Source organism: Athene cunicularia (assembly GCF_003259725.1).
Source record: "Athene cunicularia isolate RWA chromosome 1 unlocalized genomic scaffold, athCun1 chr1_part1, whole genome shotgun sequence".
NCBI classification, from domain to species: domain Eukaryota; kingdom Metazoa; phylum Chordata; class Aves; order Strigiformes; family Strigidae; genus Athene; species Athene cunicularia.
The window spans coordinates 112,163,456-112,230,066 of record NW_020799091.1 but is presented as its reverse complement, the minus strand read 5'-3'; the positions used below and the strand labels follow the sequence as shown (position 1 = coordinate 112,230,066).

The window sequence follows — 66,611 nt, the reverse complement described above, 5'->3', positions numbered from 1 at the left end:
GGGGGGGGGGGGGGGGGGGGGGGGGGGGGGGGGGGGGGGGAGCAGGGGCACAAAGAAGGGAACTTGTACCTATGCTACGTGTGACCACCACAAAGCAGTCCTTTCACCACAAGATACACAGGGAATGCTCCATAATGACTTCATGGGAGTCCACAGTGCTTCAGACAGCGCAAGGAGGAGTAAGGACAGGGCAGAAATTGGTGGATTCATGGGTCTGTCTTTTCCTCATGCAGGTCTGCACAGCTAGCTAGTTGCATGCAGGACTATAGCATGCTCTTTAATCCTCTCAGTGAGCATTTCCGTTTGTCACACTGAAAATATATAGAAAAGTCGTATTTTTTTTTTAGCCACAGATATGCTTCCTGAATCCTACTCCGCAGTATCAGACTGCAGCTCTGACAGTGAGATAGCATTCACAGTTGCGGACTGTGAAGAAATTAGAAATGTATAAAGTGCATACATAATGACTTTTAAAAATGTGTTTACTTTAATATTCTTGAAGTTCTATTTCAGATATATAAGTGTTAGATTTTTGTTAATCAGAAAATGAATGTCTAAAACCACTAGAAGAAAAAGACAGAATTGCAGCTGAATGTCATGAATGAAGAAACATTCACCGCTGTGAATAGGACCATCATATTTCCCAATGGCAGCTCCCTGTCTTCCCCTAATTCCCCCCTCCCTTTTCCCTCCCTCCTCAAACACATACGCATACACTATGGGAGGAATGACAGCTGTTCTTCATGGAATGACAGCCCAGGGATATTGCATCCTCCCTTAAAAAAAACCAGGCAAGGTACAGAATAAGGTCAGTGAAGGGAGACAAAGGGGTCTCCCAGAGATGGCAAAGGGTAATTTATTGACAGATGAGATAGACGTTACTACAGAAAAATATTAAATGGATTCTTTTCCCCTGTCTTTGGAAGGGAAAAAAAAGTAGGAAGGGTTAGGAAGGACAGATGCCAGAAATAGAGACAAATTTCCCAGGAGAGGAAGAAGAAATCCTGAAGGAAATTAGGATCAACACAGGAAAAAAAAAATAATCAGAGCATCTGAAAAGCTACAAAATTCTGTCCTAAAATCCTGTATGGAAACAACAGAAAAAGGGCAGCGGAGAAGGAACCCCACCACTATCAGCGGCCTCACTTCAAAGACACTCTGTGCAAGAAGGAAGTGCTGGTAAAACAGAGTGCCTGATTAAAAGCCACTGTTTGAAAAAGGGCTGCCGGGAAATTACAGATCTGTGCATGCACTCGACGTCAGCAGCGAGGAAGACTCTGGGAGTGCTAATCAAATGGAGGCTGAGGGAACATATGGAGCATGGAGACTTTATTAAGGACAGGAGTGAGCCAGGGTTCATATAATGGGAGCAGCCGAGTTCAGGAGATGTGAGGAAAGAAAAGGCCAGGTCTTCTGGTGCAATAACTGGCATAGTGCTGCCAACTTTGACAGTATGTCAGTTCCTGTGGCAAGGAAGGAACCTGAGAGGCTTAAATAGTGGATGTTATGAATATAGATTCTCTGGCCTAGATTCATAACTTTCCCCAAAATAACTGCGCAGAAGAGGGCAGGAAAAGCCGATGTACCAGTGTGCTCTGATTGGCGTTCTGTAACTCCACATTGCCCCCAGCAAGGGGCACTCAAGGATGTGTTCCTAGAGCTTGTGATGTTAGAAGGTTTAGGATTTTCACCTGTCCCGGCCAGAGTGACAACAGAGGTGTCACCAAGGAAAATTTCCACAAAGAGAAAAGCAGTAGAACAAAAGAAATTTGAACGGGAACAGATTTAATTTACATTCACAAGCAGGAATAGATTTAAGCCAAACAATATTTTATTCTGCTCTTTCATGCAAGGAACATGGTTTTTACAATGTGTAACTCAGTCCATGCGATAGAATAAGGGAACAGGAAGACTCTTCGTATGTCGGCTGTAATGTACCACATGTAATATCTTTCTAATCCTATCACTACCTGCATAAATCTTGGCAAGACATTTCCCTCAGAGCAGGTTCTTCTGCCAGTTGACTAATCTCTCCTAAAATCATGATGGCACTCCCATTCCAGCAAGCACCCTGATCTTACAAGATGATCTCTTATCTTGTGCAAGTCCAGCAGAAGCATAGGGCATTGCAATGCCTTGTGTTGTTAGCCAACTACTTCCCAAACTAAAAGTCAGGTTAAAAAGTGACAGAATTAATACTAAACGCAGGTTTTAAATTATCTAGGTGGGGAGCATTCATCCCATCTCCGTGACTGCCATGCTCACACCTGAAGGGAATAATACCCAGTCTACATTCGATGTGAAGCTTTGATACTGCAGAGGCGTTTGCAATCTTTTGAGCCCTGGGAGAGCAAGTATAGGACAAAGCAAAAATAAAAGCTGGTGCTTTGCTGAGTTTTGCTGTTAAATGCTAAGGAAGTGTTAAATGCTAAAGAAGGCTTGTACTTTCAGTGGGTGATTTAGCCTAGCTTTCAGCTAGAAGGCTGCCGCATGCTCGAGTGCAATCTGCCACAGAGAGCCAGAACCAATCTGATTGTTTATGAATCATTTTTCAAACAGAAAAACATAGGTAAAGCTGCCAGTTCTGCCATAAATGTGTGCTGCATCCATGTGATGGCCTGCATTTATATTTGAAACCACCTGCACAATTACAGTGTGACCCAGATCCAAAAAATTATCTAGGCACCGTAGAATTCAGTGCACCATATCTAGCATTTAGGGACTCGCCTGCCTACCGATCCTGCAGTCATCTTAGGTATCTGGCTTCTATATACAGTCAGTGCCGTAACACCACCACAATGAATGGGAAACATCTTCAGAAAGTAAGAAATGCCAGAGACTGGGTCTGCTCCAGTCTTAAGGTAGCATTTTACCGTGGTATATTTGAGGATTCCCACAGAGGTAGAGCCTTACTGACTCTCATCTTAGAGACAGTGATTTGAGTGGGAACGGAACACCATGCCCTCACCTCTAAAAAAAGATACATTTTCTGTCAAATCAATCAGTTGATCTGAGAAGCCCCATGCCCACATCATTGCTAGATCTGACGTAAGAAATGTGATGTCAGTGTGCTTCCTGGAGGCTGGGGAAGACAAACTAAGGGAGATGGGACCCGCCACTTCTGGCAGCAGTCTGCAATTATACTGAATTATAATGAATAAACATGAAACTGCAACAAAACTCTTCTTTCCAGCCTGTGCTCACAGCCCTGAAGTTACTTTCAGTTCTTACACCAGCCTTATCCACAGATGTTTCACTGATTAAGGATACCAATTAAACCCAGACACCAGAGTGAAAAGAGTAGGTGTATTTTACTGGTGATAACCAAATAATCTAACAGTGTAATACAGGAGACATGCAGTAAGGCAGAATAGTGCACCTAAAGCAACAAACAGGAAAATACAGGCTAACGCATCATATATTACTACATGAGAGAGAGAATAGTAATTAAGAAAGATCCATCCCCACTTGCATACGTTACCATCATCCAGCTCCGCAGTTGCTGGGGAGCCCCAGTTACAGCGAGGATGGGAGAGCCTGTCCCGGCAAATGGGAAATCCTACGCGGTGCATCCACCCATAGGTGAGACTTCCAAAGTCACTGCAAGTGGGTCCAGCCTTATATGCTAGAGATTGGCAAGCCAGAATAGCTGGCACCTTTGTTTTGAGCAGAAAATGTCTCGTATCATTCTCCTGTTGGATTCTACCCAAAGCCTGGCTAGGGCTTGGGGGAGGAGACCAAGGGAGTTTACAACAAGGCCAAATGCTTAGGTTCTCAGCCTTGAAGAAGGCTAAACAAGGGAAGTTAGATAGGTTCTCTCAGCATTTCATCCTCACTACTGATTACATTCTGTCTAAACTGCATCTTTCACTAGTGAGCTTACATATTTTGCTGATGACTACATGCTAAGTAGGCAGCTTCGGCTCAGGGCCTGTTCTTCAGGCTTCAGTATTTCAATGCTTTAGCACTTTTTACAGCAGCATAAGTGGGTTGTTATAACTTGGTACAATACTTGCTAGCACAATGGTTATCAGTTATAAAATATATGGGATTCATCTATAGGTCAATTCTGGCTTGGGCTGGTTGTCCAAGCCTTAGCACTTCAACAGACAACACATAGTCCATAAGCAGCAGGTGACAAAAAGCAGAGTGGCTTTTTTCAACTCAGTAGCTCAGTGTTCAGGCCATCTCAGAAGACAGTATTTTAATTCACTGAGAGAACCTGAATCCATGTCCGAGGAAGCGTCAGCCTCTTTCCTTGTGCTGTTGATTATTCTGGAGTGAAAGAGTCCCACATCAACTATTTCCCTTTGAATTGATTTTTTAAGTATTCTTTGTGCCAGAAAGACAGGGCACAACTTATCAGGTTAGCAGTCAGGAGCCATGACTTGGGAGGGGAAGAGCCTGCACTGATGAATGCTTAACTCTTTCACATCACACATTCTCTGGAAAAAGGCCTGAAACATATGTCTGCCCTTCTCAGGCAAATGCCTTAATCACCAGTTTAGAGAGTCATGCTTGTGCTCTCTGGAGGCCAGTGAGTATTTAATTGTGCCACACAGAGCTGAGTGATTGCTCAGGGAGAATGACTTCGTTAGAAAGATGAATTTAGCCTGATCTTTTGAAAAATTTTCCACAGACTTCTTCTCCTGCAGTATTCCTGTACAACACAGGGCTCAGTTTCTGGGTCTCAAATACACTGGCAGATGCAATCTCTTTCTCCCAGCCAGGGTCTGTTTTGTTCACTTCATTTGTAAGTCTTTTAGGGTGAGAACATCTTGAATTGTGCTGCATGCAGTACATATTGCAAGGGGCCCTGGTGCTAGTTAAGACCTCAGGATACTAATGGAATAACAGTAAATAACTGTATCATTAGCTATCACTAAGCCCAAAAGGATGCTGAGAAATAAAAGGTCATAAAGGGAAAATATTTGGAAGTGTTCAGCATGGATATCAGATGAAAAAGACTCTCTCCGCAAATGGCAAGAAAAGCACAGCATCTCCCTGCATCAAGGTTGGAAACAGTCCTCCGGCAGAGCTCTTCATAACATTACAACAGGCAGAGGTGGCCATGCTGTTTGTGAAGGTTTGTGGTCTTAAAGGTAAGCTAAACAGCTGGTTTAAAATGCTGGTTCTCTGCGTGGCACGGAAAGTGTAACAATTCTTGGGGAAAAGGGAAAACATGAACTGAAGGCAGACCGGTTTTTCTGTTCCTATTTCCCCATGTATAAAGCGGAGGTTATGTGTCCTATTAACTTCAGCAACCAACACTGAAAAAATTCTTTGGTGTCTTCAGATAGAAAATGCCTGGTTTTGAAATTCAACATTTGTACTTTTTCCTTAACTGGACTAAATTTTTTAAAAGATGGGATTGACTTGTCAGAAATATTTTTAATGGCCTCTGCCTTTTTCTAGTGCTTTTGCAGTGAATAGCTATGATTTTTTTTCAAAATAGAGACCATTTCACTGAAAATTTCTAGGAGAAAAATAATTTCTACTTAACAGTAGCTTTAAAGCCCTTGAATTCAGCCACATTCTGCTGCCAATGCAGTTTCGGGGACACTTGGAAAATATTTTGAACAGCAGGGAAGAACAGTGATTACCACTGTACAGTCTCTCAATGATGTGAATATTGTGGGTTATTTTCCCTTTGACTGTTTATGGCCTATTTACAGTATAATCACACCAAATCAGGTTATGACAAGGCTCTTTTTTTTTTTTTTTTTCTGTATTGAAAACAGAATCTAACATCATTTTTTAATTTACTGTAGCTCCCCCTAAGAGCTAAGGAGTTTTCAGGCACTGAGCAAGGATCATCTCCTCTCCAAGGCATTCATAACTGAAGGAAAGACAGGGAGAAAGGTGACTAGGAAAAATAATAGGCAAATTATTTACAATCGCTATACAGTTGCAATAGCTATGTTGTTGTAGACATGGCAAAAAATGGAATTGCAAAGGGGACTTCATTGCGGACAGAAGAGAGATTTGCCAGTGAGGTGAGGGATTATTTTACAGTGTGTAACTGTCATCAGACCAAGCTGTGGACACATGTATGAGGTCACTTTAGTGAAATAGTATTCTTATCACCCCATCCATACCAGGCAGTGGCACTGTGTTACGGGATTAGAAGAAAACACTTAGTTGTCTGAATTTGTAAATGGCAGCTTAAAAGGGTAACTGCTCTGCCATGTTACAGATCCCCTGTTAGACTGTTGGAGCAAAAATCTCACCCAAGTATCTGCTCACCAAAGAAAAGCTGGCATTGGAACGAGCCAGAACTAAACCCCTGGCTTTCTAGCATCTCTTGTAGCCAGTGGGGGGCAAATCTGCTAGCCAGCACTGAGAAGGCCCAGGCATCAGTCACCTGAGATAGCAGAAGACATAAAGTTCTGCCAGAGAAGCAATGTCCCAGCTGCCTCTCCAGTGAGCCTGTGGAAAACCAGTATTGTACTGAAACAAAGAGCTTCACTCAACAGTCAGAACTGAGTATAACTGTTAAGCAGGTATTCTTTATTGGCAGCACTAGAGATCGATCCACTGCAAGTGCCACACTTACTAGCAAAACACTCTAATACACGCAAAAACCATACATATGCATTAGATTTCTTAGAAAAGGCAGTCTTATGCTAAAGCGTTCTTAGAATTCATTTACATAGTCTGAGCATGCGTAGTAAAAACAGTGAGGGTCTTCTCACTTCCTTAGGGGTCCACACAGCCTTTCTCACACTGTCTGTTAGCGAACTTTAGGTTTCTATTGTCCATACATGGTCACAGAGTTACTTTATCCATCCTTCAGCTCCTGTTTGTTACAGCTTTCAGTCACTTATCTTGACACTGGCATCTTCTTAGGCACTTGTTTTCTTTAGGTTCCTGCTATTAGGGATGCACTCAGGGAGGTTTTTAGACTGTCCAAGGTCTGTCTTATCTTTACTTGGCAAGGAGTTAAAGGTTTCAAAATACCTTATAAGTGGGCAATAACTACAGAGGGTAGTTAGGAAAAAGTGTAAGTGAAATTATATATATTACATCAAAATACAGGAAAAAATAAAAGCTAGTAAAACATAAGTGATGTCTAACATTAAAACTAAATGTCTTATTTTACAGATCCCTGTACATTAGCAATTTCAAGTATACTTGTAGCAGCTTCCCTTCAGTTCCTCAGCGTAAAGAAGGATGCAGACAGATCAAAAGGACAGTTTACTAAGCCGATCCACAGGAGTTAGTAAAGGAGATGCTTTCAAAGAGACAGGTGTGGTTTCCATTCTTTACAGTATGATAATATCTCACAACTGTGATTCCTTTTTGCTATGAATGAGAAATGAGCTTAAATGCGAAGTTATGTATTGGTTTCCTTTATCTTCATAGAATCACAGAATGGTTTGGGTTGGAAGGGACCTTAAAGACCACCTAGTTCCACCCCCCTGCCAAGGGCAGGGACACCTTCCACTAGCCCAGGTTGCTCAAAGCCCCGTCCAGCCTGGCCTGGAACACTGCCAGGGAGGGGGCAGCCACAGCTGCTCTGGGAAACCTCTGCCACTGTCTCACCACCCTCACAGGAAAGAATTTCTTCCTTACATCTAACCTAAATCTAATCTCTTTCTGTTTAAAACTAAATAATAGTAACTCCTTGATTTCTTCCTTTTTTTTTTTTTTTTTTTTTTTTTTTTTTTCTGTGACTGTTCACTCAACTCCTATGTAGATTTTGGCTAACCCAGCTCATGCTAAGGCCTGATGTAGGCTGGGAGCAGCACCATTAGGTCAAAGCCAGAGCACCAGGTCATCAGGACAGGTGGCCAGAAAGACCTAAAGGATCATTATGCAGCTATGCTCACCTGCAAAGTGCTATCTCCAGCAGCCATCTTCTTTTGTCTGTCACCTTCCTCTAAACTTGAGAGATCCAAGCAGACCATGACATTTAATTGGTGTCAGAATTGGGATGTCTCTTGAACATGCTCTGTTGGCAAGCACAAGGTGCCTTGTCATGCCTGTTGAGGCAATCGTTTTGGTGTGAGTGTAAAGATATTGGCTGTGTCACTGTGTTTCTGTGACATGAAAAACTAGACACTGAGTGGCAACAACTGGGAGAAAAATTCGAGAAGGAGGGATGGTGAAATCCCAAGTAGGATTTGTCCTGGGTCAAGAGCCACTGCACAGATGCTGATAATATTTGGCAGGAGTTTGACGGATGGAGGGCTTCTTCTAAGTTTAAAAAGGGAAAAGGGAAAGATGCCCTGTGCTGACTACTAGGCAGTTGTAGGGCAGCAATGGATATAATTGATGAGTTAAAATGGGAAAATGTACGGTTGAAAAAGGAAAACTAGAAAATTGAAAGAATAATTGGGAAGTGTAAGCAATTAAGAAATGCAGAATAGACTGCTTGTGTCAAAACTTCAGCCCCAGATAACTGCAGAAGCTGAAGAGTGCAGGAGGAGATTGTTGGAAGCTACTATGGTAGACCAGTTAAAGTCTATTCTGCCATGTATGATACTGATCTGGATGGAGATACCTAGAAACAAGCAGACCCACATCCCCTCCCTTCAGGGCCAGGTGATAATGATTCCCTGCCCACTGCTCTCTTGGCACCAGTAATCAAGACTGAACAACAGAGCACAGCATGTCTGCAGTGGCACAAAACCTGCCTCCCTCCACAACAGCCACTTGAGGGTTTACTGCCTTAAAGTTAAGAGGCCTAGGGGAGAGATACCGACCTAACCCAAGAGAAACATCCATGGATCAGCTAGCATGGATCTGCATAGCTGGAGCCAACCAGCTCCACCTTGCCCCAGCAGAAGCTCGATTGCTGGCCTTAGGAATATTGTTGGATACCATGGGGACAAACATTACTGGTCCCTTATGGACTTGCACTTTGTGCTGGGGAGGCACGATGCATCCCGCTGAGCATGGGGAGAAAAGCGCATGGCCCTGGGCCTCGGCAGCCAGCCTGCAGACTGCCTTGCTGAAACCTGTGATTTTAGCTGAATTAGAAGGACCAGTACCCGTTGACCCAGGGGCTGAACAACCCCTTCCCACAGAGCCACATCCCTGGGAGATGATTTGGGACTCTGCATGCTTCTGACCTGTAATAAAGGGAGCTGAGGGGGTGTGGAAATCTTTAGCTTTTAGCCATTAAAACAGGCTTAAAGGGTATTCCTTTCCAAGATATCCTTCAACGTATGCTAGCATATTAACCACTATATGCCCCACAGGATAAAAACCAGGGGAGAACCTCAGCTAAATGTAAATGTAAAAGAGCCAGCCTGTCTCCATGCAAAAGATAAAATCAAAAATGGGAAACAGGGAAAAACCCTCAGTTACTACTGTGTGTAAGTGATGATGGAAAATGTGTTTAGAGAAGGGGCTCTCTGAGCCAGTTCAATGGGTTGCCAACTCCACTTGTGTGGCAGCTGGACAGGCTTCCCTCATTCACTTCTCCTGATAGCCCTCTGGGACCTGTGTCAGGAGATGGAGCGACATTACGATTTAAAAGGGTAATGACTAGTGGGCCTAGTGACTAGAGAACTCAAGGGATATGAACTCAGGGATATACTCAAACCTATCAGCACTAAACCTACATTGTGAATATGCAGGAAACAAGGGTGGGGGCTTGGTTCAGTGGCAGCACGGGCAGCTGCTACTCTCACTGCTGAGGATCCCAGTCCAGAAGCGATGGTCATGGTTAATGATTGCTACTTTACAACATTCCTCATTGACACAGAAGCCTAAATATGGTGGGTAAGGACACTCACAAAGGACAGCCTCTGCTTAGCAAGCAGTTAGTTTCTATTGTAGTCATTAATAGGAAAATCACTAACCACTCATTGGTCAGGACTAAATTAATTCTGTCGAATGGACAGACCTTACTTTTAGGTTTCCGTAATATATTAGGTGTGGACATATTGAAGAGTCAGTCATGGGTGGACATGGGAAAAATGGGAAATAGGGACACCACCCTCTTTGCCCCATAGTTTACCTCATACAAATGTATCCCTGACTGTTAATCTGCTGCAAACAGCTGCTCATTTACCCCACAGCAAGCTAGTTAATATTCCACAATACAAAATACATTTTGATGCTGTTCATCCTGTTACTGAATTGATAAAGGAGCTTGAAGAACAGGGAATCATTGTCATGTTGCATTTCCCCTACAATTCTCCTCTAACAGCCAGTAAGGAAACATAATGGCAAGTGGTGACTAACAAGACATTACAGAGCCTTAAACACTGCCACTGAACTGCTCACTGCAGCTGTTCCCAGTAGAAATGATATACCCAATTTTCTTAATGAACAACCCTCCTGTGCTGAACTAACACCAGCAGGATGCTTTGAACACCCCATTGTGGCATCCAGATCGGGTGAGATTTCAACACACATCACTTGGAAAATGCTGGATCGCTTTGCAGCACTTCTGAGGGAAAGGAATATGGGAAACTGTGGATACTGTGGGAGTGAAATTAATCATTACTGAGGCTTGGCTACGATCCGAGACCTAGGTCTTCTTTCCATCTCCGTAGGAACTGTTGAACTCCTGGACAAGTAAGTGAAAGCTGTCATTCAATCCACATACTACAGAAAGTATCCATCTAGAAAGTACACTATGTGTTCCCTGTAACTTTGTTAATGCTTTCTGTGGTAAAGTACTATCACTGGAGACAATGTTGACAACATCTAAAAAGTCAAGAGCTTTCATGTGTTGGACAATTCTAACTGTCACATTGGGGCATCTGGCATTGTGTCACATAAATGTTGATGCACTATGCAATGATCAAACAAGCCCACAGAAGCTGGTAACCTCTACAACACTTTCAGATACACTCTTTGCTTGACTTAGGAGTATGAGCAGCCATCTCTGTTTATAAGATAGAGACAAGGACCTAGACAGGAATATCTGACTTGGGGTCACTAAATCCTTTTCAGCCAGTAGAAAAATAGCCTGATTTTCATTGATGTTCAGTGTCTAGTAGCCCCAGATTACTGTAATACCTTTTCAGAAACAAGTAGAGAACTTCAGTGGAAGAAAAAGCTCCCTCAGAATATAATAGAATAGTTTTCTCAGGACTACTCTCATACTTCTACAGCTTTAAAAAAAAAGTGTGTATATCTATCTATCTATCTATCTATCTATCTATCTATCTATCTATCTATCTATCTATCTATCTCTCTATATATAAAAGGGGAAGTATTGATGAACAGTAGTTCCAACCAAAGCTGACTTTCCTAGCATGCTCCAGGCTGAAATCTCTGAAAGCAAAAATGCTCACTTGCAAGCTATCTCCACAGCCCAGATCAGCAGGCAGCAATTAGTTTCTCAGGCACTCACTCTTCTTTCCATCTTCCTGATGGATATTTCATCTGAGTTTATGCTCTCCTCCCTTGCCTTCTCTTCACCTCTCTGCCTCTCTTTCCAATAAGGCTATGATCTGTCACAGACTCTCAATGGACAAGACCTCTACATCCCATCACAACACTGTCATAGGCAGTTACATTAGACAGGCCAGGATGAAAAGCAGTTTGGAAGGGAGAGAAGCCGTCATGCTTCAGGGCATAGACTTGAACTCTAACCAAGGAAGAGAGATGAAGGAGGGCTTTGGGCCAGGTGGGAGAAAATTTTACTCAGGGCAGGTTATTCCATAATTACTCACTTAAACTTTCTTTATACCTTCTGAGATGCATCTGGTTCTGGACAACATCAGAGGCGGAAGGGGTGGATCACTGGTCTGATCCAGAGGGGAATGAGTTTCTTCATTCTTTTTGCCAGTGCACTGAGTTTATAACATTTTGTGAAACCACAATGGAATCCCTTTCCAAGCATGACCCTTGCTCTGCCAGTGATAGCCAAAACTCCTTCCCCTAGCCCCGTCCTTCAAACTTCCACAAGCAATACAGAGAGAAGCCGGTACAAAGCCAGGTCAAGATGATAAGAACAAAGCCTTGAAGACTGCTCTTAGATACCCGCTTTACTTCAACAGAGGAGGAAATTTTCAAAGAGGTGAACTCTTTCTGTCTCTCTCTCAGGCAGGAGTCTCCTGGGAGGAGAAGAAAACAGCTTTCATTTTAGCGAGTCATGATATTTATGGCCCTTTTATGGGTTTTGTTTGAAAATACAAAAGTAGGTGGACTTAAATCTGTTTCAAAAGAGAGGAGATGGGAAGGGGAGAGACAGAGCATATGAAGGGCATGTGGGTCTGAATCATCTGCCTATGTTCAAAAGAAAATCAAACACCTTCCTTGTTTTAATATGGACCCCTTCTGCCAGCCATGAGGATAATATCTGACCTTTTCTTGCATAGACCCTTTTATCCCTAATGACTTACAAATTTTATATGTACACTACCACTAAGAACATTCACCTTGGGATGAAACATGACAACTATTAAATTATGCAACTGCAGCACCATGCAACAGTTCAGGTGTGATTGCTCCCAGGAAGCAGACTTTCAGATCACGTCTCCTGCAGAACTGAAAGCTTTATACTGTATTCCTGAGGGGCAACTGTCAGCTTCTGCTTGCTCACATACCAGAGTCTCATGTGGGCTTTTATCCATCCTATTTGTGGTGTCTGTTCAGCAACTGAGGTTGCACCCTTTTGAGTGCCTCCTGCTTTTCATATGTGGAATATCCTCTGACCCTTTGCCTCTAGGCAATACTTTTGATCCAATTCACAGACTAAGGAGCACATTCCTTGCAAAATTATTGAGGGAAGGAAGTTTAAGTTGAAGAACTGGGGTTTGCATTTAGTTTTGAATGTAGTTAGGCCTGTGGTCATTTTATCTGCTCTGGGAATGAACCTTCATCGGTTATGGCAGCTACTGGGAGATTTCTATGAGCAAAATGTACAAAGCTACCCATTAATTGGTAGTTTCATACAGGTTGTTGTGTTTTCATGCTGCTCTCCTCTCAAGCAAGGAGGGAGAGGTGTTCTGCCAAACTAATGGATGGATTTCATCTGGATCCGAGTTCAGTATGGAGTCACTGCAAAGATCAAATTGCTGGGATGGCCCATGAAAATAGACCAGTCACACAATGTTTAATACCAGCTGGTGTGTGCTGCATCATTCTTTGATATGGTGCCTTGCAATAATCAAATGGAGAGATCACAAATAGGTAAATTTCTAAAATCAGACATGTTCCTGGTAGGACGTGACTTGAAGCGTATAGCTGCCTGGCCAGTTCTGAACAGTTCATGCCACTATGGTTATTTTCTAATATCACTCTGAAGTCTGAAAAGACTTTAAGACATTATGCTCCAGGTATATGCTGTTGGTAGTTGGGTGATGCTATAAAAATTATCAGTTCCTTTAAATGTTTCTGTTTCTAACTAGTATTACCTATGTCTTGGTTCAGTTTTATGCCCACACACATGCCCTTCTGACTGGAGTCATCCTTCCTTTCATGGTTACTTGTGCAGAGTCCTTGGTAAGTTTGAATCAGGTTTTAAGATTTATTGATCTGGCCTTGTCCATTCTGTTGTGTGTTCTTTGATTTAATTTAATGACCGTAAAGCATTCAGGCATGTTGGCATGAAGGGTGCACAGGAAAAAAAAAAAGTGATTGATTGATTGATTGATTGATTATGTAGAAACATTGTTCTCTCCATAGTTAACAATGATGCTAGTTTACCATTATACCCATTTGTGTCTTCCAGGGCATACATATCTTAAATGAAAGTAAACAAGTCTGCCTGCAGGTATGAATCAGATGTGGAAGCAGTTACACTCTTGTGTAAGGATTAAATTTGTCTATTTTAAAGATACATGCAAATAATCTTTGAAATGCAATTCAGAGGGGAAGGTTCGAAGCACAGACAGGATGTTCCTTCTCTAAGACAGTTTTCACATCACCACACCTGGATAGCTTGGCATAGACATCCCAACATTTACCTTGACCTACTGGCCCTGGGAAGAACTGAATTCATACTGTTGCCTGCCAGCTTTTATAAGTCACAAATAATGTGTGTGTGTGCATGTGCATGTGTGCATGTGTGTGCTTGTGTGTATGTGTCTGTGCACCCTATGGCAGGGGAACAGCAGTCACAGGAAAACACCAAGCTCAGAAGCTACTGAATGTTTGTAACAGGGGGATAGATGGAAGCAACATGAATTCAGCTCCTGAGTATGTTGAAATGTACCAAAGAACAAAAGGCAGTCTATGAAAAAAAAAAAAAAAAATGATAGGATTCTCCCATGCCCCAAAAATTTCTGTTTCTAGGGGTAGCCAGAATGACAGGGTGTTCATTCAAGTAGATTATGCTGGTACTGGCAATACACAACCTAAATACATGTACTTTGAACATCTCTCCATTTTTTACATGAAGAACAATGCAACAAATCTTATTGGCATTTAAATAATTACTCCCCGCAAATAAGTTAGCACCTTGCTGAGATGACAGAGGCAATTCGCACACCATTTAGAGCTATGCTCCCACTTCTCTAGAGAACTGTTTATTTGTTACACACAGTTTCAATTTTGGAAGTTTTCTTCACAATTAGAACAGCCAGAGATGTAGCCCACTTTCATTTTTCTAAATGACAAGTGAAATTCCAGAGAATAGGTAGGTATCTCTCAAAGAGATTTTGCTGGAGTACATGAGCATGCAGTGTCTGTTTCCAAGCCCTAGACTATATTAATCACATGCTTTCTGCATCTCTGTTGGATTGTCTATAAATTTAGGAAGGTCATGGCTACTGTGTTTTCATGTTATAATATCTATATTGAATGTATTCCAGCTAAACCCTTTAAGGAAAGGCAGGTAATGCAATATAACCATCCCCAAGTAAAAGATTTTGTCTCATAATTCACCTAGCTCTCCGCTACAGCTAATGCGTAAGCATTTCTCAAGGAGCTGTAAAAGAAGGAAATGGTGCTAAACTCCTTTTAAAATTATCCAGTCTAAACTAGTGCCGCGTGCAATAAATCAAATTGCTCTGAAAATCCTAGATGGGGGGAAATGGGCCATGGCCCCACACCTATCAGTATTATGACACAGAATGCAGCTGTTACACTAGGTCTAACTTATTTCTGGTACATTTCCGCTTCCTTCCAAACTTGCTTCTGCCACATTGAATTCCCAGTTTAGCACAGATGTCATTTTATCATCTATGTCCCACTAATATCTCTCACCCTTTCAATTTATCACAGTCCCCTTCACATTTCTCACAAACCTGTAATTTCTGTAAATCATACCACCTCCTTCCTTCCCACAGAGATTGCCCCATAACCTTCCCCAGATTTTTCTACATCTAACAAATTAATATTTTGCATTAGCCTCTTCAGCTTACATACATATCTCACTGTCTCTGTCCAGTGTAGGACCTCTTCTTCATTTGCCTATTGTCTTCAGATCTCTTTTTGAACGCTTCTTATCTCCTAGTTCTCCAGCTTTCACCACTTTCTTATTTCACTCAGACCAACATCAAATGAGTTTCTCTCTCATATATCCCTTAACTTCTTTGCTTCCCACATATTCGTGAGTTTTGACCTTGTTCAAAGGACATTAAGGAAACAGAGTAGTAGAAATGAGAGGCCAGCTGTGAAAAAACACAGAAGGACTTAATGAGACTGAGACTGAGCACTAAGATGGTAGATGAAATTCAAGGCTAATAAATGTAAAGCGTTACACATAAGAAAACATAAAATTATGATGTTTGAGCTGACCATTGGCATCCAGCAACAAGATTTTGTGGATATAATAAATAGTTCCATGAAAATATCACCTTGGTGCTCAGCAACGGCCAGAAAAGCAAGCAAACTGTTAGGAGTTAATGTGGAAGGAACAGAGAGCAGGAAAAAGGTCATTATGCCACAGGATAAATCACTGCCACACCTGAACCATGAATACTGCCTGAGGATCTGGTCCCTCATCTCAAATGTGACAAAGTAGAACTGGAAAGGGTTCAGAGAACAGCCAGGATAATCAGAAACATGGAACAGCTCTCATATGAGGAATGAGCAAGTCAGGCTGAAAAACAGAGCGCTAAGGATGGGGCATAAGGACAGAGGGTGGCAAGATCTTATGGGGCATGTAGATACACTACCTTGGCGTTAAAGGTGGCTTCAGAACAGACAAAAAGGAGATGGCTTAACATTCAGTGTAGAGTAAGTTGTGGGACTTCTTACCACAAGAGATCACAGAGGCTGGCGGGTACAAGGCTATAATGGCTATAATTCAAAAATGACTAGGCACCTCCATAAAAGGAAAATCTATCAAGGGCTATTAAATACAAAAATATCACATCTGGCTCAGGAAGTCCTTGAGTTGCAAATGATTAGAAGCTGTAAGATCATGCTGGGGAAATATCACTTATATCACTGTTCTTATATTCTTCCCTAGGTATTCACTGTTGTTCTCTGTCAGAGACAGGATATTGAGCCAGATGGACCTTTGGTCTGACCCCATACAGCCTTTCTGATGTTCCAGTGTTTATATTTTTAACTGACTGTATGGATGCTCCTTGCACTTTCACCTGCCACTATACAATGCCAAAAAACCCCCTCCTGTCTATAGCAACAAACTGAGACTGAGCAAAAATATCAATTCCAGTGCATCTTTGCTGAAAAATCCTTCCTAGATAAATTTGGGTACTTACCTACTCTTTTAATCTAGTGTCAGAACAGTGTCATTGCTGAAAAACCATTCACTCTGCAGCTCTGGTCACCTGAAATAATCTGTGCAGACCTCTCCCCTTTCACCGATTCCCTATCTCCTTCTAAATTCTCATCTTAAAACCTGACTTTCTAGCCTGCCTTCAACCTCTCCATTTCTGTCTCTCCTGGTTATTGGTCTTATGACTGAATGCTTTAATATTTTCACCATGCAAGGTCTTTATGTCACTGTTTCATGTAATTTATACCTGTGAGCTGGAGCCTTTCCCATCTCGCTTTCAAGCACAGGCTGTACACGGAATGGAGTCCAAAATGATCCCCACCCCCTTATTGCTTTGGGGGTTTGGCTTTATTAACAAGGATATAAGCAATAAGAAAATAAAGTTCAGCTATTTCTAAGGCTTCTCCCTCATGACTGCTCAGCCAGCATCTTAGATGGCCTCTCCCCAGCAAACCATTTTTATCTCCCTTTTACACAAGTGAACTAATAAGCCACCTACCTCAGTGAGTCAGCAGAACCCACTTAACCCTTTCCCAGAAGGGTCAAAACTTGCTATCAGGATGGTTTGGCTCAGGCTTGTTACTGAACCATATTCTGCCCCTCGGTCTTGAATAATTTATTTGTGCGGCAGACCTAGATTACTGTTTAAATCAAAATGCTACCCAAACAAAGGCTGTGCTGTAGAGTGCAAAATGAAACCAATTACTACATCACATAATGCTCATCTTTTACAGTGTAAGATGCCCCCTACAGTACTGCAGAGGACAGACATTTCTGTTGAAAGCAGCAGCCAGCCGTAGGAAACGGGAGAGATTTTTCTGAGGGAAACAGCCTTTGATAAAAAAGTAAATTCAGTGCAAGAAGATATAGCACACTCCCACTTTCATCCATCAAAACTTAAGACCTTTTCTAGACTGAAATTAAAGCAAGGTCCAAATATGCATATGCAGATTTGTTTTCCACAGAGCAACTTTACCAGGGACGAAGAGGAAAATGCCTATCCTAACACACATTGCAGAAATTCAGTATAAAATCTGGGAATGTGGATCAAAGCCTGGAATTCCACTACTTTTAAAACGTACAATTCACAGAAGTATGCAGAAACAGGGGATGCATTGTATTATATATCATATTGTAGCAGAAGCCTTATAGCACCTCTCGATGCCTGAAACATTAACAAGACCATGCTCTTTATGTACTTCAAAAATGTAATCTGAGTTTACTCAAAAAAACCCAACAACCCACAGAAGTAAAATATGTTCTTTCTCTTATTTTTCTACCCTTGTTATTGTTCAATCACCTGATTTTGAGACTCCATTCACCTGACAATAAGTAGCTATCATTTGCCCTAGTCCTGGCTGTCAGAAAGAGTCATCTTTATCTTCAGAGAAGTAGGGATAATGTCTAATCAGTGAGTTATAGTTGAGAAAAATGATTCTAAGTTTAGGAAAATTGGCAGCTGCATTTTCTTATCAGTAACCATTATTTAGATAGCACTGCTGATGTGCATGGCGTCATACAGACAAGGACAAAGACCAGGCCCTTGCTCCATAGAGCCTATATTACACAATTAAAATAGGGAGAGGTACTAGCATAATAATAATAGTGAGCTCTAAGCCTCACAGTGGGAGGGAGAAGAGATGACAAGAAAAAGAAAGACAAAACTCCCATGAGAGAGCAATACTGCATCATCTCTCCATTGTTGTTTTATACTAAGGTCTGCCAGAGGGTTTTGTTGTTTCAAAATACAGTCTGTACAGAAGAGGGAACAGATAATTCCAGAGTAGAAATCGGGAGAAACTGGCTTAGGTATTTATAAGAGAGAGGTGGAGAATGTTGACTGGTGACAAAGAGTTGGGTGCTTTGATGAGTCAAAGACACCGTCTCATACAAGTCACAGAAGTGATGCTGTGGCAGGACTGGCAGGTCACATCACACAAGCTCACGAGGCTCTGCAGGGCATGGAAAAACTGAAGGATCTTAACTTGCTGTACTCAGTTACCATGAAGACTGCTCTTCCACTCACTCTGAAAAGTGGTCTCTGTAGCTCACGATACAAACAACACGTTAACTGTAACACGCCAACTAAACCTACCATCTCCTAAAAATGAGCTCCCAAGTTCAACAGACATATAATTTGTTCTTAGGTGCATGGTGCCTTACACCAACACTTTAGTTATACATCATTTTATTACGAGGTCACTCTGTGTATCACTCTTCTTTCAAGGCAATCACGTTGAAAATTAATAGATACATGACAGTGTGACTACAGACATAAAAGCACAGACTTAACTGAGCTGCATACATAAAACAAACGTTAATCAGTACATCAGAAACCCAGCCTAATCTAACACTAATCCTAATCCTAACTCTCTCTTTAACTACATCAGAACATAATTTTTAGACGGCTGTTAACATCGCTACATTTTTCCTTTATTGACTCAAAGTTATTAGCAGGAACAAACCATACTGAAGCAGAGATGACTCTATCTAATAGATAACAATGGTACCACATGAATACATTCATTATTGCATTGAACTTCTAAAAAGAAGGAGGCATCTTCTTTTTTCTAGTATTTCACTTTGCTTCTGCTACTTAGTGAAATGAAAGAATACATGTATTCCCCTGAACTGTCTTCTTTCTGTAGACATTCATAAGACTGGTGCAGAAAATGGAGGCTACCTGTCAATATCTTCTCAGTGGTATAAAGTTAAAACTGACTAAGAGAGGAACATTCTTCAAGTTCCTAGAAAAGGCTGTTGGCTTCTTCCATTTATGATCAAAAAGAGACTAGAAAAAATATGTCCAGTTTGTAATGAGACTAGGAAATTGAAATAACCAAAATGGGATGCGATTGGTCTTTTGAATTGAGGTGCCACCGTTACTTGCTTTTGCTGCTGAAACATTGTCTGGCTCCTAATGGCTTCTAACTTTGTGTGCCTACCTACATTGATCATTTAATACTAGCATCTTCTTTCTGACAAACCACAAACACTTCCAAAACTTGACCTCTTCCCTTTATCGCCTTTGATTAAGAAGAGAACTATCTGCAGGAAATGCCCTACAAACCACAAAGGATTATCAGAAATATAATGATGAGTGATTCAGGGACTCTGTGGCTCTGCTTGTGTTCCTATAATCTGATCTTGGTCACTCTTCCCTTCTGCGCCGGAGCTTTGCCGTAGTTTCTTCTAGTCGGCTTCTCCAAGCAGCGATAATGGCATCATCATCCATCTCTTCTTCCTCTTCTTTACGCGTGCTTCGCCTATACTGAGAGAACTGTCTAGATGCAAATTTTTCTTCACTTTGTTCCACTTTTGCCTCCTTCTGTCCACCCTCTTCAGACTTTGAAAAGCTCTGGGTGAACTTCCTCTTAGCGCCAAATTCTGACATGTCTGACCTGGCCTCCTCTTCACATGCCTCCACATGATGACATCTAACTCGATTCTGTGTAGATGGTTGAGGGGATTCAGAGTCAAATGATGGTTCAGGTGTTCGGCTGAAAGTGTGCAGCTCTGGGCTCTTTTCTCTGGAACTTTTTTCACTGACTCTTGACCTTGTGAACTTATACATCTTTTTGTCCTCTTTTGCAGAAGCTGAGGAAAATCTTGACATGGTTCTCAGTGAATCTCCTTCTGACTCGTAAGAAGAACAGCTGTCTAGCTCTTCTCTTTGGGATCTGGAGAATCTGTAACTGGATGTTTCAGAATCCATCTCTCTAACTTTGGATGATCTGCTATATTTCTCTCTAGCCTTCTCACTTTGATCATAATATGATGGTGGTTCTCTTTCTGCTTTCAGGCCACTGAGCCACTTGGTGATATCAGTCTCTATCTCTGACTTCAGTGCACCTGTGTTTGCAGGTTGACTGGACAGATCAAAGACCGTATCAGTTCTGTCAAGATCTGCTTGAAAGGGGCGCCTGTGGCTGTTTGTTGTACTCCCTCCGTCATCTTCTATTTCATTTTGCTCTCCTTTGGTCATCTTTTTTTTAAATAAAGTGCTGCGTTTATTGTCTGTGATCACCTTTTCAATTTGATAATCTGACATTTTCTCTCTCATTTCCATTTGCATCTCCTTCTCCTTCCTCCTGAGTTTCTTCAGGTCAACTTCATCAGCAAAGAGGCTGTACAGTGGCTTGCTTGTCTGTGTTGTCTTCATGTTTGAACTAGTCCCATCTGTCCTTGCACTCACTGAGGTATTGCAAGACAGGACAGACTGAGACTCAGCCCTCTGCATGTTCTGCTGGTGAATGTGAGATGTAGCAAGAGATGAGCCACTCTGAGCACTGAGAAGAGAAACCTTATCATCGTCTACATGCCTGCCAAGGTCTCCTGACATTATGCTGGAGGCCACTGCAGACGATGGACGGGACAGCATCATGATCTCATTTTTCTTTTGAGCAATGGTTTCACTGACCACGTTAGCAATCCAGTTCTGAATGCTTGCCATGGATATAGTGTCACCTGGGCCAACTGGGAGATTGGGAACAGGTATACTTGGCTGCACTGCCCCTGTGCTGCTCCTGGTCTGCAATAAAGATGAATGATTTGTCTGCATGCTCAGTGCAGAAGCTGCATCCTCGGCACCACTTGCAGAAGGCACTGAGGGCCAGAAAGCTGACAGTGGGATACTCCCACTCATCATACTGTCTGTCTCCCAACTGCACATGGACTGGCTTTCTTCTAAAATTTTCTTTGAACGTTCAAGGAGCTCTACACGCCTCTGCTTCTTTTTAGCTGAAGCAAAATCCTCACTTTTGGCAAACTCCACAAATTCCTCCTTGCTTTCGCTGCCCACCTTCTTCTGCCGCTTCGTTTTCCAAGCCTGATAAGCAGTCAGGTTAATATCTGACAAACTCTTCCCTTCTGTCTCCTCCCCATCTGCCTGGCTGCCCTCTTCTGCTGGAGATGGTGCAGAAGATGACGATAGTTCTAAATCCTTCTTGTGAAAGCCGAACTGGATCCTCTTGACCTTCCACCTTTCTAAGGGGGTCAACTTGTCTTTGTTTTTCTGGCAGAAATTGTAAAAGGAGCTACTGTCTGAAAACACACTCTCTTCATCCACATCCCTCTCCTTTCTTCCTGTTTCTGGGGACTGTCTCTCCCCCCAGTTTTTATTCTTAGAATGATACCTCTGAGCAGCTTCTTTCTCAACCTCCAGAAGCCTCTGGTTCCACATGTCCCAGGTGCTCTCTGAAGACATAGAGCCTGTGCGGCTCCTCCTCATCCTGCTAAAGCTACTGGCTTCTACCTGTTGTTTTAGGGTTCGGATCTCAAAACTGCTCACGCTCTCAACATCACTGAATTCACCTGTTGGGTAAGGTCTTCCTCCTGTGCTGGAATCTCCATCCTCCTCCCTGGGCGGACCATCCATTTGGTATTTCTCATTTCTGCACTGCCAGTCACGGATCCTCTGCTCCACTTCCTCCTCAGATTGTTCTCCTTCCTGATCTGGAAGCTTTGGAGATGTTCTTCTTCCATGGTTGCCTCCTGGTTCCTTTGCAGGGAGGCCTTGTTTCTTCCTCCATTCCTCATACAACTGTTCCTCTTCCTCCTCACTGATGAGGGTGGAGTGTTTGGAAACCCGGCTAGTTTTTCCCACTGATGAAGAGCTCATAAGACTACCCAGCAGGCTGCTGGTGTCCTCTTCTTCTACTGTGATGGAGTGGGCTTTGGCTCCCATGATGCTTTCTGAGTCCCCAACTCCAGACAGCTGGGAAGAAGTCCCTGCATGGACAACAGGACTTTGACTAGGAGTGACTTCTTCATCTCCAGTATGCTCCAACTCTCGTTCCTCCAACAATTGCTCATTGAGGTCCCTTAGCTGTTTCAGAAAGCCATCGTTGGGGTAAATGGCACGCTTCTTTCTCAGAGTCATCAGAGCCTCCAGAATGGTCATATGGTGGTAGATCATCAGGTAAGCAGCCACCAGCACAGCCGAGCGACTGATTCCCATTTCACTGCTGACAAGGATTTTGCCTACAGATATTTAATATAAAAGTAGTTAGTTATTTCCAATAACACAGAGAGGTTGCTCTGATATGTAGCACAAAAACATTCTCTGAATAGTGTTAAAAATTAGACAGATTATATGTTTCAGTGACTGATACCAATACAAATATCTGTTAGCTTTACCTTAATAAAAATCTAGATACATATGAATAAAAAACACTTAAGTTTCAAAAGCTGTGGGCAGGCACATATTAAAACAATCTAAGTAATAAATATTATCTATATTCATCTATACACTTCACTTCCCCAAATAATCAAAAAGCTTATTAGAAAGGTATTAGAAAGACAAGTGATACAGTATTCTTGACTTGCTGGCTGACTTAAGGTAAAACATTTAAGCTTGCCATGCTTCAGTTTCCCCATATGTAAAAAGGGATACATCAGCATTAGCCTCCAGGAGGGTATTGGGAGGATAAGCAAATAATTTCTAATAAGGCATATTATAGGACTTAAATATAATTTTATATTAATTATATTTCTGCTAGAATACAGAGCTGCTGTTTTGCAAGGTACACCCAAACAGTTTACGTGTAAACTGGCTGGAGGCCAGAGTCATAGTATATCTCAGAACAGGAAAGCCAAGCAACTAGCAGAAAATTTTGACTCTGACAAACTGATACAGCTGCTTCAAACTACTGGGACCCACCATTCTGTAAACAGTGACTGCAAGAGCTGGAATTAAAGCTGAGGATCTGCTTTATTTCATGGCACTTACACAGAAACCACCTACTGCAGAAAACTAAGCTTTGGCACAGAAGAACTGTTTTTTAAAGTTACTTCTCTAGCAAATTACAGTTAAAGAAAAGCTTGTAAATATGAAGAGAGCTTAAATGAGGCTTTGCTCGCTTGCAAATAACTGAAATTACTGTTTCTAAATGTGTGATAAACTTCAGTTTAATCAAACTGTTTGCACTGAAACGTAATGAAGCCATTTTAAACACCACCCTTCTGACTGCTGATATGCTACTGCAAGTATTTACCTAATGTACCTATTCCTACAATCCCAAAATGTCTTTTACACCTTTCCTAGTATCAAAACTCTCTGTTGCCTTCAAAGTGTTTTAACAGTAAAGCCTAACAGCTCACCAAAAGGGGGAGATCTCATTCCTCTGCTTTCTTTCAAGGCTCCTGTCTCTGTGCATCCTTTCCTGTGTCCTTTCTGGTACTGACCAGGCCCTTTAATGAGTCAGTTCAGTTCACTAACCCAATGGAAAATCATCTCTTCCCTGATGGGCTGTCATTTTTGCTGGGTTAGGGAGTTGAAGGGTTGATAAATGCCAGCAGCAGTAACATCTGTACTATGCCAAGGGTAGCAATGGGACTTATGAGGACAAATATAGATGGATAGAGTGTCCCTCCTCGTGTTGTTGTCGGTGAGCTATTAAACTTGGCTCAACTTTTCTTGTGTACTAACAAAACTCACTTTTCTTACTGTCACTTCTACTAGGAGGTAACCTGTTGTCTCTCTACAAAAATTAAACGCACTGAATACATATATATAGAATATCAGTGATATCACTGACTGTGGTGTTCATTTTTTTTAATTGAATTCCATGACAGTATTTCTAACTGTCCACTGAAATGGCAACAAAATGACCAGTATGCACTGGAGGTCCACAGAATAACAGCTGCCATGGAATTGGAGTACAGCAAAATATACAGTAGCCTGGGTGTAGATATCCAGGGATTCAACCCAGCTGTTTGGACTGTTCTTTTGTAGTGAACATCCTGGCAAAACTGAAACTCGCAGTGTACAGGAATATATCAATATATATATATAATATCAATATAAAAATATATATTTATTGGAGCAGGGCTTCACCTCTTTGCAATAGTAGGGTACTTTCAAAGCAGTTGAGGGAGGTGGCTCACAGCCATTTGATTCAGAAGACACGGGGCTTGCAGCAGGGGCTGCTGGGCTGCCTCCTCTCACTAGTTTGCCCCTTCCTGTTTTGAATGAGGCATGCCAGAAATAGGCAAGAAGTGTTCACTGTAACTGGATGCAGAAAACAAATTATCTGCCTTCTACCCAATTACAAATGTGGCATTGGCTGTTTATCAGAGTAACAGTTCCACCCATTAATTCCCAAGCATTCTGGAACCACTGTAACCTCCTCTTACCCCTGTAAGTCAGCAGTGCTTCATCAAGGAACTCTGCAGCTGGGCGGAAGTGTTTGGAAATATCCATATCTGGAAAATCATCCACTTCAATGCCCAGGTATTGGATATTCAGACCGTTGTAGAACCCTGCTCCTGTGTATACACCTGTACCATGAGCTGCATTCAAGACATGTGTGATCCCCAGCCTCTTCAAACGGCTTTTGTTCACTGCAACACTTCTTCAGAAAAGAAAAAAAAAAAGTTAAATATCAGTGCTCCTATTTTGAGTAGGAAAGAAGCTGTCTGCTACAAGGTCTACAGAGCTCCCAGTCTGTGTCACTCATCCAACATGTGGTTCCACTCAGACCTTAATGTCCTTTTGAGAGTTCTACAGGTATTGCTTTCTAATACTCATCGGGAAAATAAAATGAGAAATCTGCACTCACCAGTAGAGCTGCATGGTCAGTTTCCCTCCAGCTTGATTTTAAACTCATCCTGCCATCCTCAGTTCAGGCTGTTTACTTATTTCTCAATTTTTACCACACAATTGATGTTTTACACTGTGTCCCCTTCTAATTCTGTCTGATCACTTGCACTGTCGTCTCAGATGACCTACAGAAGACCTAACCATTTCCATTTGACATTTGCTAAAGCATTTCTTTTTTAACTGTCTTTCATGTAACAAGGACTTTAGTCCTGATTTCAGGGCCAAATTCCAATCAGAACAGTCTAATTTTGGCTTGCTTGCCTTTTCCTCTTCTAAATCATCAAAGCATCAAAATAAGCGTAGGAAAGCTGCTGATTCTATTCCAGAAGTATTTATTTTTCAGTACAGAGATCTTTGTGAACATATTAGGAAAAACACTTTGGGGGTCTCTAGGGATGAAGGGTATTAGATGCATGTAATACATGTTATGCCTTCAGTGGTTCCATCTGACCGTTCACTGGGAATCTCGTGCAACTTGATGACAAAAACCGACACTCACTTTTCTGCTATGAAGACATTAGGCCAGACTTCATCCACAGCATCCCTGGGGGTCTCCAGTCTGTCTTTCACAAGTGCCCTCTGCAAGTCCATCACACACGGCGTGTTAAACAAGCTGTTGTCATCAATCTTCTCCTTAACTCGGTTGTACAGGTCTTCCACCATCAGCTGCCGTGCAGATTCTAACATTCTGGGACACACTGATTCTTCATTGGTGTCCTTTGTCTTCAGTTCTGGAATAAACTGACATTGTAACTAAAAGCATGTAAAACCAACACAAATATATGACCTATCATTCTTTGTTCCTAGGCAAGCCTTGTGGCTTGCCTTTTTCCCCAGTAACATCACACTGCCCTGTCTGCAGTGTGTGCATGTACATGCTTATCTAGTAGCCTCAAGGTAGTAACAGCACTGCGCTGTCCTCTCAGTCCAGAGATCCACACTGGCCAAAGGCCTGGGAGTTAAGGGCATGCTCATTCTAGCCCCAAAAGAATGCAGTTGCTCCCCACAGCTTCCTGAGGAGGGGAAGTGGAGAGGAAGGTGCTGAGCTCTTCTCCGTGGTATCCAGTGATATGACATGTGGGAATGGTTCAAATTAGCACCACTGGGGAGGGGCTCTGACTGGACATTAGGAAGCATTTCTTTACCAAGAGGGTGGTCAGACACTGGAACAGGCTTCCTAGAGAGGCGGCCAATGCCCCATCCCTGTCAGTGTTTAAAAGGCATTTGGACAGTGCCCTTAAAAATATGTTGTAACTTTTGGTCAGGCAGTTGGACTAGATGATCATTGTAGATCCCTTCCAACTGAAAATTCTATTCTATTCTATTCTATTCTATTCTATTCTATTCTATTCTATTCTATTCTATTCTATTCTATTCTATTCTATTCTATTCTATTCTATTTATTCTATTCTATTCTATTCTATTCTAATTCTAATTCTAATTCTAATTCTATTCTATTCTATTCTATTCTGCAACTAACAATCAAACTGTATTCACCACTGCGGTACATGATTCAGCCACAGATTCAGTGACAACTTCAAAGGAAGTCACCAAACCTTTCTGTAAATCGTTATTTCTTTGTGTTTTTCACCTCTGCCTCAGGTAGGGTTTTCCCATAAAGGCTTTTTTATCATTTTAGGATCTCTGGATGAGAAAGGCAAAACAAGTGCAACCCAAATCTCTATCACTTACATAATTCTTTTACTCTTGCTCCTCTTACCTTCATTGATTATTTGTTTGGCAGCCACAGCAGATGACAGATGGATTGGCTCCATGAAGATGCTCTCTGTATCAGTGTCCGATATCACTGAATACCTGCCAACCAACCACACTGCCTATTAGGCAAATGCCCTCCACTGGGATTCCATCTCCAGGACTTCCCATTCCAGAAGAGAGCAGCAGGGAACTGGAGCAGTGACGATCCTTTGATGGTAGAAGGGAAGCCCCAGCTCTTCTCCCACCCCTCACCCCCACGCTACTCTCCAGCATGGCACTACAGGCTTCAAACACGCCTTGGTATCCAGTGGTTGCAGGATGTAGACAGGTCCCATGGGAAGGAGCTGTGGTAGGCTGGAGTGCCAGAGAATGGACTGGTGGAGGAGTTTTTGGGTAGAGAAGATCAGTGGCTGGTTTGAGACTGGTAGGGGGATGGATCACAAGGAACAGTTTCAAAAGTAGCTCTCACTTAGACAGACATAAACATTGTCCTAACTAAAATTCACTTAACAATTCAAAACAGATTACGCTAGAAAACTGCTGAGTTTTTCTTATGTTAGCTAATTGCCTTTGAGTTATCACAAGCTGCATTAAGATTGAAGACTCTGAATCTCTCCCTCAGTACATTGGTCACTTCATAGCACGAATCTATGGTCAGTCTGTCCACTCACACAGAGCTGTCTAACTGCAGGTCAGAAACAACTATGTAACCCACAAACACCTTTGAAGGGAGTTGTTTGACACACAGCATGATTTACTTAAGTTTTGTTAGGCAAACAAAGGTCACAATCTTGAAAAGAAATATATTTCCATCTTGGTCCACCTGTATAGTACAAGAAAATCCTCTTATTTAGTCCATCTCAACAAAACATTTTACAGAGCTTTTTTCCCTGATGCACATCCTCCACATTTCCTTCCAAATAGATGGTACAGATCATTAGGACAAGTTTGCTGCCATTACAGAAGCTATATGGCAATGCAGGCTTGCAGTACTTGCAATACACTGGTTTTGTTTAATCAAAGCAGAAGGGGGTGGGTGATTAATGTGCAGTCAGGGTGCAGCAAAGTGCCTGGCAAACTAAACTGCCTTCATTCGCCAGAATCAAAATGGAGGGCACAGCCAGTGGAAACCACTTAATGGACTTGCGAAGGTCATTTAGTTGGGTTCCAGCACTTGTCAACCGTGACTGAAAATAATCCTTTTCTAGCTCTTCAAAGGAGTTTATGCGATGAGCAAGGGGATCCTCAGTCTCATTTACAGGAGCTGACACAAATTTGCAGCTATGCCCTGCCTTCAATTCCTTTTGCTGTAAAAGTTACCTCCAAGCTCAATAAAAAGATAACAGTTGGTAATAATCTGCCACCATAGCCTCAACACATTTTACCTGTGACTGCCCCAAGCATCCATGAAACACACAGGTGTTTCATGCCCGAGCCTGGATGCTTCAATGGCCTCATTCTGTTTGGGAAGGACCTTGCCATGTTCATCATTGCTTTTGGCATTGACAGCAAGAAAAAAAGCAGAAGAAAAAAAAAAGGAAGGCAAAGGAAGGGAATAAACTGGAGAGGTGGTTCTGTTCATTTTGAGTGACTGATGAGCAGTAGAAGACTGATTTACCAAGTTCAATACATAATTTTACTTTATGTGAGCTCAGTGAACTTCCTAAACAATTTTTAAACGCATGTAGTTAAATAAAATAAGCACTCTGTCTTCATTTTTCTGCAGTGCCCAACAGTTAATGTGAAACATTTCATAACCTCTTACTTGTTGAGGGCCACTGGGGCAGGTTCTTTTCAAATTTGATCCCTACTCCCTGCCTTCAGCTAAAGGATCTCAAAGTGTACAGAAAGCCCTGCAGAGCATTTTGCTTTAGGAAAAGAGTACAGAGGGATATATTTTTACTTGTATAGGAGAAAACACATCTAATCATGCTTGCTTTGCTTGAGGTAACTCAATTTTAGCTTGCACTGTGACAGCCTCCTGTTCAGTGCCTGAAGCTTGTGGCTAAAGATGGCTCTGAACCAAACCCAAATCTGAAGACCCTCAGTCTTTCTGGGGCTGGGAAAGGCTAATGTCAACATAAAAAAATCCACAGGTCCTTATAATGGACAGAAAAATGGGGCTGAATTTGGGAAGAGTTGAAATCTGGATCAGAAGTTTCGACATGGGCACAGACATGAAAGGATGAGAAAGGGAAGAGCAACGATACCACCCCACAGTAATGCTTTCTGCAATTTATCCCCTCCATGTGCACATACACTCTCAGCGGGATGGATTAAGTAGCACAGGAGTTCTGTCTCTGCAGTCTTTCTCCCTGCTGGCATGCTAACCCCGCCTCAGGGAGTGGGGGGAAGCCCTGGACACTCCACGCTTAATCCAAGTGCCTGTGCAGACAGGAGGTGGTGGAATAGGAGGGAAGCCAAGCTGACCTACTACGTGCTACCAGGAGGCCATGGCAGCAAGCATACTCACCGGCTGGGCGAGGGGCTGCGGAGATAGTGGGCCTGCACGGCCTTCACGTCCTGTCCCTCGTCCTCCTCATCGTGCAGCACCGCCTGCTCACTGTCTGAATCTCTGCTGCTGGCCATGGCAGCTGTGAGAGGATCCTCTACAAGGGGAGCACAGCAGGAGGGAGGGCTATTACCGAGGTCCAGGTGGGAGGCCATCCCCTGGCTGTGGGGCAGCGGTGGCAGGCGGGGTATGGCAAAGGGGCTCCCACAGTCCTGCGAGCAGCCCTCACAAGCCAGCCACACTGGCTCCTCTGCCAGGGTGCCTGCCGCTCCCGAAGCCTTACGCAGCTCCCTGGCTGCTGCCCAGCAAGTGCTGATGCCCTTCTTGCCTGTGAGTAAGCGTGCAGGAAGGCCAGGAAGGAAGGGGTGGCAGGGCAGAAACTCTATCCTCCCCTTGGCCAGCTCAGCCATGTGTGGTGGCTGGAAGGTGCTGTACACAGCCGGAGCTGGACTGGAAGGAGCGTTGCGGGCAAGAAACATGAGACCTCGCCTCCCCAAAATGAAACGCTCCTAAAACTCAAGGCTGAAGGCGCTTTAAGCCTCAGGACTTTGTCCTTGTAATCCTTTGTGGGGAGGCTGCTGTGCCCACCCTGGGCGTGGGAGAGCAAAGGGGCCATAGCTCAGTTAGAAGCATGAAAACACAGCAGCTGATGCTTCCCCAGGTCTGGTCAGCACGACTACAGCCTCGCTGTGCTGTGCCACAATAGCCAGCAGTGGCTCCAAAGGGCCCCAGCAGCTGGCCTCAGGCAGGAGGACCACGGCCGAGTGCCTTCAAGCAGGCTGAGGAGTGGCTGCCACTCACAGGCAGCAGGCGGGGAGCCAGAGGAGCAAGGAAAAGAGCACTTACCTAACCCTGTGCCTGGACAACTCTGCCGGGGGTCCCTGCCAGAGGTACGCCGAAGGAGTCCAGTGAAGAGGGCAGGAAACCTGGCAGGGAATGGTACTAAGGGGAGAGAAATCAGCTGCCCCCTCTCGCTCTCTCTGAGGTTTCTTCATCAAGGGGCAGGACAACTGTCGGCACCAAACCTTTATCAGCTTTCTAAATATAGTGATGTCCTGACACTGGCTGCTGGATTGCATGGGAAAGAATTCAGTGCCTCATAGGCAGCAGCTGGTCAAACACTTAACTCCTTCCCCACTGTGAGCTGTATCCTCTGACATTTCCCAGTTGCAGGAGGAGCCCAGAGGAGATCCCAGAGCCAGTGAGACTGGACCTCCACCTGCAGGGAGCCTCAAGGCAAGTTGGATCCCACCAGCCGTAGCCTGAAATGCTGGTATGACCTCTGATGTCCTTGGGAAACACAGTGCAGGATGAGCCACTCCATGCTTACTAGAAGCAAGCTACCTATGAACTACCTGGACTTCTGTAAGGTCTTTGATACAGTCTCCCACATCATTCTTACCTCTAATGGATGGACTATTTGATGGATAAGGAATTGGCTGGATCGCTGCATCCAGTTACAGTCAATGGCTCAGCATCCAAATGGAGATCAGCAACAAGTGGTGTCCCTTAGGGTTCCATATTGGGACCAGTACTGTTCAATATCTTTATTAATGACATAGACAGTGGGACTGACTGCACCCTCAGAAATTTTATGGATGGCACCAAGGTGAGCGGTGCACTTGATTTGTTAGAGGGCAGGGATGCCATCCAGAAAAACGGTGGCAGGCTTGAGTAGTGGGGCCATTCAACATCATGAAGTTTAACAAGGTCAAGTGCAAGGTCCTACACCTGGGTCAGGGTAATCCCTGATATCAGTACAGGCTGGGGGCTGCAGAGAAGGGCTGGGGATGCTGGTGTATGAAAATCTGTCTGTGAGCCAGCAATGTGTGCCTGCAGCCCAGAACGCCAACCATATCCCGTGGTGCATCAGAAGCAGCATAGCCAGTGGGTCAAGGGAGGCAATTCTGTCCCTCTACTCCGCTCTCACGAGACCCCACCTGCAGTGCTGCATCCACCTTTGGAGCCCCCAGCAGAAGACATGGACTTGTTGGAGTGGGTCCAAAGGAAGGCCACTAAAATGATCAGAGGGCTAGGACACTTCTATGAAGAAAGGCTGAGAGACCTGGGGCTGTTCAGCCTGGGGAAGAGAAGGCTCCAGGGAGACCTTACTGTGGTCTTTGAGTACTTAAAGGGGATCTTATAAGAAAGATGGAGACTTTTTACCAGAGTCTGTAATAACAGGACAAGGGGCAATGATTTTAAACTAAGAGGGTAGATTTAGATTAGATATAAGAAAGAAATTCTTTACTATGAGGGTGGTGAGATATGGAATGGGTTGTCCAGAGAAATTGTGGATGCCGCATCACTGAAGTGTTCAAGGCCAGGTTGGATGGGGTTTTGAGTAACCTGATCCAGTGAAAAATGTCCCTGCTTATGGCAGGGAGGTTGGACTAGATGACCTTTAAAGGTCCCTTCCAACCCAAACCATTCTGTCGTTCTATGATTGTATGATTAGCTGATTTTTGTTCTTGGAAGAGCTAGGACTGAAGTACACTGTGTCTTCTCCAATGCCTTTTCAAAGAGGAAACCTACAGTTCCCATCTCTTGATGCCCCAGCAAAGCTCATGGGCCACACTGGTCTGGGGCAGATCCAGATGAAAGCCTAAGTGCTATTTTTACCTGTACCGGGGGGTCCAGTTCCGAGTCATGCAATGACATCCCACTGTTGATTTCTTTTGCAAACAAAAAAGTGAACAAGAAAAGTGGAGAAGAGAGCTGATCTACCTCATACCACAGATACCTTTGCTGCTGCATCATGCTGGGCAGGGCCTAAAAATCCCCCTTCCAATTTACTTGAGTGCTGGATCCCCACATGGGGATGGGGCAACATCTGTAGGGATCCACCTCATGGCAGGGAAGAGCCATGAAACAGGCACTCAAGTCCTTGTGTGCTCATAGCCTAGACTTGTGTTAATACAGTCACCGGGGTGAGCAAGTAGGAACAACACAAAGTAGTACATTGAATCTCAGGTGTCGTATCAAGAGGAGAAATGGATTACTGATTACACGTTTGAAGAGATCCTAATCGTTTCATGTACCAAAAGAGAATAGATTGTGTTGATCCTACAGCTGCCTTCTCTAGGCAATGTAATTTTTAGCCACTTCTGCAATGCAATGCCATATGTATTCTTGTTAATTACTGCTAATTGAGGCAGGAAGTGATCTAAAGACATTTGCCTATGGACTCACTTATTATTGAAGAAGAGAGTTTTCAAAGGACCTATATGTTGTGGGAGGATGTATACCATTGACAATCAGTAAAAACTGATGCTTTTAAGTCACTGAGCTGCTTCTGAAAATCCTGTTCATGAATCTTTAGGACACAAGTGCAGTAGAGGATGATGGCTACACCTGAAAGCTCTGCCCTGCCCATTGCAACCATTCACATGTAGAGATACAGACAGGATCACACGTGTTGCAGACTTGTGGAGAATACACAGACAGCAGGCAGCCCTTCCTCACTGTTTGTTACAACCTGTTGCTTTATGGGATCAAGATGACCATGCAGAACAGAGGCAAGGACGCTAGAAATCTTTGCTAATGAATGTATGCACATGAAAACACTGCAAAAAGTAACAAGATATAAGTGGTTGGGCATCTGTCATTGGTGATTAATATATCCATTCATAGATGAACCCAAACTGAACATGGCCAGGTGCTGTTCTCTTAAGAGGGAAAGATGGGATCTTGATGGAAGGTGTGAGAGACGAGAAACCAGGCCTGTAAGAAACTAAGACAAACAGCCTGGGAAAGCAAAAGTTGAGGCTGATTGAAGAAATGCCTCAAACACTCGCAAGACAAAACTATGAGTCACAGGGTGCACGCTGTGGAGGCCGAAGCTGATAAGGCTGCCCGATGTAGCTGGGGGAGAGAGCCCTGTGGAGACAGGACGGCTCTTCCCTGGGGCACCTGGGCAGATTTCAAGGGCCATGTGTCCGGTGAATGAACTTTGCTTCATTATCCACAAAATGCATATTAAAGTTGACACCCCTCAATATGCTAACGAGGGCTGTCATGATCATGCTAGTGACATCATCCCATGAAACACCTTACCCCTCCCCGTACATGGGATACGTAGGTCTGTGGATTGACCTAGGGGACCGACCCAAGGAAAGTGGGTATAAATCAAAGGGGCGAAGAAAGGGCGCTCTCTCTCTCTCTCTCTGACCCCCTCTCCCTGCCCCCCCGGCCGTCTGGAGAGAGTATTGAAGTGAAGAGGACGGATGCCAGCAAAAAAGACGGCCGTCTCCTGGAACCGTCGCCGGCAGGATCAGCACAGGAACCCAGACCGGTGATCTGTATTCCCCCATTCCCTCTATCTCCCTCTTTTCCTTTTTCTATTAAGAAATGCAAACCATATTTTATTGCTCGCCACAACTTGCTCTGTACTTAGCCAATTATCATGTGTTCAATTAGTACATTGTAGGTAGTTAATAAATGCTGGAACTTGGAGACTTGTTGTCCGCTCCAATTGGGGATTTGCGAATCTGAGTCACTTGTCCCCCTCGTCGGAGCAGGACGTGACAGAAGGTTCATCTTTCTCTGTCTTAACAGGAGTTACAATCATTTATAGTGTTAGCACTACACTACCTACGCATTAATCCTCATTGGCTTTTATAGGCGAGCCTTATCAGAGGATGTATTTTTGGGAAGACAATAAAGCCACCCTAGCTTTGTATTAAAGCTTTTCATGTCAATGGCAGTTTAATGTAAATAAAGTAATAATATCCCTAAAAATCTTATGTATCAGCAAAAAGATTCCCCAGAGCTGCAGCCATTAGCAAAAATAAGACTTTAAGGGTTTGCATTGCCCATGGGTGAGTGATGAAGAAGTCGATGTGTTTCACCCTATGCTAAGATATAGGCCTGAGTTAGCCGAAGTCGGGCCATGGCAAAGCTTTGGCAGTGTTGACAGTACCTATAGCAGTTCTTTTAGCTGTGGTGCCAATGCCTGTGAGTTTCAGCAGCTCACACTAGACAGGGAAAGAAAGTTAACCCAGAAACAAAATTAAAATCTCTTAAAATTGCCAGCTGTTCCAGTCTTTCTGTTTGGGCAGCTCTACTGACTTCTCAGAGGTAAACTGTACATTTGCCTCCTGCATTTATCAACACTCCCGAGGCCTCCAACGAGAACTGCCAGGGAGAAGTGATGGGATAGAAGTGCCTAAATACCTTTTCCAATCTAGGCCTAAATAACTAACAAAAGCTATAAATAAAGTGCATCTAGACAAGTGCCTTGCTATCAGATTTATGTAAGTATCAGGTGTTGAAGCATATGCTCTCTATGATACCTAGGAAACCAGTCTTATTAAGCTAAGTCTCTAAAACAACAGAACATGATCAATCTGAGCACCAACTTACTTACTTGTAACGCAGCTGTGTGACCAATAGAGGGAGGGTTAAACTGTTCCCACAGTGAATCACTTCCACAGCATTATCTCTGCACAGACACCAGACAAGGCAGCCTCTCCAAGTAACGGACCATGAGGCGAGATGTGGCACCTGTCCCTCCTCCCCAGAGCAGTGGAACTAGACACACGCCAGTACACTTGGAGAGGATGCACCTTGTTACTTTAACAGTTAAACGACAAATTTATGTGAAAATAATGCATTTATTTCAGAGTTAACATGCAGTGCTTAACCTACATACTATCTTTTAGTAAGGTTACTAAACTCGGACCTGCTTTAGGTGTTTGAGGAACTACTGTTATAGGCGCTGTTTTCAGCTCAACTCTGTAAGTTCTCTCTGTTGTGGGTTCTTTACTAGCCAGTTGCTAAAGAAAACAGACTAAACCCCATGTATTTCCACAGGCAGTGGGATTAACAAGCTTGGTTTCCAATGAACTTGGAAACTGTATCCTGCAGTCCAGGTGCCCTAGCACAATAAACATCTCTCACGGAGCCATCAGCTCCTGCCCCCATGACTACTTGCTATACCATATTTCCCCATCTGCCTGGCTGTGCAAGAGATGAGACAGACCATAGTTAGGTGCACTGGTGGCACAACTACAGATTCTTGGAATGGAAGACAATGATTAATGCCTAAGAGGTTCCATTAACTCGGATTTCTCTCTTATCCCAACTGATTTGGGATTAGTGATTTTTACGAGACTGAAAGGAACTTCCCATCTTTAAGATTCCTATCTGTCAAATTTAGCTGAAATCAGTTAAGTGAGTTTTGAAATTACTGGGGAGAAAAGAGAGAAGAGAGGTTGTATCAATGATAGTGAAAGTCTTATTTCTGTGAAGAGGATAACAGCAAGATTACCAAGTTGGTACAGTGTCTGTCAGGGACTGTAACCAACTTCTTCTGGTGAATACTCAAAGCTGTTATGTAGAGAACTGAGAATTAACAGAGGAAGTATGGGCAGATGGTGTACAGTGATGGCATTTCTGTCACTATCTCTGTTCATCAGATTCACTTAAAATATTAAATGGGAGCAAAATCAGAAGTGTGGAAGCTAGGGCAAAGACCCTACATGTCTCTCCCTGGAGGCTGTGGAATAAAGTCACAAAGATCTTAAAGTCTTTAAAGGAGGTAAAAATTTAATTCATCCTTGTGAGGAACCTCATCCTTGTGGGCTCCAAAGAGGAGAAAGGAGACTACTGACCTTGCTACAATTTTGTTTACATCTTGAATCATTTGTAGTTAGCATTTAGAAGTTAGCAAGCTGTTTCTGGAAAAAAGCTGTCCTCTCTTTGCAGGGCCCTTGCCATCTCCTAACGCCTGCAGCCTATCAAAGATGAGACACATACAGCAGGATGGATTTTTCTTCTGAATGCCCTAATTTGGAAGGTTGCCAAGGAATATAGTTTCTGTAGTCTCATGTGCTTTAATTTGCTTTGTGCTAACTGAAGAGAACAGAGGTTATGTAGCAAGCACAAAAGTACTGATTGGATTTCCAGTCACTAGTAAGTTTCATTATCTTAGAGGTGTTTTGAATAACTGCCATACAGAAAAAGAGGCAGTCTTTACCATGGCTTTTGGCAGGTTTACCATGCAAGTATGGGGTCAGCACAAGATCAAGATCCAGACCCACTTTACTGGACTAAACACGGGTATCTCTGATGTAGACACCAACTTTTGAGGTAGCCTCCTTCAAAAATCAAAACAGAGTTCATTAGTACCATTGGTATCAGTATAATCAGTATCATTGTATGATTAATTTAATCTGAAGAAAAATGTCTGAAGACATGAAGTCCCCATCTAAGATGTCTAAAATGATCACTCACACCCTAAAAGTGACTTTGTCTCTCAAATGGCTAGAAATAGAGCACAGATGACTATTCCGGACAGAGACATCCTCTGCTGCCTGTTGGCAGTGAAGAGTTTAAAAGACGTGCTAGCCAGCTGCACTCAATTAAATGTAATGTCAGATATTTGCCTGAGCTGCCATCAGTCCTCCTTTTATTCTTCAGTCAATTATAGTAGCAGTTATTTGTGCTTTCCAAGTGTCCATCCAGAATACGGGAGCAGTGGCTGGACTTTCACTGCGCATGCCTCAACGGAAATGTAGCTAGCATGCTACAAGCCATTGATTGGTTTCTCTAACAGCCTTTTCAGCATAAAGGTGCCTCTGTCACCTGTGGCTGCTGTGCAAGCCACACACTGGGACAGTTGAACAGTAGGCATAAGAACCTGGCTGAGATGCATCTCACTTATATTTAGATAATGTATTAGTCATCAGATTCTCATAAACTACATATTCTTTCAAGTATTAAAGTCAGTGGAGTTAGGCACCCCTGTTTCTTAAATCCTGGATCTAGACAGCTCCCTTAATAAATATTTAAGATGAATGAGGCTTATCCTCCCCTGGTTACATGTCATCACATGCATGATTTCAGTTGTTTTATTGTACACGCCCAGTCACCGCACCCTTCGGTTTGCCTCTTCTCTTCCTTTATGTACCTGCATGTTAGGAGAAACTGGGAAAGGCAGTTTAATTGGGGAAGAAAGTTCACAACTGGGGAAGGAGTTCACAAGTTTCCTCTCTGCCCCCAGGCAGAGAGCAGCAAGCGATGTCAAAGCCTACTGGTGATCTGGCTTGTCATTCTGGCTGGGAGGGGAGTGGCAGACTGGAAAAGCAGAGCTTTAAAAGAGACTGAGGGAGTGAACTTGTGAGAACACTGTGAAGTAGCCCTTCAGCTAAAGCCAATTACTTACCCAGCCACCTAGAGATACAAGAAAGAGCACCTTGAGGTGAAACAAAAGAGAGATGAGGAGGACGGCAATGAAAAGACTTTGGCTGTTCGTTTTCAGTGCAAGTGAGTACTAATTTGATTATGTCCTCCAGGGTTGGGCGGAAGGAAAAAGCACTACAAAGTCCAAGTACTCCAATGGACTTTGTGTGTTTCTTTTTTGTTTAGTAAAAGTTCCTTCATGTTTATGATCAGGCAGGTGTGTTTACCATCTCTGGGCCAAATGTCCAGACACAGGCATCTCCTAAAGCCACAAGACAGCGTTAAGAACAGAAAGAATGCTATTCTTCATGAGGCTGGAAATATTTTTTAAAAACAGTTTTAATAGCTTCCATTAAATACAATGTTTATCTCTGAAGAAGGAACTTCCTCAGCTGGAAGTGGTAAAATCCTTGTATTTTATTCTTTTATACATAAATCTGCATGTAGCATTGCCACTGTAAATCTAAATCCTACTGTTTATATGTACTCTGATACAACTTGTGATCTCTATATATTCTTCATGTCAAAGGGATGCACAACAATCCCTAATACACGTAAATCAGCCAGCCCACCCCTGGCCTTCCTCACAGACTTGCCCTTTCTCATCCTGTCTTGCAGAGCCTGCAGTCTCAGTTCCACTGCTTTTTGACCTGTCACATCTTCTCATACCAATGCTCCTACACTTTCTTCCAGCCTTCAAACATGCACATGGCAATTGCTTGGTTTTTAACAAAAATCCTGAAAACCTCAGTTCAACAGTAAGACCCACAAGAAGGAAATTCACAACGTTTAACATAATTAGATAAAGTGGATATGCTCCATATGCAGTAGATGTGCTTGGGTCATGATTTGATGATCATCATGTAAATTGTGTAACATTGGTATTCATTCTCCTTTTTCATTATTCTCACCATTCATGCTATCCAAATTATAGATGGGAAACTTTTCAGAACAAAGATATGTATGTTGGGTGAAGCTCTTCTTGTCGAAAAAATTTTGGAGGAAGTATAGTAGATTCCTGCCCTGCACCAGAGTGAAGAAACTGCACAGCACATGGCAGTGCCATATTGGGATGCCAGAGCTGCCCTGAATGTGCTGCAGTTTTCACTGCAGTTGTGTGAATAACTGGTACTGTGAACTTCTTGCTGAAGGAAAAACCCCAAATGATCATTCTGAATCAAACAAAATTTTATTTTCTCTGCAAATTTCACGTTTAAGAGGTTTCCCCTCACCCACTTTGAAATTAATTTCAGCTAAATTCTGAGGTAAAGTACTGATTTTTTTCCAACCTAGATGACTCTGTGATTCTGTCACGAATTAAAAGTCAGAGCATTTCCTTATAAAAGTGAAGTAAAACATTTGCCTAGTAACAAAAGTAGGAAAAGTGGAAATCTACCAAGACAAATCAGCAATAATAATTTTGCTTGATCCAGATCTCTTTTTTTTTTCCAGCAAACAAAAAATTCCTCTGTTTCCAACTCTATTAATTGCCCTTCATTCTGTTTTGATTATCACTTAGTAAGGAATGTGAAAGTAGGCACATCACTCTGATTTTCTTCTTCCTTTGTACAAATGTTTAAGTTGAGCATTGGGAGGTAAAACCTTTCTCAATTTCTTATGCTGAAAACATACTAATTGATAGCACACAAAAAAGTAATTCTAAGGGTTAAATCTAGGTGACACCATCCCTCTAGTACTATACAGGCTATTAGTCCTCTCTCCTTTTCTGAAGTTCTTTCTCGGTCCTCCCCTCCCTTCAGCCATAGTTAGAACAGATTCTGTTTTGTCTCAGAAAAAAGGCCCCAACCCATGAGGAAAACACCCCTGTTTTTAGACATGCTGACTGTAACCAGCTGGCTGTTGGCGACTTTGTGAAGAAGTGCAATGTGGTGAGAAGGGGGAAGGAGGAAATCGGTGTGAGTAAATGGCATCCCAGAATGAAACTGTGCAGCTTCCCTGAGAGCCAGAAGGAGCCCTAACAAGGGAGGAGTGGGAGCCACAAAGAGTTGTCGTGGGTGAAAAACAGGAGAGCATCAGAAGAATTCGGGCATTAGGGTGACAGCAACAGATGAATAAGCAGTCTCGCTTGTTACAGGCTGTGTCTCTTGAACATGGGGTTTGGTTCAGCTGTTACCCGACTCTGCGCTTAAGACATGCTTGGAAAAAAACAAAGATTTATTGTAGTATTTGAGTCATCCGATTGGCAAAAGGAAAAGCACTTGTGAGGGGAAGCCTTAGGGTTGGGTAGTCTCTTCTCTGCCTCAGGGCTGAATTAATGACCTGTCAGTGAACTCCAGCCTGGTGGAACCAGTTTCTGAGTGACAAAAGGATCAGGAAATGGGTTTTGCTCCATCTCCCAGTACAGATGGTGGTGCTTTTCACTTAGGGTGTCTCTATACAGTCACAAAAGGCAAGAGAAAGCTTTCATAGGTGTCTCATATAGAGGGCGCAAGGAAAAAAAGTCAGAAAGAAATGCAGTCAGAAAGAGCCCTGGGGCTACACAAACACGGCCCTTACAGTGGGTGCTCCAGAGCAGGGTAAGACCTGGGAGTGGCTGCAATAAAACCATGCTAGAAATACTTTGCCCTGCTGGTTTCCTCCTCATTGCTGTCAGCAGCTGTAAATGAATTAATCCCCAAGAGAACACTACCACCATGTCACCGAGGAAGACTAAAATGCAAACTTAAGTCATTAACTGTGCAAGATCACAGAACATCTCGGTTACAGAATGGGGAATGCAGAAAGATCAGAACTTCAGCTGGAAGCCTCCTGCTCTGGTCACTTGGCCGCCTTGCTTGCCAGGACACTAACAAGCACAGAAGGCAGTCTGTGCACTCCTGCTGAAAATGTCTGAAGCTTCTTCTGAAGACAGCTGTGGAAGGGAGGGCATCCCTGCCCGGCAGCAAGGAAGGAGGGGTGCAGGGGAGGGAAGGGTTTGGTTGCTGTGAAAACTCCCATCAAACTTCTCTCAGAAGAGAGAAAATACAGAAATTCTGGGAGTATAAGCCATTTCTAAGAAGAGACTTGAAGGACCATATCCTGTGGAGAACAGACTGGATCCAGGAACCTGTTACAGAAGCTTTTGCCTCTCCCAAGGGGGAGCAGATCCTCATGCCAAATGTCCCATGTTATCCTATGCAAGTACCTGAACTGCTACCAGCAGGCTCCTAGTGCAGTGACAACAAAACCTTTTGGGTCCCTATGCTGTTATTTTCTAAGGAACACTATTGTTCACTGCTTCTATAGTCAATGATCTGGTAGTGCTCAACTTGCCAATGACTTACTCTTATTGACCTAATGCATGTGTGTCTGTTTCTTTCCTGCCTAAAAAAGCAAGTATTCACAGTCAGCTTGCAAGGTGGAACCTAGGCCATCCTTTGTTCCCTCCCTTACATATTACACTTCGTTATGGATCTAATCTAGACAGAGATAAAGCAGAATGAGGGCCCAAAGCTTGTTAGACAGCAACTTCTCAGGCAAATCTTCTCCAGGGAACATTGACTCAGCCTGGTTCTTCCAGAAGCAAACCTTCACCACCACACAGAGCGTGCCTCTCAGGAGAGCATTCATCTCTGCCCTCCTCCACTTTCCTCCTTACTGGGCCATATTACTCTTTGTCACAGGAGTGCCTCTGAGCAGCACTCCTTTTTCCACCTTCCTGCACTCTAACTGGTTTCAGACTTTTTTTTTTTTTCCAAAATATTCAGTTTGATGCCATAAAAAAACCCCAAGCCCTACACAAACTGTAAGGAGAAAGCAGGCATTTTTAAACATAGCTTCCCACAGGCATGAAAGTCATCTATAGCAGGGCAGAGGTAAACCTCCAGCCCAGTTCTGAGAATAAGTAAGACCTGCCACTAGCTAATGCTCAGGTATGATGGATTAAGCATCAAGTCAAATGGAATATGGCATACAACACACACCTATCCAGTGCTCTGCATGCTCCACCAGGGCATAGAGGGATTTCTGTTGTATTCAACTCTCAGCTATTCTTGTGCTCCACAAGGCAGGAGCTGCAGTTCTTGGAGAAGGGTGATTACTACCCTACTAATTTTTAAAGAAGAATAGCTATTTATCTCTTATCTCTCGTTCCTTTCAAGCTCTTTGCTTTTCTAGATTTTTCTCTTTCAGGGCATTACATAAACAGGTTTTGTCTCCCTAGCACAAAATGTCACCTCTGTATGGACTTGGATGGAGGCAAGTTATTTGACAGTTTTCCCAATCCCTGAAATTTGACAGTATCAGTTTGTTAGTTTAGCCTGAATCCTTAAGACTGCTGATGCACTTATCTGTTTATCTGTCTCCCTCTGTATATTTAGAACTGCCAAAGGATGTCAGTCACACTGAAAGAGGGCTCAGAAAAAAACCCCACCCAAACATCTTTATAAACTCTATGGCAATGTATGTCCAGGTAAAGAAGAGGAAAGTGAGGAAAGCCTTTTTTTTTTTTTTTTGAGTTTAGCTCTTAGCCATCGTGTGCAGCAGCTTCCTGTAGTCAAATAGCCCCAGCATATGTCACCTCTTGCTCTGTGGGGAATGTCATGGATGACAGAGGGGATGTAGGGTTGTTGTGGCATGTAAAAAAGCTGGAGACAAAACATGGAATCCAGATATCGTTAATTTTGCTGACTACAGAATTTATTCTCTTCCTAGTTCTGGTAACTGCTCATGCCCTGACTGTGGAAGCACCTGCCAAGGAAATACAGGTGGCACGCGGGAAGAACGTTACTCTCCGCTGTAATTTTAAAACAGAGGCTTCTATTACCTCAGGAGATGTTGTTGTCTGGAGGAAAATCAAGAGTGAGGTAAATTCAGTTGCATAAAGAAACACATTTTAGGGCATGCAGAGAGTGGGAGGAGAGATGGAAGCAGGACTGTGGGTGGGAAAGTGAGCTGGAAGAAAAAGAATCCTTCAAGACTTCCTTTAAACTCAGGACTATGCAAACAGAAACTCTGATTCTAGATGCAATTTATCCCAAATGTGTTGCATGATACTAGGCAAGCCCCCACTCTTCTCTTTCCTCTCTCCTGGTCTTGCAAATGTGTATTGAGGATACATCACTGTATGTACTGTGGGTTAATATATATTAAAATATGTGAAATACTCAGACACTTTATAAAAAGATATGTATGTTCTGAAGTATATGTATTATAGATATCTGTTTGTGTGTATATATATATATATATATCTATATATCTTTGATACTGTATAAAATTTTTAAAGTTGATAAGATTGCATGAAGAAATTCCTGAGGTCTCCTACATTCACATGTAGTCTGGGAAGGTAAAGAGACCTCTGAAGTTCTTGACTTCTTGAGAATTAGTGAGAGGGGAAGTCACCTTTAGAGATCTCCTTGTAGTAACTGCCAAGGGTCTCTTCTCTGAAGATCTTTGCTGGAAGAAGGCAAGGGAGTTTGTGTAATCGTAGGAGAATTTGATTGGCATATGGATCTCAGACAAGTCTCATGGGTCCTGTCATGGAGTGGAAAGGTAAATAAACCCCAGCAAAAGAAATCAGTTGTTTGTGACTTCAGATAAGGTGGGAGAAGGGGATTCCAGACAGAAACACAGCCCCTTTTGAATTTCTATGCTTTTCCTGGCTTTTTGCCAAACCAGGGCAGTTTAAGGCCTTATTTTCCAAGCTGCTCTTCTCTTAAGAGTGGGATAATCCATCAAGTTACGTTGTAGACTCACACAGAATAAACTCAGATTGATTATCTTTCCTCTCTCTCCATCAGGATGATGCTGTCACTAGGTATTTTGATGGACTTGTACAGTATGGCAAAGGTTATGAAAACCGTATACAGTTTAATGGTGATGTAAGCAAAGGGGACATCAGTATCACCATCAATGCAGTGACCATGGAAGACAATGGGACGTACGCATGCATCGTTCGTCTAAGGAATGACCCCCCCAGGCAGACTGCAACCCTGTCTCTTTTTGTCCTTGGTAAGCATGATGGAGGCAACATCAGATCCATTGGATAAAACACTGTCTGTCCTCTAACATCCACATAGCTTTACAACAGATTTTCTAACGGAAAACAAATTCCCAGGAAATCATCATCCACAATTCCATTTTTGGTCTTTTCCTACTACTATGGAAGTAGGTGGGAAGGCCTACAGCACCCAACTCCCTTTGATACTTGACAGAGAAAATAGTCTTTAAAAAGTTGTATAATTCACTTTCCTAATAACTCTTGCCTTATTACAGGGCATTCCTCATTCCCTGTGTGGCTTGTCATACTCTAGTTATCAAAGGATGAGTTACCCATCACTATAAGACATACAGGAAAAAGCATCTTACAGTTCCTTCTTGGCTGACCAGTGCCAAGAAGGGAGAAACAAATTAGAGAAAAGTTCACTCCAGTGCCTTTGAGAAGACCGTGGTAGGTGCAAGACCAGCCTCTGTTTAGCAAGAATAAAACCCACAGGTACAGCAGATGGGTTGAAACAAAAAAACCTACTTATCATTAATAAAATTAATTCCTTCTTTCTTCCTCAGTTGCACCATCCAAGCCAGAATGCAGTATTTTGGGGACAGCAGAATATGGACAGACAATCAATCTGACCTGCATTTCTCATGAGGGCTCCCCAAAGCCCAGATATACCTGGCAAAGCTTCAATGTACAAAATGAGCCCCGTGTACTGCAAACAACAGAAGGTATGAGAAATTCAAAGACATCAAGCCTTTGAGCTTTCTGTAGATCAAGGTTGGAAAGATTTTGAAATATAAATACAAAAACACACTTAAGGCTTTTTCTAGGAAGTTCTCTGACGAGGACTCTGTGAAGTTGTCCTTTTGATACAAGGCACACTCAGTAATAACTTAGCAGGGGGAAAAGGACTGTTACCTGAAGTAACAATGGCCACTAAGATTTTCACTGCAGCTCTCCAACTGGCAAGAAAGCTGGCTTGTTCTGGAAGCAGACAGAAATAATTACTTCTCAACTGCTGGGCATAAGGGGGCAAAATATTCAGGAATAACATCAAGTTTTCTAATTGGTGTGTCTTTATATCCCAGCTTGCGCGACAATGACCAGGTCACTTTTGGGATGAAGTCAAATAAAATTGGCTCTGGAAGTTACTTTCCTTCCAGAGATGACTCCTCTCCTAGAGGAAGGTGGTATGAGAAATAATTACACCATTCCTGCTTTGAGCATCAAAGAGACTGCTGGTTCTTTAGGACTGTCATGCAGGGCCCAGTATTTTATTTGCTTTAAGTCAGAGCCTAGAAAGTATTCACACAGAAATGAGGGTTTAATATTCTTTGAAGTGTAGTAGTGACAGGACTTGGAGGCATTCCTTTAAACAACTTTGTTTCTTCCTGGTATCTGAACCTACCCTTCCTGGTTTAACTTACCCTAGCATCACTATGGAGGTAAAACTAACTATGATGAGACTGGACAGGATATTCAACACTCACTAGCCGATTCTTGCATAAATTATACAAAAGATGAGACATCACCAGGGACACAAACCTTATTCGTTTGACTGGCCACTAAGTGGTGCCAACGCATCATGCACAGCCCTGAACATACCGGGATTTGTCTTCTAGCAACGACTGCCTGCCTGCTTCTGCCGTCATCCTGTTCTTCCTTGGGACAGGAGTCTCTTCTATCCATTTCCACCTCATTTCTGTTTTCATCAGAGCACCGATGTCTAAGTAGTGTGCTGACTGTCCCCTTCTGCCACAAGATGGCTGGATGTCCTACTGTTGCTACAAGCAATTTTTTTCTGTAATAAGTACCTGTGCTAACCAAGTCCCAGTGCTGCAGCATGTGCAGAATCCCCTTAGGAACCTCTCCAAAGTGGACAGCATCTGCCTGCATTTTCCCCAATTTTACTCAGCAGTCAATTACTCTTGATTTAATTTAGGAGGATTTACAGTCCCATTATAGACTGCAACTCTAAGAGCTATACAATCACACTGGAAAAAAAGAAAAAAAGAAAAATCAAGCATGCAGTCTGTTATTTCTTGGTTTGCATGCTCTTTTACTATCTAGCACTAGGCGCCAGCAAAGACTAAACAGAATCCCAGACCCACGAGAGGGCTGAAGTGAGATCACAAGGAAAATAAAACAAGTCACTGAAAAGTATTCAGAGCCTTTTGCTTTTAGAGCAGGAATCTGGACCTTTATCAGTAGATCACAAGCAAAAAGCATGGACTACACATACAAATGTCAGCTGGAGATGTAATAAACAAAGACTGCTTGAGCAGAGCTAAATTTTCATATATGGTTCTAAGCTCTGTTAGGTTGGACAGAAAACATCAGTATTATAGTAATCCCATGTCAATGCATTTCTTCTCCTTCATTTATTTTCACAGCCTGCATGACCTCTCCAGACTAGAAAACTATGTTCTCCACTGCTAAACCATTCAGATCTGAAATCCTAAGAGCTAAAGGATTTAAGAGCTTTTTGTTTTTACAAGTGAATTCATCAGATGGCCAGTTCTCAAAACCAGATATCAGTGTGAGCCATCTTACATTTCTCAGCAAAATCCACTGCAAGAGAGCTTTCACTAAACACACATACTTCTTTACCCTCCACCCACAATTTTCTTTCTAAAAACAATGTTCAAATGCCACATGCTCCCTGTAATCAAAACAGCACGCTTCCATTTGTCCTCCCACAAATCACACTAAAACCTAGGGACTAGCATGGAAGGTCCTGAGCAAGAAAGAGCAATTCACCAGCTTTTAATAACCTCTCATCACTCCCACTACCTGGGACTGGAATTGAAAGGCTGCTGTCCCTACTTCCCTTCTGCTTTAATTATTTTCTTTTTTGGACTGGGTTTGTGTTTTGCAACAGGGGAACAAATAACTCTGAAAAACATCTCGGCAGATACCTCTGGATTTTACATCTGCACTTCAACAAACATCGTGGGAAAGGAATTTTGCAACATGACAGTCAGCGTTGTGCCACGTAAGAGACAGAGCTGCTTATCAGAAGAGTAGTACCAGAAAAAGTACCCTAGCTAAGTGGCAAAGGATTAATAGAGGCAATGCAGACAGAATTATAGAATTCTGCTTTCTCTCAAAAAAATACCACTTTTTTTTCCTGTAAGATACATTCTCTGCATTGGTTTACACACTGCCAGAGCACTCTTAACTCATGGGGTTAATTCACAGATGATTTAAAAAAAAGAAAAAATGAAAAAAGGATAGAGTGAGATAGGCCTGAGCCCTCAAAAGTCTGAAACTAAACTTTATTGATAAAGTGCAGCAGTTGCTCAGATCCAGGGGCTCTTCCCTATCACCATCTAACTGATTGCTCCTACAGCCTTATCAGCTACCCAGTACAGAATTAATTCCAGTTGCTGTAGTCAAAATAAATGTGACTTCCACTCAGTGTGGATATGGTAGGGAGAGCTGACATCTGGTGGTGGGGTTTGAAGTCCAGCGATTGTGCTGATTGCATTTGGTATCTTTCTCACTGCAAAAGACTAATTCTTTTCTTCCTGTATAGCATCCATGAACATAGCTCTTTATGCTGGCATCATTGGTGGAGCTGTTGCTGCAATTATAGTTATTGGTATTTTAGCCTATTGCTGCTGCTGTCGGGCAGACAAGGACAGGGACTATGAGATGACGTAAGTACCTTTCTCTAGAAAAGTGAATGGAACATATCAAGGGTTCATGCTCTCCCTCTGGCATCAACATATGTAGTGGAAAGCAGGGGAGTAAAAAGAAACCAAGGAAAGCGTGCAATGCTTTCTCTTTACAGTTTCCACCCTAGTGGCTCCCATCTCTTCTCACAGAATATGCCCAGTATGACCAACCACCTTTGTGGTCTCTGGGGTAGAACCCAAACATTCAAGCCTTGGAAGGAAGTTAGTAAGTCCAAGTTAGTCAAGCATGCACAACTACTTGATAAGCAAAGCCCAGACTGTTTCTCATTTCTCTGAGTCCCTATAGCTGTTTCTGTCCTTGCTAGCCTAAATCACCATGAGGCACCATATTCAGAACTGTCACTCCAAGATAGAAACCTTTTGTTTATTCTCATGATGGAAACAGACCATTGGAAGAAAAGTGGGATGAGAAAAGATGTACCAGTCACCTTTTCTCCACATACATGCTATCAGGAAAAAAAAAAAAAAAAGTAGGTTACATATCTGTTACGTCACCAGCAAGACTTAATTTACGTATTTCAGTTTGATACTCTTCCAGGTCAGCTCAGAGTAGTCTAAAACCATTCTAACACAAAATCTCTTCGCTAAAATTTCTAGCTGGTTTTCATTAGCATCTCTACTTCTGTACAATGTAGGGAGAGAGAAGACAGACATGAACCCTCCAAGGAAATGCCTACAAGGAACCAGAGAGCAGAGGACGATGTTGAAGATGAATGAAGAAGCAGGAGGCCAATGCCATCTTCAGGATTTGCTGAGGCACAGACACTACTGTAGAAAATAAATCAATCCCTCTTTCTTACTGCAAGAAGGGTTTTTTGAATAATAAAATGAAAGCTAATGGCTCTGCCTTCAAGTTCTGGGAGAGACTATCCTTGTCTCACTGGAAAGAAGTGCCTAAGATGAGTACGAATATATAACCTCAAGGCAGAAACACACATGTGAAGCACTGTTTCACCCAGTCATCCAAAAATAGGCAGTCTTCTAAGACTTCCCACTTTCCTCAAAAAGAAGCCAAGGCAGGTCTATTTGGAGAACAGAGTTGCTACCCTATCCCCAGATCTACAGAAGGTTTCAAGGTCACCAACTGCAAGCCACTGAGGAAGGGTGGTTTTGTTTATGGTGTTACACAAATGTCACAGCTTACAGAATTGTCCAGTATCGAAATTATTTTATGCAGATCTAAGCAAGAAAATTTTTAAAGGACATTTTATTAAATGTGTTATTTGTATATATTATACATGCACATATAAATAAAACTATGGAAAAAAATTCACTGATGACCAATGAAAGTTGTTTGGAACAACAATGCATTCTAATAGAATGGATAAGTCAAGAAGTTAGATGGATTTGTAACTGGCAGCTGATTAAGATCTAGAAACAGTCTAGTAGCCTATATACTGTCAGATTCCTGAATTTATGAGTTCCAAAATACTAATTTTCATTACATTATGCTTTCCTCCAGACTGGTGCATGGGCAAGTCAGAAATAGTCCATTGCTCCTGCTGCTGCTTCTGAAAAACTGACAGTGTGAGTGCATGTACATAGCAAGTGCATCTTAAAAAAAGAAAAAAAAAAAGAAAAACGGGAGAAAATGAGGAAAGATACCTTTTTATTCAATACTGTAACAATTTAATCAGAAGCACTGTATGAGCAAGATGCATGCAAATGTAGAGAGAACTCCCATCACTAGTATCTTTGGAAGAAAATGGACTGTCCAAAAGACTAACTGTAGTAGTAATGCTAACAGCTGTTTGGTTGCTTTGGTTTGGGGTTTTTTGTTGGGTTTTTTTTGTTTGTTTTGTTTTTTTTTAAAAAAAGATATGTTCAGTAAATGACTTGCACTACAATATTTATCCTTTCAAAGCTCTCTGTTCCATCTTCGACTTCAGGAGTTTCAGAAACTTACTTTAATGCCTCCCACATACCCTTTACCCCCAAGTAGTTACTTTTAAATCTGTAACAAAAATCTAAAATATAACTTTAAAGAACCAGCAATCCTCCTACACATGGGCAGAATTTTCTAGATTTTGAACTATGCAAATTAGACTACCAGAACTGTTATTCTGCCTTGCTTTCTAGCTGCCTTTGTTTTACATGGTACTTAAAATATAATTATTAATTTGTACTAATAACAACTGTGAAGACCAAGAACTCTGGTTCAAAGTACATGCAACCCAAATCTTTCTGGCAATGAATAACCTGAAAAGCAATTCAGCAAGACATTCTGAGGACCTATTCCCGTGCTTAGTTTAGATGCATGACAAAACACTGCAAAAATGGATGACTAAAAAAGAATTCTGCACACAGAAACTGAAGGCATATAAAAAACAAGGTGCATGGCTCAAACAGAGCTGATATGTTTATTCTCTTTTGTAACAAGCAAGTATAGTATGAATTATCTAATTAGCATTTTAACAAGTTTTTACTGTAAAACAAAAGCTATTTCTTTTATAAATATTCAACTCAGCTGAGGGATAGTAGTGTGGATTCTCAAAGAAGGCTCAGCAAAAGGACTCAAAAATTATCAGAACTATTTATGGTCAGAAACTGGCTCTGGCCTCTAAACCATTTTAACAATGTTACCTATCCCATACTCTTAATTTTTAGGATATGTGAAGCTTAATTGCTGCTTGTCAGCTGAAGTCTTGAAGTAACATTTACACACTGGTCATTTCAAGCATAAAGAAGAATGCAGATTAGCAAATCTGCATTCTCTGAGGAAGACAGCAACAAAACACAGAAGAGATTACATAATGACCCCCAAAACCATGAATTAAATTTTCTGTAAGCAGGTTCATAAGAACTAGCAGGGGAAAAAGCAAGAGAGTCAAACCTGACAAAGATTATAGCAGAACTACTTACGTTCTGCAGCTCTCAGCTCTGTTCTACACTGGGAAATAAACTAAGTGATAGCACACAGAGAGACAGTGGAGATATTTCAGTGCTGCTTACATATTTTTCTTCCTTTTTTTTTTTTTAATAAGAAACATTCTGGAAGTTGTGTATTTATCAGAATGCTACATGTGTTTTTCCTCAACCAATTTGTTAAACTTAGTCAACCAGAAATACACACGTTCAAATTCCTATCTTACTCCAAGGTTTTCCTGTGACTGAATTAATCACTTGTGTGTCTTGTATATTTTTTGAAGTAGGAATAATTTCAAGAGCCTATATTATACTCACAACTTTACCCCAAATATGTTAGTGCCTCTAATTTTTTTTAAAGATGGGGAAAGATAGCAATACTTATCTAATTCCAAAGAATTAATGTACATACACTCAACTTCAATACTCACTTCCCTCAAAAGGCAGGAAGTACGCAAAAATCAGTGACCAGACAGAAAAGTCAATTCCTACTTTATCCTTTACCCAGCATATAGTAAATCAGTGTTTAGTTACGTTCAACTTTCACATGGAAGAATATGCACATGTAAGCTTTACCTGTGCATTAACAAGAAGAACCAGAACACAAGGATTTAAGCCCTCACCAAACCATTTTTCCCATCTGCAGGACTGACATCTGCTACCCCAACTGGAACAATCATCACAGTAAGATTTTGATACATCATCACTTAGCAAGACTAGTTTTGCCAAGCATACCAAGATGGTATTTAAAAATTACCAGTTTTTCCCTCTGACCCTACCTCAGCCACCTGCAATAGGCCGTTTACTCTATAATGAAACATGTGAAGGAAACAAAGAAGTCTACTTCAATCAGACTAGCAACTCAATGAAAAGTAGACAAGACAGAAAATTCATATGCAATAGTGGCTCACCTTGTACTGCTCAAAACAATTACACTAACCAGGACTACACCACAGATTCCTCTTATGCTTAAAGGGGAAGAATGTCTCCCCAGTACACTGCTCCTTCACTTCCCAGCTTTAATTCTTTCCATTCACATTAACGTTTTCACTTGCTGAAGTGCTAAGGCTTGGACAATCAGCCCAAGCCAGAGTTGACCTATAGATGAATCCCATATATTTTATAACTGATAACCACTGTGCTAGCAAGTATCGTACCAAGTTATAACAACCCACTTATGCTGCTGTAAAAAGTGCTAAAGCATTGAAATACTGAAGCCTGAAGAACAGGCCCTGAGCTGAAGCTGCTAACTTAGCATGTAGTCATCAGCAAAATATGTAAGCTCACTAGTGAAAGATGCAGTTTAGACAGAACGTAATCAGTCATGAGGATAAAATGCTGAGAGAACCTATCCAACTTCCCTTGTTTAGCCTTCTTCAAGGCTGAGAACCCAAGTTTTTGGCCTCGTTGTAAACTCCCTTGGTTTCCCCCCTGAGCCCTGGCCAGGCTTTGGGTGGAATCCAACAGAAGAATGAAACCAGAAATTTTCTGCTCAAAACAAAGGTGCCAGCTATTCTGGCTTGCACATTTTGGGGTATATAAGGCTGGACCTGCTTGCAGCAACTCTGGACGCCTCACCTACGGGTGGATGCACCGTGTAGGATTTCCCACTTGCCAGGACAGGCCCTCCCATCCTCGCTGTAACCGGGGCTCCCCAGCGACTGCAGAGCTGGATGATGGTAACGTATGCAAGTGGGGATGGATGGATCTTAATCACTATTGTCTCTCTCATGTAGTAATGATTTGATGTGTTACCCTGTATTTTCCTGTTTGTTGCTTTAGGTGCACTATTCTGCCTTACTGCATCTCTTCTATATTACACTGTTAGATTATCTGGTTATCACCAGTAAAATACACCTACTCTTTTCACTCTGGTGTCTGAGTTTAATGGGTATCCTTAATCAGCAAAACACTTGCTTATAACATTCTGAAAACAATATACTATGCAGCTTACTGGGGGGGAAAAAAAAAAGTTTGTTATTTGTTTCTAATATAGTCACTTAGCCTTTAAGATTTATTCCTACCTAGGCACTTTTCATCCAAGGTCTACTGAATGTTGGAGGCAAATCACTATCATTTGAGTGAGAGTGATGTGACAAAAGTTAAATGATCTGACTGGAGACACAGATCACCACAGTGCGGAAGCATGGAGATAAGGAGGAGTCAGGATTCCCAGTCCTCTGATACACTCTGCAAGGCAAGTATTCTCATCAACACCCTAGTTCCCATTTCACCTTCCAAATTTCCTTTTCTTGCCTTTTTTTCCCTTCCTAGTTTGAGGCTTTCTTCTTGGCAAAGTTGCTTTCCTGACAGTCCTGGCTGTAGTGTCTCAAAGTGTTATTCCTTCTTAAGTGCAGAACCTCGCTGCATTTTATAAGGTTCCTATTAGCCGATTCCTCAAGCCTGTTCAGATTCCTCTGTATAACAGTTCTGCTCTTAATCATATCAGCTGGTCTCCCAAATTCGGTATTTTCTGCAGGCAAGAGTGCACTCCACCTCCAGATCACTGCTAAAGTCACTAAACAGGCCATAGTATAGAATTCTTCAGTGCCCCACTTGTAACTGGCCTCTATGTAGAATATGAAGAGATTTTTAACCATCTGGTTGTCCACCCATCTACACTGGTAACATCCCAATTTGGATACAAGCATACTATGAAAGACTGTACTGAAAGCCTTGCTAAAGTCACTACCAACCACTACCTTTCTTCCTTTATTCACAAACCTATCATGGAAAGCAGCCAGGCTGGTCAGGCATGATATAGCCTTGGCAAATCCATGCTGACTCTTTCCAGTCCCCCTCTCTCCTTCACATACCCAAAAACGCGTTCCAAGAGACTCGCTCCATGATTTCTTTGAGTCCTCTGGAGCTCAGCAGGTCCTTTTGACAGATGGGTGTGATTTTTGCCTTTCATTGCTGTGGACTTTCTGTGACCTTTCAGAAGTGAGAGTGGAGCCTTGCAAAAGTATCAGGCAGCTTTCTCAGCATCCTCAGATGCAGCCCCTCTGGCTCTATGGATTTGTATGGGTCTAGAACTCCCAACTGATCCCCAACTCACTCTTCATCCACTGCTGGTGTTCTCCTCCCTGAACCCTTCCTGAGTATAGAGATCTGAGAGACCTTACTAGAAAAGACTGAAACAAAGAAGGTACTGAGCACCTCAGCCTTATCTGTGTTGCTCCAACTGTGTTACTAAATCACTCACACCATTCAGCAACAGGACCGCTTTTTCCTTGTTCAGTCTTTTACCATTAACAAAGTCATAAAAGCTCTTCTTGTTGACCTTGATCCCTTGCAAGCATCAACTCCAGGAGAGCTTTGGCTTTCCAAACACCACCTCTAGAGGCCTGGACAGTATTTGTGCATTCTTCCTTTGTAGCCCACACCTGCTTCTACCTCCCTTATACTACACTAGGACTAGGGTGCAGCCATGAGTTCCCTGATCAGGGACTGTCTTGTCTTTACAATCTACCTGTCTTCCTGGACTGTTCTTGCATTTGGAAGATGCTGTTCTTAATGAACTCCCAACAGTAATAAAACTCCTTTATTCTTTAGAGCTGCCTCCCAGGGATTGCACCCCTACCCCTTTTCCACATAACCCCCAAGGTCTGCTCTCACTGCCTTCCTCACTCTTCTCAAGACTTTGAGAAATATTTCCAGTATTACACAGACACAAAAGCTGGTGCTGACACTGCTTATTTCAAGATTCAGTACAGCACACAATTCAGAACTGATCAGTCAGACAAGGGTTAATTATCTCAATTCTTGTTGCTAGAGTAACAGCACTACTTTTCTATTTATTTGTATCATCTGTTCCAGGAAAGACACCAAGGCAGTCTTCTATCTGAAGAAGTTCACAGTACAATGAGCAAACCGTCAAGATTAATTCTGGATGTGTTGGAACTAGTACTAAATTTATTACAGCCCAGCATAAGGGAATTTGGAACTTCTCTCTCCTGCATTTCACCTGTTCACTATGGAGTGAGGGGAATGATTTGAAAATGGCAGGAGCTTCTAAGATGGAACCAAGGAAAAGTGAGGGAACAAAGATAATAGAGGGTTAGACTAATAAAAGTGTTTGACGATTTCTTCATTTTTTCTGAATGACTGCAATAAAAATTAATTGGCAGCTCATTCCAAGGTGAAAATGAGGGATGATAATCCTGCAGAAGACATCAAGAGGGCAGAAGCTAAATAACAAACTTGTTATTCCCCTGCTCTACTACAGCACATTTACTCTGCCAAATTGAAAGACGTTGTTAAAGCCTCTGCAGTCAGATGCATATACCTCTATCAACTAGAAATTAAAAACTCAGTTTCATAAATATACTTGAGTCAACTTTTGGGAAAATTTTGAAATTCTTGTTAGGGGAAAAGATTAGCACTTTTTAATTCAACTAACAGGTCAAAAGCACAGTCCCTCTTGTGTTAATTACGCAGGGTTTTTTAAAAGATACCAGGAACGGAAAAACTACAGCTATTTCACAAGGAAATCCAGACTGGGCTTCCCCGAATACAGGTTTTCATTCACCCAACACAAATTTTTATTCATTTATTTTTTTCATCATATTATTTAATCTGATGTTCAGCACAACACCATCTAACTGGGATAGCTCAAGACCCAGAGTCCCTGAAATAGAAGCCAGTTTTCTATTTGGTTATAACTCAGCACAGACCTCACTCTAGGTAGCTGGCAAAGAACAAAGTCAGTGGTATGAATATCAACTATGCCATTTGATCAAAGATCACAGCACTGCTTCCTCCAGTTTGACATGCACCCAAACAGCAAAATCCAACATCCAATACTTGACAGACCCTCCACCCAGAAAATTCCCACCCAATTACTGCCTTCCATCTTTTAAGATTTTGATGACTGACATACTGCTTACTTTAAAGAAGTAAAAAAGATTAATCTTACTTTAGACACAGCAAAGAGTCTCTGATAACTTGTTATAATGCAGCTCCTGAAGCTGGCACAAGTGTTGAGCCTACAGGCCTCAGGAGTAAAGAGATGACTAGGCATCCCTTCCCACACATCACTGACTGCCCAGCTTGTTTTCTCACACTTGGGAGGTGAGAAGGGAGAGCTGCTCTTTATGTGACAGAAGCTGGAATGCACAGAGCTCCACCTGGGGATGGACAACGAGCCAGTTGGGAGCTCAGGGGTTAGACACAGAGAAAGGGCAGACCAACATGGGTGACATTGTGGCCTGTTGCAGCCAGCCTTAGCAGGAGGCAGTACACAAGGTCTTATCCAGACAACTGGAAGAAGCCTGACGCTCCTGATACAAATGGCTGAAGAGCCAAAGAGGGGAGGCGCTTTCTGCTGGACTTCATGCTTACAAACAAGAAATAACTAGTCAGGGGCGTGAAGGCTGGGGGGTAAACTTAGCTTCAGTAACCATGAGATAGTGGAGTCTGGGATCCTGGGAGGAAGGAAAAGTGCAGGAGGCAGGATCACAACCCTTGACCTCAAAAACGCAGTCTTTGGCCTTGTTCAGAGATCTGCTTGTTAGAATCCAGGTGAGCTTGTTGATTTTTCAAGTATTACTTCCTCCAAGACAAACAGGAAAACAAGCAGATGTTGACCAAAGAGCTCCTGACAAAGTCAGATGTAAAAAGGAAATATACAGGAGGTAGCAGCCGGGACAAACGATCTGGAAGAAATACAAAGATACTGTGTGTGCAGGTATGGGGTTAGGAAAGCCAAATCCCACCCAAAGCTAAATCTGGTGAAGCACACAAAGGGCAACAAGAAGGACTTCTATGGGTGCAATGAATGGGAAGGGGGAGCTGGCCATAAAGGACAAGGAGAAGGTCAAGGGACTGAATGCCTTCTTCACCTTGATCTTTACTAGGAAGATCAGCCTTCCAAAACAAGGTATTACTGTATCTACAGTATATATGTATATATTTAAGAGAACATTTCTGCTAAATCAGAATACAAAGTGCTGATAAGAATATTCTTAACTGGAGCATAGTGGCCAACAGGAACTTATTTGCATACATAATTTCTACCATTTATTGAAAGAAGGTGGACAAGCCAGAAATGCACAATTAACAGACATAATCATAGTTTCTACTACACAGCAGCAGTAGCTTATAGGTTAATAAACTGATGACATAGACTAGATCAGCAAAGTTGTCACCACAGTCCATTACATTTTCATGACCCTCAGACAACTGTTCTAGCCAAAACCTTTAGAGTAGTAATGCACAATTCAACAACTCATCTACTATTCATATAACAAGAACAAAAATATCTACTCACTTTCTAATGTGTATGCAAAACCCAGATGACTGTTACCCACTACTGTCATGGGACTGAGTAAGCTACACTAACAGGAGGACAGAAAGTCACATTTGATAGAATGTTAGGTATCTCCTTTATAACAACACCTCTTTAGACAGTTTAGCTTATACCCCTCTGTGCAAAGAGTATTAAGTTACTGTTACTTTTTACCACGTGAAAAGTACATGTTTAAAACTCCCAGGCTGCATCACTCAAACCCTGCTCAAGAGCCATTCTGCCTTTACTGGGTTTTACTTCTTGAGAATTCTGTCATACAAGTGGGAAGAATTTTGTTCTGATTTTGACCCACAGTTTGTGCCTTACCAGTACTATTCCTTACACTTAAGAAGTGTGCTAAGGTTATAAGTCACCATCTTTCTCTCATCTTTACTTTTCCATTAAAGGAAAGCACAATATAGTAATGCTTCTTAAGCAGAATTTATTTTTCAAGAAATCGAAGTTTCAAACTGCAAAACCAGGGAAGCAGAGCTCCAAAATTAAAGGATTTTCTATAATTTTCCAACAGCTGTTAGGGATCCCCCTCAATATATGCAGAATAATAGATTAAACGGGCTACATCGTTAGTATACTCATTCTCATTTTACAGATCTTAACTGTTTTCACTACAAAACCCACCACAGGTTGTTGGTTATTACAGTAAGACAGTTACTGACCTAGTTAACAGTCCACTGCCTACAGCAAGGTCTTCTACAGCTTATATACTATTTAAGTTACAAGTAATAAGGTATAGACATGGAACCCTAACTCTGCATTTCTCCATTTCTGCTCAGATTCTGTATCTACTTGAAAATATATAATACCTTAAACACAGTAACAAAGGCTCTTAGGTTTGTATACTTACACTGATACTGAATAAGTATATTAACAAAAATTAATTTTCTTCCCAAGAATTGAACCTGAAACTTTTATTGCAGCACTGACCTCTGAAAATAATTCAGAAAGAGTACAGCTCTGTATGTTTTGAAATGTCAATGCAGCAATGGCTGTCAGTTAAGAAACGTAAAACTCAAACAACTACTCCAATGCAGAGAAGCCTTTACCACTACTAAATGGACACCTGTTACATCATCTTCTTTTGGTTGGTTTTGTTTTGTTGGTTTTTTCTTCTTCTATTATCAAAAAGCATGAACTGCCTAATTCCTACAAGGAATGAAATAAGTATCTTCTCACAGTTAGTTGCTATGGAAATAGTATTTCACAAATGGACCTCTGTTGCAACAAAATGCAGGAACAACTCAAAAAAATAAGCTTTAAGTACGAGGCTCAGACAAGAGACAACTTTTTGGGGACTAGTCCAAGGCTTGTACCTCCATAAAATGGAACTTCTAACTTTAGTGATAATCAGTCTCCCAGTTTTTATGTGCCCTCAAATAATTTTGACTGGTATCTACCCAGTCTGACTAAACGTATAAAATTTTATCTGCAGATTAATGTATCAGTTTGAATTTGATATTCCTTTCAAAAAAACCCTGTAACACCTACACTCTGCTTCAGTCTTTAAGTTTGAGGGACATGCATTCTTTTTAAAGGGGAAAAAAAAAAATCTGTTATACTTACTCCTGATGTATACAGCCTGTGCCTCTAAAAGAACATTAATAGGTGGATAAATTTGCCACCACATTTCTTTCAAGACATTCCATAGAAAGTCTGGGTTTTTGCCTTGAATGATGACTCACACTCTTCATGGCTAGAACTGACAAATTACAGCAAACCTTTGAGACTGTTATACCTTTCATTCCCTTAGTGTGGCCCTTCATACCTTCAATGCTCCTCCCCCATCATTTTTTGATGGGAGACTGTTATACACCAAAATTCTATCTTCCACGTGCTGAAGAGAGGAAGGACGTAATTTAGGACGAAATAAAGGACTTGTTTAAAGCTACTAAAGAATTCTTCTATTCCAATGATACTGACTAACAGATCTTGAATTTGCACTCCACCCATTAAGAAATAGAACTAGTATAGCGTGTATTTTTAAAGAGAGGATGCAACTGTCAGGTCCCTTCAAAGTCTTTCTGTAGATAACAAACAAGACTTTTGTCTTCTTTAAATACAGTCAATAGTTTTATCATTCTATCAAGAACTTGAATTGTGAAGGTTGCATGTAAGATGAAAAACAGTCTGAAGAAACGGCTGGTTATCTTAGAGAAACAAGGAAAATTATAATTTACAGCTGTCCTGGATGTAAAAAAAAAAACCCAAACAAAAAAACAACCCAACCCTTTCAAATACTAAAAGACATGGACCGATCAGATGCATTTTTCAGCAATCGAGTAATTCCTCTTCCTCGCATGGTACTTGTTCCGTAAGTGGCAGTCTTCACACCACATGGAGAATCACCTATTAAATTAAATACAGTTTGCAAATCAAATCAGCCTTCACAGCTTGCACAAATTAATGGAATTGTTCTTTGTATGCTGTGGAGCTGAACCTATTCTCTAATATAAAGGGACAGGGGTTGTGCCCTCTATAAACACCAAGACCATAAGATCTCAGAGTTTAATTTAGCGTGTCTTTTATATGCAAGAAAATAAGCTGCACACTCAGATTTTTTAGTTATTTGTCTTGCAAACTTGATTCTGCTCCTCTGGAGATTAGCCATGAACTACCCAAATACACTGAGCTCACGTGCCTTCTCTTAAAAAAATTTGTCTCCAAAAAGAAAACTTCAAATGAGCAGTCTTTATAAACCAAGTTATAACAGAATACTTGTATCAAGTACCGAGTCTGCACATATGACAAGAGCAAGAAGAGTCTTTTAAAGATGGCCCTGCCTCAAAACACCTAAGCATATGAGAATGGACTTCACATAGCAGAAAAAATAAGGGCATATAAATCAAATCAAAACTAAATTCTGAGAGACCTTTTTGACCACAAGATTGCATCCAGTAAGAAAAGGGCAGCTCTTTATGTTTGTGTCTTCAGAAATTCAATAAAATCCATATGCAGGAATAAGCGTTGCTTATGCAGAGCTGTTTAAGCTTTTACGCTACTGATAGGCAACATCTAAGCCCAGAAGTTCTAAAAAGCAGCAACTGGATTAAATTTAAATACCTCTTTACCCTTACAAACGTGAAAGTTTCAAACTCACAGTTAGCAGGGACAGACTCTTGATCCTGACTTGGAGAAGCAAAATGTCTGTCACATCCAGAACCCTGAGCCTTCATTTTCTGTATGAAGACACAAACGTTCAAAATAATATACATCTTCTAAAATGTGATATACACAACTATCCATGAAATCTATGAATTATGGTCAAAAGTGACAAGAAATGTCCCAGGTAGTGGTTATTTTTCTTTTGTTGGTCTGCCCAAGATATGTCACAAAAGACAGCATCCAAAGAGAAAACAGCTAATCTGAAATTGGCAAGTTTGAACACTCAAGTTAACTAGAAATGAAACAGGATGTGGTCTGAAGAATCTGACCTGAAAACGTCCAGCATCCAGTATCACCATCTTGGTATTTCTGCTTTCACCATAATCAGAGTCTTGAAGAGGTAGGTGAGCTGCTGTCAGCGAGACTCCATACACACTAGCTAAAGATCTACTGATGCAGTAACTTGACCAAGAAAAAAAGAAAACAAGAAAGTTTGGCTAAGAGGGCTGTAATGCTCATGTACAGAAGCACAGCATTTTTGTTCTTCAACTGGAAAACAAGAGCAACCAGACTGACATGCACAGAGCAGATGACAGAGGGCAGGAGGACATTATTGCAGCAGCTAAATAGTTACACTGCATCCTTCCAAGACCACCAGCCTATTCTACAACTGTTAAATTAAAACAACTGCTGCCCCACACTATCAAATGCAGTAGAAGTGTGAAAAGCAGCTTTTTTTTTTTTTTTTGCAAGGCATACCAGTACATAACAAAGAGTTTTTTGACTGAAAGACTATTCGTTATTATCTCTCTCAAAGTGCCACTACTACTGACTGGGATCTTAAATGGCATTTCCTTGTTTCCCTTTTCCCACACCAAAAAGATTACAGAACCTTACGTATATACATTATACATAGGGCAGTATAAAAGTTTCCAAAGTAGAGATATACTAGAATATACTGAGAATTTTTCAAATACAGGTATACTAAACCTCTGAAGAAAAACAGTGAATTCTAATGTAATTAACACTTCACTCAACTCTCTTGATAGTGAGTGGAGGTAGTGAAAGGATGACTACAGTGATTGAATGAAATTACATTACATCTTAGTGTTAAGACTTATAGCACACTGCTAAGCCATACAAACAACAATGGAAGTTACAAAGAGAACAAAATCTTGGGGATGGAGGGAATAAATAAAACTCAAGATATACCACTACAGTGTTCCTGGCAGCCAGATAAGTCAGAGCCAAAAACATGCATCTCTAACAAAGTAAACAGTCACCATATTGAAGATAACTCCTTAGCAATACTCACGCAATTTTCTTACAAGATGCCAAAGCACAGCAGAGTATATCATTCTCTTCATGCCACTTGCACCTACATGAAATGAAGTTCAGGCTTATTTCAGAAGCATCTACATTGTTAACCAACATGAATAGTTGGTCTAGTCAGAAGGAATAAGAAGAAATATTATATTTTTGTCTCAGTGACAATATAGTACCTTTAAAATTTCAGAGAACCAGCATTCAAAAACTAAGTTCTAATTGGCTTATGCAGAGTTAAAAGGCACGCTTCAAAGGCAAACTGCTTCATGCTAAGGAAGGGGGAAGGGTGAAAAGAGAATCCCAAGAGACAAACGGAATTTAAAGGTAACAATCTGAAGTTTCCCATCAATGTGAATTACTTTCTCTTAGTATAAGCATCCCCACCTTCCTCTCCAAATACGTGTTTTAAAGTACATTTGTCCATTCTTGTTAAGGTCTCCCTCTAGTGTGAGGATACTCATGGAAATGGAAAACTGTCTGACTATAAAAAGATAAAGTGACACTGATTATCCCAATGGATCTTAAAACACATAAACAGAATAATTTCTTTTTTTTAATCTACTAAAATTTGAGATCACATTATTGGTTCTTACTTAAAACAGTGGCAGACAAAAAGTTACAAGCATATTTCTAAGTTAGCTGCGTCAACATTAAGTATTTCCCCACAACACAAGCTACATACAACATCTTTGTATAAACATGGAAGACTGAAAGCAGGAAAAGCTTTAATGTTCAAGACATTAGGGAAAAAAAGTAAAAAGGAAAAAATCCTACAAAGTAAATTGGATTCCAGATGTGTGATTAAAGACATTCATTCCAGAAGAAAAAAGATAGCATTTACCTTATGCTTGAGAACTTGGCTTATACCACTGGCAAACATACCTTGTCCCTCATCACAGTAGCAGGATGAGGCATTTGATGTATAACAACAGCCAGATCCCATCCAAATTACACTTCCAAGAGTCTGGATCTTCTGACTTCTATGATTTCCAGTTAAGTACTACAATATATTTTACACCCATTTTTTACCCCTTCCTTTAAATTAGGCCTCAGACTCTGCATTAAAAAGCCATCTATCCTTACACATCTTTTGGGAAAGTAATTTTCGTTTCCAGTTGTACTCATGATGTGACAAGAAACATTTCCGATATGAAAGCCTACAGAATATTCAGGCCTGGAAGCACACAAGCTGTATGTAGGGCACCAAGACACACCAGGCTAATACATGCTTCCACAAAGAACTACTCAACATACCTGGTATTACTGGAGAAATCCCACAGGAAGACATCCAGTTCTTTACACACCCAAGTCTTGGATGGCTCCTTTTGGTATTTCTTCCGGTACAGTTCTGTTACCAGGTCTTCTACAGTAAGAAGCTCCAGATGGCTCTCAATGCCTGTAGCTCAGAAAAAAAACAGGTCAGGAAAACAAAAGAATCAATGAATATTCTGCTCAGCTCACTTCTCAGTAGTCCCTGTTCAGTGCCCAGCCTCTCACCAGAGCATCAAAGCTCTTGTAAATCTTAACAAGTTATTCCACCAGTGGTTTTAATAAAACCTGGCTTCCTAGCAAAGTGGGTCATCTTGTATTTCCATAATATTCTCCACCTCAGTAATTATGTATCCTACTTGTGGACCACCTCTCCACAGCAGCTGTTACGTTTTCCCATGTGTTACCATACACTCACCTTCACAGTAATCTCACTGCCTCTAACACTCCTTTAACTGGCTGAGCAAGAAACAGTGTATGTTATGCTACAGATGTGCTCATTAGCCAGTTAGAGCTGATCATGCCACTGGTTTACTGTCAATGACGGGGAGGAAAAGAAGAGGTAGAAGCATGCAAAGTAGTTCTAGCTATCAGTACCAGCTTTTACAAAACCTTTGAGACCCGAAGATTTTCAGACAAATACATGATTACATAACCCTTCCTTCTTGGGGGTGGGGGTAGGCCAAAAATAATCCATTTCCCACCTGTTATGCTAGCCATTCGATTGAGACACCAGTTAATTCGGAATCGGTCATCAGACTAGAGGAAAGAAAATTTCAGTCACATTGAAGAAGTACAGTATATAATTCTGACATCTGCAAGACTTCTGACTACATCTGACAAAGTCATCTCCAAAACAAAATTCAACATTTGTGGGACTGAATGTACACCTTTCTTGAAAGTTCTCTGGAAGAGGAATTAAATGCCACAGAGGCTCTCCAACCAAACCCCAGGAGAAATTCTGGACTAATGTTTGAGGACAGGTTAAATGTTAACCTATACTACAGGTGTCTCTATTAAGTGCTCTGAGATTCTTTTTTTCATGTATATTTCTTCAGAGCCCTGTATTTATGGATAGAGCCCAAGACCTTGACCTTCCCTGCCATTATAACGAGTAACATTAAGCTCAAATGGAATCAAAACATCATCCAGCTGCCAAACACCTCTGAATCCTAACATTTTGTTTTGCTCATTGGCAAATGAAACTTGAGCAAAAATTAAGATGTACAGTATTCTCATGGGGAAAGAGTAATAAAACCAGAAAAACATCCCTTAAAAAAGCAGGACTGTGTGACTATTATTCAGAACAATCAATTTAAGATGAGCTTTAAGTCCTTAACCTAAGTCAAAATGATGTCAGAGACCAAGTGAAATGTTCATCAGTAGACCAAAGTGCAGGCTGAAAATAAGAAGGCAGAAAATTAGGTTTCTGCTTTATAAAAAGGTTAGCTTCTAGGGACCATTTTCTTCCTGCATGGAACCAGGAAACTTTAGGAAAAAGAGTGTCTTTTCCCACTCAGTAGGGTTTAGAGTTAACCATCTCCTTAGTAATCCAACAGAAGTGAAATTAGTGGTTTTGATTTAGAGCATCTTACTTTGACCTTAACCTTGACCATACCCTGCAGTAGAAGTGAGGCCAAACACCTCTGGCTGGCTGGACAAACTCAAGAAGTTCCCGTAAGACAACTGCATAACAAGTACGTGAAAGATGAAATCCAGTTATAGGGATCCTATGAGTGCCATCACCTAATGAAGGGATGGGACAGAGGAAAAAAAAATTTTAAGAAGTCCCATTTCCTTAAATGATACAGTTTCCCCCCCCTTTTTGTATCTTTTTATATACATATATGTATACACACAAACACACACACCTTCTCTCCACATACAGTGTCTATGATTAAGCTATGAAAACCTTGCTCTGTCAGCAGAAGACTGGTGGGTTTGGGCTGTGAGTACACCCACACTCACCCCTTTTAAAAGGCCATTATCTAAGTACTTGACATAGGAAAACACGGGCCAAGTTTGTTCCCTCTGTACAGAAGGGAAGGAAGCATCCTAACAGAAACAAACTGGAATCTATAAATGCTACTTGAAAGTCACAAGGGAAAAAAGGCAGGCCAAGCCAGACATTAACAACAGCATAAATGCTTTAACTTTGTTGATACATGTAAAGCTGCAAAACACAACTTTTAAATACAAACTAGTACTTTTGAGTTACCCTACTATGAATTAGCACTTTGTGCTAAAGATACACAGAAGGACTATCAAGGGAAGGACACTCTGCTCCAATGAGACTGAAAGCATTTAAAGCTATACAGTGTTGTCCCATTTAAGAAGAACATACTGCTGTTATTATTAAATTAAAATACGAAGACAGAATACAAATGACTCTGCCATTGACAAAACCATTTTGGGTGAAGTGTTCTGCCATTTGTGGGTACAAGAAACATATAAAAGGTGACTGCAGCAAGCTGTTCTGTCACTCCTTTCTCTTTGCATCTTGACAAGTTCCCAGAAGGAGGAACTGTAGACTTACAAAACATTTGGATAATGATTAGATAAGCTGAGTCTAAAACTGTATGCCTTTGCATTCTTTTTCTCCATTGATACTCACTAGCAGCCTGGCAGTGGTACCGAAAACCACGTGGTGGTTCTTCTGCAGAAGAGCAGGGGAGACAGGAGAAAAAGATCATCATCCAAAATGCACAATGACAGATCTTAACTCTCAACTACACACCATAGTTTCATGTACAGAAAGGAACAGCTTCATCTTCCCTTGTGGCCTTGTGTAAGTGCCACAATTATTTTTGAAAATGTTATTTTCAGTTATATGCATTTTAAAAAAGAAATTATATTATATAGTGTGTGTGTTTAGGTCCAATCAAGACAAAACATTCATGGCATGAAATATAAAGCACAAACATCTGAAGGTCCTTCCTGGATTTCCTGCCACAGTTCTGACACTTAAGTCCATCTCTTCAGAAACAATCAGCACCACTCCAATATTTTAAGAAGTCCAACCACTTATAGTCCCAGAAATTAGCCTGTCTCAATACCAGAAATATAATCTGGGCAGCAGTAAGTGACACTAGAGAGCCTCCCTCTCACCCCAAAGCAAGATAAACTACTCGTCTCCCTTCCCTGGAACTCACCTGGATCTATGAAGTGATGGAAATCAGCCATTATGCCATTCTGTAGGGAGTACCTGACACACCCAATCTCGCAAGGAAGGAAGCGCTGTTCACAGTAGGACGGCAGCTTGCCATGGCTGTAAATGTTGAGGAAATAAAAGATGTCTGCAATCACAGCTGAAAGGAAAAAAATAAAAGTATTTTCAGAAGAGCCTCCACAGGTTACAGTAAGCCATCCTGGCCTCGCCTCATCCAGTGAAAGCTTCAGTGCACTTATGTGAGTGAGTAAAGTAAGGTAATGACCAAGGAAAACACACAGATCTTTCTCTCTGTATCCGAGATGACAAGGTAACTAATACTTGCAAATTAGGCATATTGGTAGTACAGGTACACCTTCCACAGATGCTACTGTGTGTAGAGATCACCCAAAATACTAGCAATTAAAAAAAAAAAAAAGAAAAAAATATCAAAACCCAAACACAGAAGAATGTTACGATGCCTGGAATCCAACAGAAACTACCATTCCTTTTTATGATGTCTCCTTACCCTTTAGGAAAATAAGGCTAGGAGGAGAAAAAAAAAATCAGTACCTGCAAAGCAGTCTTACAAGCTCAATTCAGTAACCTACACAAGTTAAATGACCTGGTCATAATCTTCTGGGGTAAGAGGAGATGACAAGTCTGCTAATTAAAAGGATTTTCTACCACTAAATGAGCTCCCAAAGAACACCCAAGGCAAAGGTTAAGAAATAAATTTATTGTTTAATAATTTTAAAAGCATCATGAAAAATATTTCACAATACACCTTAATCCTTCTCTTCACTGTCACATAACATTCTCACTGAAGTTTAAGATAGCTATTTAATCCTTACCCTGAAGTTCTGCCCCTCATCAAAATTGCTACTTGCTCTACTATACAACAGAGATGCATAACTGTTGTTACACAGAAACAATGCTGTATGCCAGTCTTTATGGCATTTAACACCAGTTTTCCTAAGCTTGAATGCTGGTGCTCTCCCTGTCACATCCCACTCAGAAGAGGGAGACAAGTGGCTCAGATTAGCAAATCCCCAACAGTGTGGACAACGGTGAGACAAGTCTCAAAGTTCAAACTTTTATTAAGTACCCACAGTGTACTAATTGAACACGCAATAATTGTCTAAGTATATAGCGAGTTGTGGTAAGCAATACAGTATGCCTTGCATTTCTTAATGGTAGTGAAGGAAAAGGGGAAAAAGGGAGATAGAGGGAATAGAGGAACAGAGATCACCGGTCTGGATTTCTGTGTTGCTCCTGCCAGCGAGGGTTCCAGGAGGCAGTCATCTTCTTCACTTCACTGTACTCTCTCCCTGTCTCTTATAC

General features: G+C 41.7%; 3 protein-coding genes across 5 annotated transcripts in view; 1 reads left to right on the top strand and 2 right to left on the bottom strand.

Moving 5' to 3' along the window:
- Positions 1 to 18,748: 18,748 nt before the first annotated feature.
- Positions 18,749 to 29,580, bottom strand: DUSP27 (dual specificity phosphatase 27, atypical). The gene is made up of 5 exons (XM_026859364.1): positions 29,392 to 29,580; positions 26,923 to 27,017; positions 25,702 to 25,933; positions 24,737 to 24,954; positions 18,749 to 22,582 (listed from the first exon to the last, which is right to left on the bottom strand). The coding sequence occupies exons 1-5, from the start codon at positions 29,505 to 29,507 to the stop codon at positions 19,752 to 19,754; spliced, it is 3,492 nt and encodes a 1,163-aa protein (XP_026715165.1). The 5' UTR covers positions 29,508 to 29,580; the 3' UTR covers positions 18,749 to 19,751.
- Positions 29,581 to 37,509: 7,929 nt separating this feature from the next.
- Positions 37,510 to 48,398, top strand: GPA33 (glycoprotein A33). 3 transcript variants are annotated; one of them, XM_026859383.1, is made up of 7 exons: positions 37,510 to 37,698; positions 42,268 to 42,419; positions 43,353 to 43,563; positions 44,119 to 44,277; positions 46,431 to 46,544; positions 47,103 to 47,211; positions 47,886 to 48,398. In XM_026859383.1, the coding sequence occupies exons 1-7, from the start codon at positions 37,650 to 37,652 to the stop codon at positions 47,965 to 47,967; spliced, it is 876 nt and encodes a 291-aa protein (XP_026715184.1). In that variant the 5' UTR covers positions 37,510 to 37,649; the 3' UTR covers positions 47,968 to 48,398. The 3 variants fall into 3 exon arrangements, with proteins under 3 accessions (XP_026715184.1, XP_026715176.1, XP_026715193.1); XM_026859375.1 differs by having other exon boundaries at positions 47,088 to 47,211; XM_026859392.1 differs by lacking the exon at positions 46,431 to 46,544 and having other exon boundaries at positions 47,088 to 47,211.
- Positions 48,399 to 56,793: 8,395 nt separating this feature from the next.
- Positions 56,794 to 66,611, bottom strand: part of MAEL (maelstrom spermatogenic transposon silencer) — a 15,654-nt gene continuing 5,836 nt past the window's right edge. The window contains exons 5-13 of the mRNA XM_026846773.1: positions 65,272 to 65,427; positions 64,734 to 64,775; positions 63,738 to 63,865; positions 62,824 to 62,878; positions 62,105 to 62,246; positions 60,840 to 60,902; positions 59,854 to 59,986; positions 59,520 to 59,598; positions 56,794 to 58,768 (exon numbers count right to left, since the gene is read on the bottom strand). Of these exons, the coding sequence (XP_026702574.1) occupies positions 58,653 to 58,768; positions 59,520 to 59,598; positions 59,854 to 59,986; positions 60,840 to 60,902; positions 62,105 to 62,246; positions 62,824 to 62,878; positions 63,738 to 63,865; positions 64,734 to 64,775; positions 65,272 to 65,427 (914 nt within the window). The 3' untranslated portion in view covers positions 56,794 to 58,652. The remainder of the gene's footprint in view (positions 58,769 to 59,519; positions 59,599 to 59,853; positions 59,987 to 60,839; positions 60,903 to 62,104; positions 62,247 to 62,823; positions 62,879 to 63,737; positions 63,866 to 64,733; positions 64,776 to 65,271; positions 65,428 to 66,611) is intronic.

Bases quoted from the DNA above. Each gene is read 5' to 3' on its own strand.
- DUSP27 (XM_026859364.1), bottom strand. From the start codon at position 29,507: ATGGCCAGCAGCAGAGATTCAGACAGTGAGCAGGCGGTGCTGCACGAT. The intron at 27,018-29,391 runs GTGAGTATGCTT...GTTGGTTGGCAG, and splicing joins CGCAGCCCCTCGCCCAGCCG to GTATTCAGTGATATCGGACA. The intron at 24,955-25,701 runs GTGAGTGTCGGT...TCTTTTCTGAAG, and splicing joins AATGTCTTCATAGCAGAAAA to AAGTGTTGCAGTGAACAAAA.
- GPA33 (XM_026859375.1), top strand. From the start codon at position 37,650: ATGAGGAGGACGGCAATGAAAAGACTTTGGCTGTTCGTTTTCAGTGCA. The intron at 42,420-43,352 runs GTAAATTCAGTT...TCTCTCCATCAG, and splicing joins GGAGGAAAATCAAGAGTGAG to GATGATGCTGTCACTAGGTA. The intron at 43,564-44,118 runs GTAAGCATGATG...TTTCTTCCTCAG, and splicing joins CCTGTCTCTTTTTGTCCTTG to TTGCACCATCCAAGCCAGAA.